Source organism: Haemaphysalis longicornis, unplaced genomic scaffold (genome assembly GCF_048455015.1).
Source record: "Haemaphysalis longicornis isolate Haplotype H1 unplaced genomic scaffold, Haemaphysalis longicornis Haplotype H1 scaffold_2, whole genome shotgun sequence".
NCBI lineage: Eukaryota > Metazoa > Arthropoda > Arachnida > Ixodida > Ixodidae > Haemaphysalis > Haemaphysalis longicornis.
In genome coordinates, this window is record NW_027526295.1 from 111,463,025 (window position 1) to 111,535,113 (window position 72,089).

General features: G+C 47.1%; 1 long non-coding RNA gene across 1 annotated transcript; it reads right to left on the reverse strand.

The window, feature by feature from the left end:
* Positions 1-4,334: 4,334 nt before the first annotated feature.
* LOC144167299 (uncharacterized) lies at positions 4,335-50,484 on the reverse strand. Its single transcript, XR_013321933.1, has 4 exons — positions 50,312-50,484; positions 43,354-43,415; positions 29,895-29,987; positions 4,335-4,551 (listed from the first exon to the last, which is right to left on the reverse strand). It is a non-coding gene; the product is annotated as an uncharacterized LOC144167299 (long non-coding RNA).
* Between the last annotated feature and the right edge of the window lie 21,605 nt (positions 50,485-72,089).

A 72,089-nucleotide genomic window follows, 5' to 3' on the forward strand; every position in this document is an offset into this window, starting at 1 on the left:
TGCAATAAAGGTAACATCCCCCGCTTAAGAGAGAAGGTGGAAAATGCACAAGTAAGCACCGTGTCCAGCGACTTCTTCTCTGTGGTAAATAGCTTTGCTCTGTTTCTAGTACAAAAACACGGTGGTTGATTCCTGTGTCGTAAGAATCGGTGAAACACGAAAATAAAACGTGCAGAGAAATCTGCTGCTGAGTATGATTTGTGGGTCGGCGGCAGTCTCCTAGGTGTGCTTGGCGGGCGACGTCTGGGCTGGTCGCTTCGGCAAAGGTGTACTGGCGTCCCTTCCGTGATGGATATGACGTCAGTGAAGTCTTGGTTAACCCGGCCTAAAACACTTTCTTGCTAAAATATAACCCCGAAAAGGAACAACGCGAAGTGTAACGTATTCTTTAGTACATCCACTATAGTATCCTACACAACTTTTACAGGCTGGTTGCTTCGTTGTACTGGTGTCACTTCGGTGACGGATAATACGTACGTGAAATATTCGTGAGTGCGGAATAAAACACTTTCGCGGTAAAACAGAGTACATATTTGAGGCAAAACCTAAGTCCATACAGTACTTGGCAGTTTTCCTTTAACTAAAAGCAGATACACACTTGAGATTTGCGATAGCAAATGAATTTGCGCTGAAACTAATATTTGTTTTCACAACAAATGACAACAACAATAAACAATGCAAGGTCTGGCGGGGGCATTCTGCGTCCAACTGTCATGAGATGTTCCCATAGACAGCGTGCGAACAGTACACACGGCCAGTATTGATTGAATTGAAAGATCTGGCCCAGAGCTTATTGTGGGAGGAGCGAGGCGGGAGGGAAAGAAAGACAAGAGTGGTTGGGTGCAGAACAGAGGCATTTACGACTCAGGGGCGGCAGAGGGCTATAGTCTTCCGAAGACATTCGGAGCAAAGTGGTTAAATCCGTTGTTACTTTTTTAACATAAAAGTGTTTCATTCCCGGATACACGAAGATGTCGCTTGCATAATATCCGCCGCGGAAGTGTCGCCAGTACTACGAAGCAAACGTCCTGTAAAGGTAGCACCCCTGCAGGCATGGGGTTTTTGTGGGAAGCAACCTTTATAACAAAAGAGTACGTTAAACTCAGGGTTGTTCGTTTTCTGGTTTTATATTTTAACACGAAAGTGTTTTATGCCGCGATACCCCAAGATTTCACTTACGCCATATCGGTCGCGGAAATCACTCCACTGTACCTTTGTTAAAGTGACCCATCGCAGAACGTCGCTCGCCTAACCAACCCACAAGACAGCCACCGAACGGTAAATCAAGCCCAGCTGCAGTTTCGCTGCACATTTCACTTTCGTGTTTTACTGAAGCGTATGACAGATGAATCAACCACACTTTTTATTACTTGCGGGTTTGATATAAATGCCTTCTCACCGATTAGAGCATTCTCTAACTGCGTTTTGTTTCTGCGGTTGGAGCCATCCAGCATACTGGAGTTAGGGCGGACGATCTTTTTCGTTGTGGTTTTTCTAAGAACGTTGTTGTGGATAGGGTCGCAGACCTGATACATCTAAAGGTCTTCACCCAAGCTGGACGTCAGAACATCTGTTCTCATGACATCGTGTTCTCATGACTAGCTTTTTGGACATCCCATAAGGCCGTGTTTTAAAACTTCTGGCTTAACAAGACTCTGGTGCGATTTAGTTGGTTCATGATCTAGAAACTTCCACCGCGCGAACTGACAAGGACGAAAGACGAGAGACAAACGACGTAGACGGCGTTGACAAACGACGATGTAGACAAACGACGTAGACAGACTCGTACAAGTTGTTCCCAAGAAACAGAAGAAGGTGGTTGTTGGTATGCTGAAGAAATGCCGGCTGGAGTCCTTAAAAAAATATCTGGAGTAAGCAGAAAATGGGCCTTTGCGGGTATTTTTTACTCGGAAGACCCACAAGCCGGAGTATCCCCTTCGGGTCATTGTTTCGGAGAGAGACAGCTGGCAGCACCTCATCAGCCGCTATCTTCAATGTCACCTGAGGACTTTGACTGGGGGTGACCTCTTCTGTGTCCAGAGTTCAGCAGAAGTGGTGCAAGATTTTGAAGGCGGGGAACTGATGTGCGCAACCACCGCATTTTCCCTGGACATTGAAGACCTATACTACACCCTACCTCACGGTCCCTTGTTCATAGCTGTGCGTGAAAGGATTGAAGAATGTGGAGAAGTGAAGTTTCAGAACTCGGCTTGTGTCACTAGTGAGCAGTTTTTAGAGTTGCTATAGTTATATTTGAATTCCACTGCCATTCGGTTTGACAATGCCTTTTATGTGCAAAAGAAAGGATTTGCATAGGTTCCCCTGTTTCGCCCGCTTTTTGTGACATTTTTTAGCTTCCAAAGACAGGCGTGTAGCCGGTGAGATAAGTGACCTCTCGGTAGTTAGAACCTACAGATACGTAGATGACTATTTGGTGTTGTTAAACACTTCCGGTGTGACTGACCTTAACAGCGTAGTTGAAGAAGTAAAGGGAACATTTGTCTCTCAATCCAAAGGATTAAATTTCACTCTAGAAAAGCCGCGAGGAACGTCAATTCAATTCCAAGGATTTGGAACTAGAATTTGCTCCTGATCACATCTGTTACATGTACAACCCAAGAACAAAAACATGCCTTCTCCTCTTTGACAGTGTCCATTCAAAGTTAGTCAAGAGGGGGGTTTCGGCAACCTGTCTTCAAGCTGCACTCGTTAAGTCATGTCAGCATAAAATCGACGTCAGCTTTAAAAATCAGACTACGCGCTTAACAAACGCTGGCTATCCTGCAGCTTTTACCAAAAATGTTTCTGAAAGCCTCCTTCAACATGTAAAAGGAAAGAAAAAAGAGCGTGCTCAGTTGGAACGTAACAAAACGCACGCTGTTCCCTATTTTCACCGCTTTTCGCAAAACGTCAAGAAGGTTGCTGTGAGATATAAAGTGAACGTGTAGTTCTCCGCCCCGCGAAAATTGGAAAGACTGTGTCCAATAATGGAAAGAAAGAAACCAAGGGCGGTTGCACAAAGAAACATGAAAAACGTTACACTGATTGCGTGCGCAACTTTGTGTACAAGATACCACTGCGCTTCGGTTTTTCATATATCGGACAGACAGGCCGATGCTTTAATGATAGGGCACGTGAGCACCAACTTGCTGTAGGTAGCAATCTAGGTGGTCACATGAACGACCATTGTAAAAGATGCGGGTGTGAACCACTACTAGATAAACCCAAGTTCCTCAAACGAGCTTCTGACAAAACAGAGAGAGAGATTATCGAAGCCTTTTACATAAACAAAGCGGGTAAAAAATGAATGAGCACACCATCATTGTCACTGTACGATAAAGAGATAAAATTTTTACAAGGTGTCTTTTAACCAGTTCCCTCCGCAATCAAATGTACTTTTCTTTTTACTTCTTCATGGTTTTCAGTTTCGTATGTGTCTTTTTGAGATATACCCATGATTGGACGCTCTGAAATAAACAGTTGGAAGTCAGCGCCCGTCTACGTCGGTTGTCTCTCGTCTTTCGTACTTGTCAGTTCGCGCTGTTGAAGTTTCTAAAACTCCTGTTTCTTACGACAACTGACGAAGCAATTTGACCGTAAAGCAGTTACGTACTTCATGTAATATGTTTGCTGTTTCTCTGAGGGGGTGCAACTTTTTGGTAACTCACAGCCGCTGTCTTTTCGGCTCGCATTTTAAATTCACTAGCCAGCTCTTTTATACAAGGGTGGTTGTGATTCGCTGAAATATTTTCATGCTTTGGCAGCATTTGGCAAACAGTCGCACTCAGGTAAATTTTTCAGCGTAAGTTGCAAATAATGGAATGTGCGGGTAGGGCCATAAAACATGCTGCTGGGAGCATAAGCCCACTGATATTACCGGCGACAGAAACCTCGCATGCGGGCAATAAAGTTTGAAGCAGATATCCGAACTTATTAGTTATAAAGAGCTGGACACATATTACGTTTACTACTGCGCCTGCGTACTGGCTTATATTGATGCAAAATACTGTACGATAACAAAACCTTTATAATAGCTTTCCTGCATACGTAGTTTGATTCGGTTCTTCTCTCCCAAAACACTCGGATTGTCTTGCGCAATCAATGACTTTAACTAGAGCGTCTTTGATTACGCTGCATAATTTTGAGTTTTATTATAAATGTTGTGCTGGTCCCCCATGTCGAAACAGAAGTCGCGGGAAAGCAGGATAAAAGTGCATTATTCGCAGAAAAAGAGTTTTGCTGAATATCTGTGCTTTTGAACCTTTTTCCCCACACATGTGCTCAAACACTACAACAAGAGGAACAGCTTGCACAACAACTATTTTTAAGCCTCCACAAGAATAAAGGTTTTATTGATTTTAGCTGTTAGTGACGGAAACGCTGTAGTCATCGTTTTTTACACTTTGAAGGCTTTGGTGGCACAATTCTGGGGCCATATGTCGTCGTTGTTGTAGGGCTGTCGTCATATTTGTACACTTTTTCGTCGGTTCTATGGTAGCACGAAGATACTCCTTTAACCTCGAAACATATTCCAAACGGTTCATTCTTGCGCTATAATAAAAAAAACAAACTGCGCATTGCACACTCCGTTGGAAAAATTTAGGAACACTGCCTTTCCAAAAATTACGAACACAACAATAGTCGTGCTCCGAAACTTTATTGTGGGGTTGCAACTGGGACCCTGAGGGGGCGGCGGTGTAAAGGGATCAAGCAATAAAGATACACAATTGCCAATATAAAATTGCATGAGATGGATTAGAAATAGCAAGGTATTCCCACGTTTAAAAAAGAGATGGTAGATTTTCTATTGATCAAGAAATTTGCCTACGTTATTCAAAATGCAATAAAAATACACTTTTTGGTTTCACGTGCGTATAGAGTTCACGTACGCAAACGGGAAAAAGTATACATACCCCACACGCCTTTAGTTTGAAACCCTTTTAGTTACAAGTACGCGACGCACCCCGCTTTTAGGGCGTGTGAACGCACGCCATCGCCGCACATAAGCGCGCGCTACTCTTAGTGCCATCCACTAAAGGATACCACTATTGCTGTAGGTACTTGTGATGTGGCAAGGCCGTTGCTATGACGACGAGAAATGCTACTTCGTCAGGACTAACAGCTGAAAAATTGCAATTCTGTCTGAGAAATAAAAGCTTTTTGGCGCTTTATACTTTTGGTGAGGTTAAGAATTTGCAAACTGAAGGCGAAATCAGCAGATCAGAACACGATATCACCCCTAGGGATTAGCTACGAAGCTGTTTTCGCCGCAAACCGTGAGGGTACTGCACCACCATATTGGGCAACTCTACGTGCGGAAGAACGTGAACACCGCCAAGTAAAAATTCGAATATCGCATACGTCCTTGAGACTCACGTAGGGTCGCTTCTTTTTGAGCATCCGCACTGGTCACCCGTGCAAGTTCGGCGTACATGGAGCTTCTGCTTACGGTAAACTAAACCTCTCTAATGTGATGCATACGTTGCGCACAAGATTTGCAAGTCTTGGCGAAACCAATTTCACTTTATACGGTAACTATTCATTATCACTCAAAGCAATATTCGCCTACATGCAACTGTAATAAGTGTCCCTTAAATAGCAGCATTAGGCGAATTGGGTTCTTGCGGACAAAATCCGTGATTACAGGGTTCGTGAAGTACTCCTTCGGCTCCATTACAGACTTGGGGTGTACACTCATCAAGTAAAGGCCCTCCAGGTTATTGTTACGTATTGTCGAGCGTAGCCACGTTTTTACTTTACTTTGAGTGGTGAACGAGCGTTCGATACTGTAGGTGGTAACCGGCAAGGCCAGAGCAACCTCAATTACTTTTACTACAGCAGAGAAGAATGCCTTTACCTGAGGAAAAAGTTCAAGGCCAAAAATGTCTAACGAGTACCCCATTCGGTTGGTCCTTATTTTGTATCAAGAGAGGCCCTCTTCTTTCAACATTTCGATGCTGTACAAACTTTAAAGATCAGCAGCCGGAACAGAAAGCTCAGGGGTGGCGTAAATACTTCATTCTTGCCGGATTCAGCTAGGGGATTCTGTAGCTTTTTGTGATATTTCTGAAAATCGGAGAGCCAGAGAAGCCAAGTACGAAACATAGTGCTACGCCTCCGTGTTCCTCCAGCAACTGAATGTAGTTGCAGCCTCGGTGTGCCTGACGTGCAGCTTGTTTCAGCAGGTATATCAAGACGCCTAGAGGACGAGCCGCACCACTTGCATCTTTTACCATATCCCAGAAATTCTCTTCAGTGTTAATCCGGTAGCCCCTGAAAATTTTCAAGCTCAGCGCTGTGAGCATGTACAGGACGCACTCTGCAGGATGTTTGTTGCGAAGTACAGCACGCGGCTGGACCCCGCTACAATATTCAAGCAGATAAATTAAGATGAGGCCGTTGTTCCGCACTAGAAAACATGATGACTTTGCCCCTTCGCAGCTTTCCAGCTTGATGCCTTTGTTGCCAGTTCGTCGAGAGCTTGCGCTATGGCCCCGTGATATTGAGATAATTTCCCAATGAACAGGTATTTGGACGACCACCTCGTTCGTAAAACATCGGAATCTTACGCAACAATTTCTTCCGGAGCACGCTTTCTCAGAAAAAGTTTACTGTGTGCTGGATGGCTCCTATGGTACTTCAGATTTCTATGACCTGGTTGAAATCGGGCATAAAGAATGGGTGACTTGCAAAGGGGAAAAATTGTGTCTTTGGAAGCTCTTCCTGATTTATGCTGTTCACGCCAGATTCTTTTCTCGCAATTTTGGAGAATCCATCATGCACCTGTCTACCGAGCTCACACAAAGTCCGCTGGGCGCACCATGAAACTTTTAAGATGGTTGTAATGATGCAGGCGGAGTTGGTTTTCTCCATATCCATAGATCCCAAATGCTGCGTCAAAACGCATGCTTTCTTTCCTGGCTTGCCAATAAAGCCTACACCTATGGGCAGCTGTTATCTTGCTCTATGTTCCCTGTTTTGTCCGCTGTGATGTAGCAACCAAATCTGTGAGATGTTCGTATTCTTTTTCCCTTCTTAAAATGTCGACATACGACCTGTTGAGGGTTTCGACTGAAGTATATTTGGCGTTGCCGGCAGCCGAAACTAAGTGCTTGTGAAGTCGAGCATCTCCACCTATTACCCGAAAATCAAGGAGGTGGTTAAAAACTCTACTATTGTACTGCTTACCTTGAATGGGCAAGTCGTAGGTTGCGCAAATATTATAGTGGAAACTTGAGGAAGTATATTCTCCCTGTTATTTACAAAAACGCGATGCAGTCACCCGTTCAGCTGCTGTGCAAAGGGAAGCCGCCTCACATCACATCCTTGAAGTATTGTGGAACCGCCACCATAGCTTCCTTGTGCCGCTGGTACGTGAAGTGACATATGCAAGCTTCATGCATCGTTTAGCCGTTTCCAAAGGCTGGCAAAATAAAAGTACCTTCAGTTTCGCGGTGAACATTCGGAGGAATGGTGTCGCCGTAAGAGCAAAGGCGGCTTTGACTGCCGCTAAGTACACAAGCGAAGGAGAGCAATGTGTCACGCAGGGGGGAGGATAGGGCGGAAAGTTTGCTTGAGAGATGCTGCATGTTTCCTAGTAAGGTGTAACTTCAAGCTGTTCAAAATGCTTTTGTTTTTTCCTCTGCACATAGGCTCTCCTTGGCGATAATAGTGTTAGAAATGAGTGGCTTGCTTGGTGGTGTCACCGTATTTTCAACCCAAACAAGCGGTAGGGTAAGCATCGTACCTTAATACTTCGTAGGAGCACGCGGTTGATGTTACCGCTCAGATAGATTCAATTATGTGAGCTGTCGAGTGAAGAAAACTTGTTTTAGTTTTTTCAGCTCTTGTAACCGCCGGATATTCGGCAAATACAGTTCGTCACACATCTGTGACCCTTGAAGTGTCAAAGGTTCACTGTTTTGAAGCACGCTAGTATAGCTAGTTGTAGCGACTGGAGTCTGCCCGTAGGAGTACGTGTGGCCGTCGCTCCTTCCTAGCCAGGGGTAGGGAAAATCGCACAAAAACGTCACAAGACTTTTTTTTCCATTTTTACGATTGTGAATACAGCAATGTTTCGGCCACCCGTAGTAGGCCCGGTTTTGTTGAACCGGTATTCCAGGTCTCTTAGGTGGAGATTTCCGCCAAAAGCAACCCGGAGCGATGGTGATTTGGAAGCTCCCAATTGGGTGGTAGCGTCCCTCTTCCAGTTGTACCCTCTTTCAGTTACACCCTCTTCCAGTTGCACCCTCTTCCATCGTTTGCGGCGTAAACACAGAGGGAGTAAAGGCGCGTTGGACAACCCAAAGTGTGATCCTCCAAGAAAGAGGCTGTGAGCAGGCTGAGAGACTCAGTTCTCCCACTTCCCAATTCGCCTGTCCGTTGCAAAAGCATTCTGCACACAACCGATATCGCCGCTAAAGGCATCACGATCTAAAAACATGGACCCCATTGCATTGTGCGAGTTTCTAACAGGTAATATCAGCGCCAATGTACAGTGCTAGAGGCTTGAAATTTGGGAAGTGTATTGTTATGTGCGGTAGTAGCTATATGTTGCAGGATCTTTACAGGGTACACCGCTGAGAAAGTGAAACGGCAAAAAATATATTTTAATATATTATTGAGAAAGCGGGTTCACCGAGATATCTAACAGGTTTTTGCTGGTATAAGAAACCCATTAAATTTATCAGCGTAGTTCTACAGGGTTTGCCCCTGCCGAACTCCGTAGAACTGTCTGAGGATTTGGGGTATTGTCAGGGCTCTTTCTTGTTCAAAAATTGTTTAAAAGGCATTTCGCGATTGATGTTAACACCATTATTATATCTGTGCAATTTTGTTCCGCCATTGTAAGGTTAAGCAACAAACTTAAGATATTTTCGCTTCACACCTATAAACGGTGAGTGGGAATTACACCGTTAATGAAGTTAATTACACCGTTAAATTACACAGTTAATGAAGTGATCGGGGTAAGTTGGGATGTCCATGCGTCAAAGGGGTCGAGCTGTAGTTTAGACGTTTTGGGAATTCCCTAGAGTCATGGAGTAAAAGCCAAATAAATGTTCCTTTATATTAAATTTTTAAATAAAAGAATGCAAATTTTAAGAACAGATACCGATAATTTTTCCAAACCTTTCCTTTGGCGCAAAGCGTTTTCCATTAATCTTCACTTTTGAGTCATTTTAGGGCTTTGGGGGAGGGTGGGCGGTTTCACTCAAAGATGCCAAAATGTTTGTTAAATGGTTGGTTATGTAGCGGGCCGGTTTATATTTCACCGATATCTGCAACGCTTACAAATATATACAAGAAATGTTTGGGTATTTTTCAAATTAACTTGTCATGGGTTACTGTTGGTGAACGCCGCAGACCGCCATGACACAACAGCGACAATGGCGACGGAGTGGCTGGAGCAGCCTCTGAAGATTCTTTTGCTGCACAAGACCCCGCGACAGTTCGGCAGAACCGCATAAACAGACTTTTATGTAAAGATTTTTCCAGTCAAGTATGGGTATTGGGGCCTTTTTAACATTGTAAACACGTCGTTCATTGTTTTAGAATCAGTATCACGCCTTCACCTATCCCGCCATTTACATGCTAGGCACTGGTTTCTTTCGGTCCTGGCCTCAGTTTCGCAGCGGGTCAGGCAGTGCAAGCTCCGCCACGAACAAGACCACATTATGTCCACAGCTTCATGTCTCCAGCTCAGGAAACCAAACGTAAATGAGATGAGATCAGGCTACGCGAAGCCACCCGACGGTGCGTCCTCTCTTTCTCTTTACACGTGGTACGGACCACCTTCATTAATCCGTAGCTGCCCTGAGGACGTCGCTGGCGTGGGGTTAGACATAATCGATGCCCGTCGAGCACCCTCCAAGCTTTTAGTATAAATCAGATCCGAGAACCCCTCAATTGACAGGCTCAACAGCCGAAGAACTGAGGAAACTCACGGCCGTCGTTAGTAATCTTTGGGTTAAGAGAACACGGGCCCCGATGGCATATCACATAAGACGATGAAAACCCGCGAGGAGACATCCGTCACTGCGCTAGACGAATAAATGAACTAGGAATTTTTGAGAGCCACGGACTCAAAAATATTGACGAATAAAAACTTAGCGATACCTGGACTTCAAAGGATGGCTTAAATTGCCAACCTAAAACCCATCTTTCAAACAAATTGTGCTAGCAAAACTCTCGAACACGTCGTAGTCAGCCGTATCAGCAACAACACGGAGCACTTTGAACAATACCGGCACCTTATATTAGCATTCAGAGAAAAGTTGTTCTAGACCACGATATTATGTTGCAAATCAAGCAAGAAATTATCAGCGCAGGCCAACCGTCCATATAGCACATGAAAGCTATCTTAGGGCTTTACTTCAGGAAAGTCTTTGAAAGCGTAAGACACAAAACGATTCTGGATGGGCTTGCTGAGGTTGTTAAGGGAACCGAGTACAAAACTTCATAAGAAACCTCCCTAGAAAAAAGGCGGCTTCTCACCCCGTCGACCACCGGACACGGATGACTTTACACTGAGTGTTAGGGTTACACACCAGACATCTGTGCTCTCCCCTTTTCTTTTAAACACCTCAGTCCTATACCTGCCTGAAAGACTTAACAAGATTAGAGACCTCCACCATAGTCTGTGCGCCGAGGGAATTGGCCACTGCACTGGTGGATGAGAGGTGCGGTTGTAGTAGTCAGCAGCGTCTCTGTAAATGGTTTCCGTGGATCATAACTATTTTGGAAAGGTTTTACAAGTGCTTGTGCTTTAGCTTCGCTTTTCTTCCCGATTACTGTGAGTGAGTATTTTTCGGTATTTGCAAGATGTGAATGTATTCGCGCTATTCATGTGAAAGGTCTATTTGGTGTTAGAGGGAACATTCGCTTTAAATATGGCTGATGGTAGAATGATTCCACCGCTTTTATTTTAGTCATGCATTTCAGAAGGCTTTTTGGGTGTGCTTAGATTATTTTATTCCCTCCATTAGTACACAAGATGCGTTTTGGCTCTGGTATGTGCCAATCCCATTGCGTGTTTGGGAAGCGTTTTATACATTAGGCTATTATGGTTTTTTCCGTCATTTTGAAGTTTCAGAAAAGGAAAGCGGAATTTGATTGCACTAATTAGAAATTTGTACTAATTTTGTCAGGGTATCTTGCTTCATACCCGTGCTCTTGTTGGCCACTGATAAAATGTGTATCATGGTGTTCTCGCTGCTCTTTTCCAAATAAAAATTGTACCTTTGTTCTGAAAGCCAGATTGTAGTCGTAGGCCGAGCATACTAATGTTGTTGACGATTGGCATCTTCTGGTAAATGGCATACACAGAGATGTCGGGATTCTACAGGTCTCCTCTTAGTCCCCTACTTTCTAGATCTGGTAAACAGGAAACCCAGATTTACTCAGATTTCCACGGATCATACTATTGCACCATGTCTACTGCCACTTTGAGCATTCTACTGCACCACATTCACTGCCTCTTCAATGATCCTTTGAATATTTCCATGTCGGCTTCCGCCGACGCAGTTGCTCATTTCGACTGCGTACAGACTGTGGTGTAGGTCTCTTATCTCCCTTAGTCTTTCGGGCAGGTGTAGCAGTGAGGCGTTGAAAAGAGAAGGGGCGAGCACAGATGCCTAGTGCGTAACCCTAACACTAAGTGCAGAGGTGGCTGACAGGATGAGAAGCGGCCCCTTTTCTGGGGAGGTTTCTTAAGTAGTTGTGTACTCGGTTCCCTTAACAACCTCAGTGAGCCCCTCCAGTGTCGTTTCGTGTCTTACGTTATTGAAGACTTACATTTTCAAAGTAAACACCTAAGTTTTATTTGAACTAATGCACTTGGTGACAAGGAAGTTTCAACAATAGGCCATAAAAAAGAGCAACGCAATCGGCGATGATCGTGGATAAATTAAGGGAGCCAGACAGACCGCAGGCTCGTCTGCGGCGGTACGCCGCGCTATTGTCCATGTGCGAACTTATGCACGCACTTTAATTAAACAATGGTGATTTGTGTCACCGTAACGAATACATGGTGCGGCCCCAGTTTGCCTTTTTATTAGCGTGGCTTAGCCACAAAATGCTGCCAGTGTAACAACCGTGAAATCCTTTCTGTGCTTCTACAAGTAGTGGGCCCTAAACATAGCGGTCGGGAGACCTGAGTGGCCGTTCTGTTTCCTTGTTTGCTCTCGCTTTATTTATTTACGCTTTCGCATTATATATTCCCAGTTCGCACATAGTAGACTAGAACAGGGGTCGGGAACTTTTCTTGGACCGAGTTGCATGAAGTCTGACACGATGGAGCGCTCGACGATAAATGGAGTTGGAGCGTTAGGGGTGCTTTGAAGGTAAAGAGAAACAATTTAAGCGATTTGACAATGATATTTCCCAATATTAAAAATATTCTGGTGGAGACGGGGGACAATGCAACTGTAAATGATCAATTCTCTATTCTTGTGTCGCCGTCTTACACCATTTGAGGTCAAAACTGGTTGTCAGTGAGTGGGGGAGGGATAGGAGTTTTGTTTGACGACGTGCGGGATGACGCAAAATACAGCTCCGCGGGTTGTGGCTTGCCCACCTCTGCACTAGAAGACAACGAACACAGTCACTGACCATTATATGTAAATATTCGAGGCGCGCATTGTGTATGCGGTTGTGTTATCTTAATTATATATAATATATTTCTCTGTAGGAAGTGGACGTGCGATTTGGCTCTTGGTTCAGCCCTTTAATTGCGCCTAATTTGTTAATTTAATGAACTTGTGTGGCCTACTCGCAGGTGTACATGTCCACCACTGTTTGTAAAAGTTGGGACGCAAATCTTAAAGCAATAACCATTTTGTTTGCAAAAATATAAAATAATATTCCCACTCGCTTTCAAGGCGGTTCCAGGCCAGCAATGCGAGTTGAGTCGGCTAGGCTTCTCGTGTTCGCTGGCATGCACGCGCTGAAGCAAACTTTTGCTATTATCACAGGGTATAGGAGCAACGTTCTCTGTAGGATACTTGGGAAATTCATTTGGCAGCGAGCTTTAAGAAAGTTCATTTTTATACCCATCCACAGCCGCAGAAATTCGAGAAGCAATGCTTTGTTTAGAAAATTGCCATAGTTGCGACATATTGCCCTTCCTAATTAAACCAGTTGAAAATGATCTTCATAATTAGGTTAATGTTCTTTATTCCATAGTAAATGAAATGTTCGCACTAGGAGAATTCAGCGAAATGCTCCAGTTAGCAAAAGTATTCGTAACTTTTAATGGCGGAGACCTCAACCCTATGTCAATCTATAGGCCTGTATCTATATTTCCGCAATTTTCGAAACCTATTGAAAATTGATACGCAAACGAATTACAGCTTTCATCACCATACATACGGTGATGACACGTTGCCAGTTTTCGTTCACAAAAAATTGTTCCACTGAAAGTGCAATATTGCTTCAAAATGAAATCATTTTGGTCTTCTTCAAGCAGGAATCTTACATTCTTTGAATCTTTGTTGATTATGCGAAAGCTTTCGACAGAACAAATTATAAAACCGTCGCCAATATTAAACACTTTGGTTTTCGTGGATCGTTTTGGGGCTCTTACACTGATATCAGAGTTACAGTAAGCAGCTAGTAATAAAAGATAACTTCAAATCGCAGCTTTTCTGAATATGTCGTGGTCTACAACAGGAAAGCATCCGTGGACCACTGATTAATAATTATGTAAAGAACGTTGCATATACTGATTATAGTTGTCGATATTTTATCGCTGATATCAGTCTATATTTTTCTGAGAAACCAATACCAGGACTTAAAACAAAGGCAAATTGTGGACTAAAATCCCTTAATTCATAGAGCTTAGCAAATTCTTCAGGCATAGATGTATCTAAAACCAACGCAGTCCTGTTTGCTCACAGAAACAAAAATGTCACTAAGGCATCTTGTCACGTTAGCAAGAAGAAAAAAAGTGGCGCAAAATAGACGTTGATGAAGAAAACAAGGTACTGCGTATACAGGCGCCAATACGTCTTGCCTATGACCACTGCAACATGACCACCGCAAGCGCTGTGGGTGTGAGCCAGTCCTGGATAAGACGAGCTTTTTGAGGACAGCAACAAACAAAAGGGAAAGGGAGGTGGTCGAGGTGGTTTATCTTTGGGCGCGAGTGTTCCTTGAACCGTCAAATTGCGTCCAGGACACTGTAGATCAATGATTATTCTAAACCGTTGATGTTAGTTCGAAACGCTCTCTTTATCAAAGATAAAATGTGGGGCATAAAAATGACGAATGTAACAAGCTCTTCACTTGGCAGACAGATAACTTTGACAGGCGCAGTAGGGCAGTGAAATAGAACATAAACAAACAAACCCAAGGCAAGAACTGCGGCATTACCACCCTCTAAGAGAGCATCAACCCGATGCTAAAATAAAAGACAGTCCTGTCAAACAAACAAAAAAATTCAGTCATCGTGCGTAGTAAGGTTTAAGGCGAACCACGTGGACGACTTAGGGCCGCGTGCGTCGTCGTGATATTCTGGAATAACCATCGGGGATCACATCGTGGTAAGTTGCCCAACACGTTGTAGAATCCGGTAGGGTCTAAACAACAGTCACAGAAGCTTCTCACTGAGTCCGCGTCATCGGATGGAAGTCCAAACCCACACACGATCCCATGGGCAGTATTCGGCAACTCGGCGTCGAGGTTGTAGCGTCCGGCATCCACCATCTGCTGGTCTGTTGAACAAACCTGAGCGATCTCGCGGTCCTCCTCCGCACGATGAAGGTATCTTTGAAGGCCAGCAATGATTTCATCGCCTTCTACGTGCGGAAGCATTGCATCGAGCATCGTAGTGGACCATCTTCTATAGCCACGCTTGAATGGTGTCATCTGCGTACTTTCCTGGATAGACCCGCCGCGGTGGCTCAGTGGCTAAGGCGTTGCGCTGCTGAGCACGAGGTCGCGGGTTCGATTCCCGGCCGCGGCGGCCGCTTTTCTGATGGAGGCGAAAAGCAAAAACGCCCGTGTGTACGAGATTTCGGCACACGTTAAAGATCCCCAGGTGGTCAAAATTAATCCGGAGCCCTACACTACGGCGCGCCTCATCGCCTGCGTTGCGTCGGCGCGTTAAACCCCCACAATCAATCAACTTTCCTGGATAGCCGTGTTGTACGCAAACGTGAAATACGGAAGTACTCTGTCAAAATTCTTATGGTCAACGTCGACGTACATAGATAACCTATCCGCGATCGTCTTGTTGAGACGTTCCGTCAGTCTGTTCGTAGGGGGGTGGTACACTGTCATTCTCCGGTGGTCTGTGTTGCCGTAGCGTATGATTCCTTGCACAAGATCCGCACTAAAGGCTGTTCCGCGGTTTGTGATTAGGATTTCAGGGGCTCTATGTCGCAGCACAACTCGGCTTAAGAAGAACTTCGCGACTTCTTGTTCCGTCCCCTCGGAAGAGCGGTGGTGTCGCCGTAGAGCGCAATGTAGCCTGTCCCTGCGTCAATCTATTTGTTGTCGGATCGTGACGGAGGGAACCCGCCCAGGAGACCATTTCAGTCTGTTTGAAAGGCCTCCATGGAACAACGATCGTCTGCAGAAGTCTGGTGGGTATGATCAGCGGCTTTTTAAGTAGCTGGCAGTCACGGCAACCGCAGCCGCAGTGGGTGACGTCGGAAGTAAGGCGGGGCCAGTAGTACTTCGCCTTGATTTTCCCAATTGTGCAGGCTGTGCCAAGATGTTCGGAAGACGGGTCGTCGTGGCACGCTTCCAATATTTCGTCACAAGGACCTGCCGGGATGACAAGAAGATAATTTGTTCTCGTTCCGGGGCTGAAATTCTTCTTCACGATGAGGGAGGTTTTGAGACTGAATGCTGATAAGTTGCGTTTGAAGGTTGTAGGCACGGCTACGTTATGTCTTTTAAGGTAGTTGGTCATGACACGTACGTCGGGGTCGGCAGGCTGCTGCGTGGCTAGGTTGCTCTTCGTCACGACTGCGAAGAACTCGCTGTCTTCATCAGAGCCTTGTGGTGATGGGTCGACCGGGACGCAGGACAGGCATTCAGCATTCAAGTGTTTCCTTCTGGATTTATTGATGATAGCAACGCCGAACTGTTGCAGGTGTAAGCTCCACCGCTCAAGATCGCTAACGGGGTCATTCAACTTGGCGAGCCAACACAGCGCATTGTGGTCTGTCAAAACCTTGAATGTTCTACTACACGCGTATGGGCGAATTTCCGAAGTCGCCCACATAATAGCGAGGGACTATTTCTGAGAGGCGGAGTAGTTTTCCTCCTCCTTCGAGGGACCATAGTTGGCAAAGCCGATTACTTTTTCACTACCGCTTTGCTTTTGGATGAGGAGTGAACCCAAGCCCATACCACTGGTGTCCGTGTGAATTTCTGTTTTGGCGTCTTCATCGAAATGAGCGAGCACGGCTGGGTTTTGCAGGTGATTTCACAGTTCCCAGAATTCTTTTCCTTCGTCGTTTTTCCAGCTCAAAGGGGTGCTATCTTTCGTCAAGCGTGAGAGTGGCTCTCAGTGCGTGCGAAGTTTGCGACGAAGCGTCCGTAGTATGCGCACAGTCTACAAAATCTTCGCACGCCCTTCTTGTCATTAGGGCTTGGGAAGTTCGCAATGGCTGAACTTTTTGCCGGGTCAGGCAGGACGTCTGCGGCGTTTACTATGCTGTCGAGAAACTTGAGTTTGTCTTACGCGAAACGGCCCTTTTCAGGCTTCAGCGTCAACTCCGACGTACGAATGGCCTCGATTACAGACTCCAGCCTCTCAAATTTGTCGAAATTCCTGGCGAACACCATAACGTTGTCAAAGTTTACGAGGCAGGTGTGCCACTTCAGGCCAGCTAGCACAGTGTCCATGGCCTACTGAGACTTTGCTTTTTGCTTTTCTTGATACGGCTAAGGCTTGTGTACTAAAATTCGGCACCGCGCATCCTCCAGCGAGGAATTACGTGCAGCCACTGAGATGCCCAGGTCGATTACCAGATGCCGGTAAACAAACTGCTTTATTCTCCTGGCGAACTGTGGGGCAACTCTGCTGATGCCAGGGGTGCGCGAGCCTTCCCAAAAGTGACCGCACCTAATTAGGCCGCTATCTCATATTTCTGAGATTTTCACTTTGGCTTCCCCTTCAGGCCCTCTTTGAGTAGCTATTCGACACACACGGATGTGTACGCGCGGTGCATGCGTTTCGGTTACGTTTCTGCGTGCCACAGTGGACATCGTCGCAGAATATCATTTGGCAGGTATGTGCTATGCAGACCTGAGCCGCTTGTTCGTTGCGATGTAAGGAGGGCCATTTTTCTCGATGATGCACGTAGACGAGTACCGCTCGACAATATAAAAACAGAAGCGCTGGTAGGCTGCAGCGAGGAGCCAAAGAGTACATACAAGCAAGAATCTTGACTGAAGGAGGACAGGGAGGCCTTAAGCGGCTGTTCGGTTTTAATGAGCTTGGGCTGGTGGTCAAGGCCGAAAAGAATCAAACGTAGGGAATTCACGCATACCACGACTGAAGGGTTGTAGCCGGCGCATCCAAAACTAGGCATGTTGGCGAAGTTGGTACCAGAAAAGTTGATGTGTTTTAGAGAAAAGAACGTTGATTTTTAGGGCAAAACTTATGCCCGCGCGAGTAAGGGACAACTTATGGGCTCACTTTTCAGAGCACTGGTCAGCTATTGGTGCCGCCTTAAATTGCGTGCAAAAGCGAACGATCTGTTACGGAGCTGGTACGCAAGAGCACACAGACGAGTTGCACCGCAAAGTTGGATGAGGTGTGCGAATAAGATCGACTCAAACTGCCGACTGCCAGCAGCTATGATAGACGATTAGCTTACCAAATGTGTTACGCACGTTTGAGGCGGTAGGCGATTCTCCTGTGGGTGCGGAGAACGAGGGCAGCAGGGTGGCTACAGGCCAGCGGATGACCCTGTCCACACATGACGGTGTAGGCCAGAAGGCTTGGCGGGGAGGCCGGGGCTGATGATTAGGATGTGCACTGCCGCAGAGCGCTATTTCGGACGCAAGATTGTCCTCGACGGAAGACCTCATCCACTGGAAATTTTCGTGTTTAAATGGTGCAGAGCCCGGACTGAACCAGTCATCCATGTCGACCGTCACTACAAGCTGTATTAACTTTCACTGGCATAAATAGAGGACGTGATATGTGAATAGTAGGGTGAAAATCACGTACAACTAACATTCTGGGGCATGTGGTCGCGCCTTCTCAAGCGACGAGGCGCAAAAGGGCTCATCTTGTTTATCCGCAACTTCCACCTTCAACGTAGTCTCTACTCTACCCTTAAGGAGAAGTTGCCAATGACACAAAGACGGGAACGCGGCCGACAGCTAACACCGTGTTCCGGGTGTACATTGAGATAAACAATTTCTAGAAAAGCCTCAAAGTTGCTTCTATCTATATGCTTTTAGAGGGCAGGTCGCACCGAATTAGTTGTAGCGTGCTGCACCTCTGCGAATGATCGTCTCCGTTCTGAATAGATGAAAAGGTCGGTGTCAGCAAGCGCCCATTTGTAAGTTTAAAACGCTTTCTCATGTCCCGCGGGTCATTCGAATGCTATGGCCGGGCGCAGCGCGGGTTATAGGTTGTGGAGAGGTTTCTACACGATGTTAGGCCTAATCGCGAAGGCGGAAGAAGACCAAGTAGATGCCGTGCTTGACATTATGGTGGGCAAGACTGGAGATATCTTCAGCGCATTTGTGCTTGCCCCATACGAAGCAAAGAAATTTAGCTTCATGATGGACCACTTCGCAAAATATTTCATTCCTCGCCGCAATGTTTTTTATGAGCGAGCACGCTTCAACAAGCGGGTGAAAGAATAAGGCGCTGTGAAGCACGCGACCACAGCACTGGGCGGTATACATGCGATCAGGGGCCCAATGCCGGCGGCGGGAACGGCAGACACTCAAGCAGGTCTGGGAGTTGCTGTGCTCGTTCATGTACTACCGCAGGGGCCCGAGCAGAGCTTGGCGTATTTTTCGATCCCTCCCCGTGTGTGCAACCACCAGCCGCCGTCCCCTTATCGCTGTCAGTGTGTTCGTGGACGTTACCGAGGGGGTCCTGGCGGAGCTGATCACCGAGCAGTTTACTCGGACCGCTCGAAAGCCGACTCCAGTTTCAGCATATCGCTAGCCTCCTCAGTCGTGGCGCCAACATTCCCACACGACCAGAGAGTGGTGTCCCTCTGCTCCTTGGAAAGCTGGGGAGAGTTGCCTTCTTCCCGATTTAAAATGTAGACAGCAGCAAAAAACATAACCTATGGTGCCCGGTGTGCAGCAGACTTCATTGGCCTCACTGTCTGCATTCCCAACAAATAGGAGTAAGCATTTGTAAAGGCGACTTCCTACCACAGACGGCAAATAACGGTTGCATCCGCAGGTGGGAGGCCTATTGGAAGTGGAGGCAGAAGGTGCTGGTCCAGTGCACTAATACAAAGGCTCGTAAAGTCTTGGGTAGTGAATTTGGCTATCGTGGTCGCCGGGGCAAGTTTGCGAAGAGTCCTGGCGGGATCCGTCACGGACGATGGCAGGGATATGCTCTGCATTTTTTCTGTGCCAAGTAGGCGACAGCGCCCGCACTTTTATTGCAGACGATACTTGTGTGATTTGGAAGCGATTCGAAGGAATTGTAATGATCCGCTCGGGCACTACGGTCCTACAATAGTTTTACCTCGGCCAGCAGTTCTTGATAAGGTCGCGAGCACATGTCTGACTGGAGGGATTAGAGCACAGTCTTTGTGTCGATGACCGCGGATTTTTGGCATGACACTTTGTCAATGGTGTGACGGGCGTAATTAATGGCGGTACGTTCTGTAGCCATGCACGTGGTGGGATGGGCTATCTTGAATTCTGTGGACATTAAAAATCACTGTAGAAGCGCGGCACCGCCAAAAAAAGATGTTGCAGAGCCTTTGGCGTAAATACCGGTGCAGTAATTCTATCAAAAAAGTAGATAAATGAAACCTGTCATTGTTGTTGTTGTAGTTGGTAAACTTTATTGACAGACAAAAAATATAAATACCTTCAAAGTCAAGCGTTCAAAAAAGAAAAAAATATCTATACAGACTGCAGCACCTGACGAAGGTGAGCCACCAAAGCTCAGCACCAGGTCATTCGGTCTGCTCCCTCCGGCATCGCGAGCCAGTGTGGGAGAGAAGAGGGTGGAGGATAAATAAGATGCGTTGCGAGTGATGGTTGTCAAGCAGAACAGTCCCCAAGAACATGCAGCGTATTGGGGAAGCCGGAGCATTTAGAGCACCGAGTAGGGCTACAAGGATCTTCTAATCGGTGTAGTATCTGTGGGGTTGGAAGGCTGTCCGTTTGCACTTGTTGGATAGGACAAGCAGCACCTGCTCGGGGTAACAGGTGAGAGGGAGACGGAAGATTCTTCCTATCCCTGACAAACTCTTGCGCAGTCTGGCGTCGATGTTGACTGGCTTGTCGGGCCTGCGGTGGTGGGTGGAAAGGGATTGACCAGGGCGTCTTCGAGTCTCCCGGTTGTGACGGAGCATGGGAAAACTGATGCGAAGCTCGTTACCTGGGCGCCTACGTGACCAGGAACCCAGTCCTGCACGTAGCTAGTACCAGTGTGTTTGGTCAGATGAGTGTGGAGTGTACGCATGAGATTGATGGGAAGAAACTCGTCCTGGATGAAGTGGAGAGCCTCCTTATCGTCGCTGAGGATAGCGTGGTTACCAGGAGTGAATAAGGTTAAGATTGCTTTAGTGATTGCTAGAGCATCGAGAGACAGGGTGGAAGGAACGCCCGAGAATGTTTTCTACAAGGGCGGGTAGATATAAGGAAAAACTACAGTAACCCCGCATGCGTATTAGGAGGAGAAGTACACATCTGTATACGTCACTGTTGCTAGATCACCATAGCAATAGCGAATAGTGCATATTCGAGCTTGAACACGTCCTGGATGTAAGGTTGCGAATACGTCGATTGGAATGGTAGGAAGTGCTATGCGAGGAAGGGAATACCAAGGAGGGGGTATATCTGTAATGTCGGGCAAGGAAAATACCTTGTGAGGATTGAAGACGACGGCCAGGCCAATTAAGCTGGATAAGAGAATGCAGTGTAGGAATCACTCCCGACGTGCAGGGATAACTCCTTCTATAATATTTTCAACAAAATTAACAAGTTATAAGGTTTGCCTTTCCGAAGGCTCTTGCAAAGATTTTCAGCCTTTCAGGACCGGAACAAAGTGGCTAGACCTACATTTTTTTAGGATATATGCTATCACGCCAGACTTCATTGAAATATTTCAAAAGAGAGTGCCGGACGGCGTTTCTAAGGTGACACAGCCCTATAGATGGTTGTATTGGGTCTTTTTGGTGACGATCACTTGCATCAAGCCAAAGCCGCCTCCCGTTCTTCCAGCAAAAAACGGGACGTCCATCCGAGGAAGCCCCGAGGAGGGAATGTCAGTGGCATAGCATGAGGCAGAAAGGCCTGTTCCGCTGACGATCCAATCGCAGACATCCTCTGCTACATCGAGATTGGCGCACTTCTGGTGTAGCGCTAGAGCCTTGAATAGGTAGCGCGGTTGCACGTGGGTAATACTCCGTCGCAGAGTCCTCATATTCCGGACAAAAGCTTTAGAGGGTGGAGAAATCCACAAAATTACCTTCAACGTTGTGTTTGCACTTGGAGAATGCAGCGTTGGATCTTTTCCTTTGCCCTTCTCGCATGTATCAAATCTTGAGGAGACTTTGTACGTATGTATCATTGTTCGGCGCACCAAAGGACTGCTCTAAGGCGGAAAAGTTTCAAAAACAAAACGACGTTTCTGTAACCGTATTCGGTTGAAAACTGCACCACCACTTTGACTATACCCTCAAAACTCCAAAGAGCATAACTGCGTCACGTTCACCTCCTTCTCATCTATGATCATTTTATCCTGATTAGTGGCTTCCCGGTCCTCCTTTCAGACACGAGCTGGCTGCGGAAACGCCACTTGTGCTGCATGCAGGGCTTGAACCGAGAGAGCACTCACGCCAGGCACGCCAGTTACTGTAAAGATAACGAGCCGGCCAAAACTGCTAAATAAATGCGGGATAAACTCTCAAATTTCACAGTGGATACGATACTGAACAATTCCAATTTTTCGACGCATTTACCTTTTAGGCTACCATCGAGTCTGGTAAGAAGCGAAGGCACATGTGCTCGTCGTGCTGCCTTCTAAACGTGCAGACTTAGTGAAGGGTCTGGTTTAGGGACGTGGCCAATCCGATGAGCAAGTGGCAGAGTGCTTTCGGAAGGGAAAAAGTCCGCAAAAAAGAAGAAGGAGCTGGGAAGCGGCCGGGAAAGACGTCAGTAGGACGGTGCCCTGGCGGTGTAGGCCCGAGGTCCGTCGCTGGCGTTTCCTTCGAAGTTTCCGTCCGTCGTGGTGTAGGCCCGACGACAGCCCTGGACGCCCCGGGGAGACGCCGTGGTCCGGCGCATGAGTGAGCGGTGTGTCGGTGATGCGGAGCGCGGGAAGCGAGGCCTCGTTTCGAGAACGATCAAACTCCTTCCTCCGCTAATCATCGGCACCGCCACGTTCTTCGCAGGGTTGAAAGTTGAACATAACGCCGGGTTGAAGCATCCCGGCGCACACATCTCGTCAGCTCTGTGGACAGACTGCCACCTCGCGTCGACTCACCGATGTCACGGGCCCGTCTCCTCTCCATCCATCATGCCAGCCCCAGCGGACTGTAGTGGAACAGTTCCTCGCCAGTCCTCTGCGACTTTTGTAAATATTGTCTTCCCCCTTTCGATACCTGCCCGTATGGGTTGCCTGTTCAATATAACACGTGTGTTTGTGTAGACACTAGTCCGGCTCATTGCTCTGCACGCGGTCCCGCCCAACATTCACAACACAGACCAGTGGTGGTAAAAGTGTTGCCGACATGTTATAGCGAAGCCTGGACTTCATTTATCAATTCAATAAAACACCGCAGAGTAGACAAATTTATCCCCGAAGAAGTCTAGGAGATAACTTGCCCAATGCAGATGACTTCTTGAGATGCCGAACAGCCTATATCCGTACACATTCCGCCGTGTGCAAAGAATCGTTCGCTAAAAATTAAGGTTAGTGATCAAGATCACGTCACTGGCACATCCAGAGTGAGGGTCTGTAAAAGATGTAACATCTAGTGCACTCACAAATGATCTTTTCTTCACCTTTACCCCGACCTGTCGTACCACATCTAAATTAACCTGGCCACTTACCGCAAAATAGGTTTAAATGTATTCAGAAATAAAAATGTCTAGGTGACGCTATACCAAAACTTCTTTTTGGCTACAGCCGTCCCGCCTGATGTGTCTATTTACAACGTGTGTCTATTTATGTGTGTCTATTTGCAATGTGTCTATTTATGTGTATATTTACTATTTACAACGTGTACATATTGTAAATTTTTATCAACTGTAACAACTGTAGATAGTATTTTATGTAGATGATGAAGGTTTAAGTTAGTTGTACATAATCTTAGAAACACAAAAGAATAAAAATATCCAGACGTTTTTGGTGTCTTTGTATTTGATGCCAAATAACTGCCTTTGTGATTAGCAAAAACGCACCTGTGCGAGATTTCGGCGCACGTAAACGTCTCCATCTGGTCAAAATTAATCCGGAGCCCTCCACTACGGCGCTTCAGGCTGCAAGTAGTTCTTTCGCTCAAAAGTATGGCTTTTAAATACCTTTCTTCGGAATTGGGACCAAGGGAACGTCCCAGCAGCGATGCAATAATCTGTGGACGTTAGACTACACCGCACGGCCAAGCTGGGATCAAGTGTCACGCACTGTTGCCATTTCGTGTAAAATATCGCACGCGGCCCCTGCCGCACAATGTAAACGCAGAGTGACAATGCGCTGAAATGGGACTGTTATGCGTTGCTACACATATGTACGGGCGCGCGTAGTGTGTTATGAAAGTAGCCGCATGTCTCGTTTTTACCAAGCGAAGAATAGCTTAAATGTTTCCTACGTGAAATGTCTTGTAACAGAAAAGACTGGGGTCCTTTTAGGAAAGAGAAGTTTCCGAAGTGTGCAAGCAATGAAGGTTTCGGTGTAACTCGGTTAATATAAAATAAATTATTACTTTGTGCTGCTGGTCTAAATACAATAGGTTTTATTTGAGACACATATTTCACACTGTTTTTCAAGGTAGGACGGCTTGCTATCTATGATAGGATAACCAGCAAAACACCTGTGCAGTTATATTACTCCAATTGCCGGCTATTTCTAAAGTATCCGCTCATATCCTGGCATGCCTGTCCTAGGGACGATGGCGGCCCTGTCTACGGAAAAGCTGTTATTCGTAACACGTGTCTGCAGTTATGGCCAGCGAATTTGAAATTACCCGCTCTTCCTTCAGCAAAGAGCGTGACCTAGCAACGGTTGCATACGCGACAACACTGCAGCGATTAACGTTGCATCGGTCGGCACTCTCCTCTGCCCATTTTGAATTAGCCGCCCTTCCCCTGTTATGCAACGAGAACTTGCAATAGCACAGTACATGACAACCGCACAGTGCAAACATTGCTTCCCTGCGCTCTGCACATTATTTCTCATGGCTGTAACATAAACAGATATACGTCCAAACGCGAGACTCACAGGTTCGACAATGGCCATAGAGGAAAGCGATTCTTCTTTCACGGCCTCTGCTTGTGTTGAGCTGAGCGGTCCGACTAGGTCATCAGTAACGTAAACAGTTCAGTGATCATTTAGTTAAGACTATTCTAATTGAAAACTGCCTCAAGCAGACACTTTGACAGATGGCGCAACGGGATTTCAAGACGTGAGCTCCACGCAAATGAGGGCACCCGCTAAATTGACTTCTCCCACTCGTTCATTGATGGTGCCAATCACTACAGAATATGATGATTGAGATTAGAGCCAGCCCCCGTTTAAAATTTTCGGCGCATCTCCCAGGTTGAACCGCGGCCGGTCGATGATAGTCACTGCTGTGACAGCGTCATGTACTCAACGGGAACCATAAACCTAAACCGCTTAGTATTCTGTGCGACAACTGGAGCCCTGATTCTCGCATCCCGACTACTTGGGGACAACGTGGAGTGGTGAAGCTCTGTCTTGAGGATAGTTGCATAATACGAAGGTGGAAAATGTAAAACGCGCCATTTTCCATTGTCTATGCGTCAGGGAGGAGTTCGTGGGCAAAAGAAGACAAAGGTACTTTGGGTGAGTTTGTGGCGAAGAATATATCGTTTTGCAGGCTTAATAGAGTACGGCGGCAAATTTAACTGCAGAAACACCTGCCAAAATTTCACAAAAGTCCTTTCGGCTAGAGTTCTTGAATATATAAAGTTGAGGAACTCCGCTTCAGAATTCTGGCCGCGCATGCTCCCCTGCACCGTTGAACCTGAGCAGCAAGTGTACTGACGCGCCCCTAGGGGACAAAAACTAACTTCGGTAAAGTACTACACAATAATAATGTTTTGTACAATAAAGTTTGCTTTTACATAAGAAGACATAATTATGTAAAATGTACCTATATGTTACGGTTTTTCTATTTGACTTACAGCAGGAGCCGCAAGCATTCCAGTGCTACTTCAGCTTTCTGCCGACAAACGACAGGGTAATCTTCTTGCCCATTGCTTGCCCCAAGCGTAGAGGTGTACCTCAAGACCTGAGTTTGCTACATGGGGCGTATGGTGAGTTTCGGAACTCGTATATATTTAGTAACTCTGCTTTTGCCATAATTGGCAATGAAACGTTACAGAACTTCAGTCGGCCGTGCAGCAACGTTTCTGATGTAAAGGAACGTTGGGAAACTTGCGTATAAACTACGTTCAAAGGGGAAATCTCAAATTGAATATAAGTGATGTTTTCTATAGAAAGCAATGTCCTACAAGAATAGTACTGCAAACATTCCCTACTTTACGCCAAGAATTTCTAGCCAAAAAGCAACCTACGTGATCAATTCCTGGTCCGTTTGAAGCGAGGTGCACGACAATGCTTTCGATATCATTCAGGCATATTCTTCTGAATTGTGCAAACATGCGTTGAATCCAACTTCTCTGCCCTTTTAATTAGCACCCTATTATAAACAGTTTGCTTAGGTTCATAATGAGTAGAAGGCCTCTCCCACTGACAAGTACGCGCTTCCTTCCTGCACTCCTCGAGACAGTTTTGCCTACAGATTTTCCTATTTGACCTCTCTATCAAATTATTGGCCCTTTTTCACGCGTCTTTTGGTACGCACTTTGTTACCCTGGTGGTCCACCCATTGTCCATTCGTCTCACTACATGGCTAGCAGAAGCACTTGTTCGTTCTAGGTTCCAACTATGATATCACGAATCAACTTTACTTCCTCATCACGGAAGTTAGTCTTCAGTTTCTTAGCGTTGCGCCTATCATTGTTCATCCCATTGCCTGCTAGGGCTACTTATTTTGCTTTACGGTCGTTACGGTAAGATGCCCCGTTTTCGCTAAATATGTCGTCACAGGCAGGACACATTGGTTGCATACTTTTCTTTATAGTGATTGCGCTGGCGCACTGTTCAATATGTGGGAGAGCTTTCGGACTGCTCCCCTGCCCATACCACATCTGCGGGTTTTTTTTCTCGTGGTTGGGATCGGTCATATTTTCACAAAACGTAGTCTGGCTCAAACTGCGAAATCCCAAATGGTTGTTGTATTCATTAAAGAGGCCCTGAAAGGCATTTTGAGCACACTAAATGAAGTAGCGCAATCGTTAGATCGGGTCGTCAAGGTCATCTGGGCCAAGTATTACTCTTTTACGCGCAGCGGAAAGCTCACACTTTTGTTGCAAAGTTTGTCGCTTTTTTCTCACCCTTTCTTTCGTGTTTTTGGACGCCGCCATCTTCACATGTCTACATCATCGATTCCCCGATGTTCGTCATGAGCTAGATATCCTGCTATTGGGCGGCTTTTTCATGCACTTCCGGCAAAGAGATGAGTCGTCTGCTCAGCGTCGACTCGCCGGCTGATCTGCTAGCGTAGTGCCGGAGTGCTTGGACATTTTACGACAAACGAAACAAGTGTAAACAAACGCTTAACCGTTCGTATTGAATGCAACACGGTCATAACACGACATGGATATTCTCTTACCGGAGTACGTTCCATAAAGAAAGCGTTGAAGCCCCGTGGCACTTCTTTCGTGCAATCGCAGAGAACGCCCTGAGCCGAATGCCCGGGTTTGACGGATGCATTTTTTTCCACTTCAAAACAATCCAGAGATGCGTTTCGAACGAACACAACGTCACAACATGTGTTGCAAGTCTGAACCGCGATTGACAGACGATGGGTTGCCTCCTCCTGCCCGTCGTAAATTCGGCACTCACCTCGCACGCGGTTTGCGGGGACGAACAGCAAGTCACTTATATCTGGCGCGCAAGCCGAGATGGCTTTTAGCCACGCACACTGCACATACCCCATGCGAGGTTGAGTCGTACGTCGCTCGAGAAAGATAATCCAGACCATGGGAAGCACTATCCACCCGCAGAAGCACAACGTCGCATTTCATCGCGAAACAAAGGCGTCCACAACACACACACCATCGCCTCCTGGAATGCCAAACGCATCTCACACTTCCTAATGAGAGCGAGTGGTACGTCTGCAATGCCCACATGTCGCGACGTGGGGCCCCGAGCTGAACCGGGATCACGCAAGCGTAACTGACCTCTGGGGCGGTTTGTGCCTTGTTGCCAAGGCAACCGATGTTTGAGATCGTCAAAGAAAGGCGCTTGCTCCAGCGCTAGAAAGCCCAGAGCCGCGCCGGAGCATGTTTTGCCAACGTTGCCGCTCTCCACCACGCGTCGCCCCAAGCTGAACTGGTCACATGATTGAAGCGTTTTGTGCACGGGTTCTGTATCGGTGTAAAATGTCTTTTTCACATGGCGCCGGCAGGAATTACTACCACCGCAAAATAAGACCCGGCACCAGCGGGGCCACATCTGATACGGCGCTTTTTGGAGAAGCAGTGCGCGGTGCATGAAAGGGACCGAGCGCAAGATCCTCCCCAGCGGCTGCGAGTTCGCCGCCGATTAAAAGTCACGTGCTGCACTGCAGCAACGCACACCGCGAAAGGGCAAGGCCAGGCCACCGCACACATGCGGCAGATTTTTCGTTCGCTTATCCATCCTTGAGCGGAGTGCGGAATTCATGGTGTCAACAAAACTTGCCCGTAGCAGACGGCAGTCGGAGGAGCGTAATGCGGAAGTACGTCACCGCTGACTAGCGCAGCATCATGGGAGGGAGTGCTCGCGCGCCGTCAACAGTTGAAAAGAGGAGGAAACGCGGCGCGACGATAATGCGCGGTTTTTGATTTACGATTTCTCAGCTAATACTCATCGGTTTAACAAAATTCTTGCCGGAGGAGATTGCTAATACATTGTCTTATTTGGTTACATGTACATCCATGCATCGGCGGAAGGTATTTCAGGACCCCTTTAAAGACAAAACCTTTATTCCTGTGGAAAGGAGCCGAGTAAACATGACGCCCTCTCATATACATCAAAATGTGCACCAAAGTTAGCCTCGTATTACATGCTTGGAGGCTGTGCTGTCCTTTTTAGCAGAGAAATTGTTATGCTTGTGCCATTAAAGTTCAAGACAACAAAGCAATTCTTCTACGCCAACAACTTTAAACAGCCTCAAAGCAATGCGCACGCCAGTGGTTATTGCCGTATACTCGAGGCCTTTTTGCATAAAAAGTCGACTGCCCCTGCCGTTGATATTCTAACTACGGAGCCATCCTTGAACTCCTACGCGAGGAGCCCGAAGCCCCAACAACAAAATATGCTGTATCCTCCTAATGATGACTTCAGTATCCGCAGCCGGTGGTTAGGGAATGCAGACTGGTGGTGACAAACGAGGTATAGCAAACAACCGGCGGGTGCCCACCACTTCATTCGCCGAGAGGCATAAATCGCCGACTCTAGCGATGACCGATGCATGCCGTCGCTGAAGTTGACTCTTCTCTCAATTGTCCGTTCCAACCTGGATCCCCGGCTAGTTTGTACCAGCTCCGCAGCCTGGTCTGATAGCCTGTGTGCGCCAGTTACGCTAGTGCGACAGCTGTCGGTTAAGTATTGGTCACAGAAGGTGTTGTTGGCACTTAAGTTGGTCCCGTACGGTGCCGCGCCGTGACACCAAATTTGAATATTCTTGCGAGGTACAATTCATGAAAAGCGCAACAGTGACTAGTATCAAGAACAGCGATAAAAAAAATTCTGAGCTCAGAATAATAGATTGAAATTCTTCGTTACCGAGCAACCTCTAGGACTTTGGAGTGAGTTGTTATGTACTATGCTCTAACGTCGCACGTTGCTTCAATTATGAAGTACTCAATCAGTTTAGAGGTCTTGGCGTTAACTTGAATAATTTATTGGCGATGGCATGTGGTCTCATTTCAAGTCATTGGATTTTATAGGTTACAGTAATTTTAATGACACTCAAGTATAATCGAATACACTAAGCGAAAGATATCTGCATTACGAGCGTACCCCGGCGTCTTCACTAACGGCACAAAGCAACAATACACAGCACGAGTAACAAATTCTAAATATCATATATGTGTGGCACAATAGCACCACAGCATTGCGCTTGAAAAGGCGTCTGGATATGCTACCAATCGAGAAGAAATATTTTACTATTGTTTCTGTTTTAATGAGCAGTAGAGTGTACGTAGGCAAATAAACCAGCACCTACTGTAATTACCAGCGTATAGATTGCCTGCTTGTGTCGGATTGTTGGCAGTAGGAGTCATTTTTTTACTTGTGTTCTTTCAGTGCGCAGCCATTATCCAAACACAATAACCCGGAACAGTGCCCACTAATCACCAGTAAAAACAAACACCGCGCGAACTAAGAGTCTGCTTGACTTCATACTGATTGAAATTGCTCTTACCGGACACTTTGTTCCGTTAACAAAATAATGAGCAACCCAATGATAACCATCAGCCGCCTCGCACCAGAAGTCGCATGCGTCAACAATGATTCCCTGCAAAAATAGGGAAACGTGTTGAAACACATTGTACGGGTCAAGCAAAGTATTTATGAAATCATGCGCAGTGCAGTAACCTCTACGCAAAAAAAGCTTGTGCTAGAAGTGGCTACATTACATCCACCTTGTGTTTGCCACGCTTGTTTCAGGTATTCTTACTTAAAACGAGCACCACCTGTTCAGGTGCATCATTACCATCATCAACAGCTTATTCAGGTCCACGGGAGGATGAAGGCTTCCCCCATTGACCTCCAACAACTCCTTCTTGTGCTGTTTGAGTTCATTATTTACCCCAAATGTCTATATTCAACGCTCACTAGTTATTGGCCTTCCCCATGCTCTAGTTCCGCCTGCCGGTATCCATTCGGTTGTCCTCGTGGTGCATCTTTTATTATTTTGTTTAGATACACCGCCGGCCCAAGCCGATTTTTTTTATCTTTATTTCAGCCATGATATCACCGGCCAAAGTTGTTTCCCGACCTAGGAAACTTCCTTCCTGTGTCTAGGAGATACTCGCATTATTTGTTCTATTGTCCTCGGGGCGTTCCCGGGATTGCTCCCAATTGTCGTCCCCGACAGGACGCGCTGGTTGTACATTCTTCTTTTGCTTGTTAGATGTAGCTTGCTTTTAATTACTTCAGAGTGTTTGCCGCGTGCAGACCAGACCTAACCTATTCTGCGCCCTATTTTCTTCCTGTGGCTTCTGTCCCCATGACACCTTGTCATCGGGGATTAACTTCTTCCTCTCGGTGTAGTGGTGCGTTTGCTAAGCTGAAAAGGGCGACTCCGGCAAGTTTATTCATCATTTCTTCAGGTTTATTCGGGTTTATTTGTAACACCATGGAAAATATATTTGAAGGTTGTTCCTGAAATATTTTTGCAGCTGCACTACCGATTCACTGATCATAAGTATATCGCCTGCAAACCTGAAATTTCACAAATATTTTCAGCGTGCTCCCAATAAACCGTTTTAGAGTCAAACTTTTAAAACATTCCCTCTAGACCCACTGAGAACATTTTTGGCGAGATGGTCTCTCCCTTTCTACAGCCTTTCTGACCGCTTTTCTTGGGAAGGATTACTTTATTCTGATGTCCTTATATATATTATCTCAAAGTTTTATGAACATCGCCTATTTTCCACGGTACCTCATGGTCCCAGCACTACTGCAATGCTTACTCAAGCAAACGCTATTTTTAGTCTGTAAATGCCATGCAAACGGGCTAAATAAATTCGGCGGATTTTCGTTACTGGTCGATGATTAATAAGATCCGGTTTATTTTCAAGTGTGTTTTCCTAAACCGGGCGGCTCTTTAGATGTTGAGAATCTAGGCTGCCACTTATGCAGTTAACTATTACTTTGCTAATCAGTTTGCATGAAACTGACAGTAGGCCAATGGGTCTGTAATTCGTAATGTCTTGGGTATCTGACTTCTTGTCAATTAACAATACGTTGCCGGTTTTCTAGTCTGGGAGCACTTCAAGACTCATCAGACGTTATGTATGACACTAGAGATTGCGGAAATTACAAATTGTGTTGAGGTTCGTGAACAGCCTTGGGCACCAATCGATCCTTAGTGAGCGACTGAAAAGTTCTCTATCTGCTTCCATTTATGTTGGGTATAAAACGCCCAACCTATACCATTGGTGCGTATTATGCACTTTAACCCAGACCCCACTTCCTTACCTACGAATCAAAATTCGAACATTTCTTCTGCGCACCAGGTATCCCTTATTCAAATATTCCCTTGTCTCAGCGTTTCACCAATTACAATTCTTTTTCTGTTTATTGTGCATAAAATTGTGGAGTTATTAGTTGTAATAGGCTATAAAATCTCGGGAAGAGCATCCACAGCACTACTTCTAAAAGCAAGCGGAATTGAGAGAAGCATCAGGATTCGCATCGACAAAGACACATTTCCACAAAAGTCTGCATGTACCAGCCACCCCTTCGGGTGACCATTGTTTTGAAGCGGGTAGACGTTCCCTAACAGGAGCCCATTAAATTGCAGATATAAACAGAAGGTAGTGGAGAACCCGGAAAAAACCTTTTCACGCTCGAAGTATCAAAAAGCAGTTTCATCAAGTGACACAGTGCAGTGAAAGTATTTCGCAAGCAGTACATCCTGGTCAGTAGAGAAGCTGTGCATTTAAGTCTTGTAACTAAGGCGAGGAATACGGCAAGGTTTTGTGCCCTTTATCATTCATTTCACTTTCACGCTTGACTTCCCCGTTCGAATTCATTTTCTACGCAGACCCCTCAAACAGGGTGAATAAATACTTGAGCGCTCTAGCCCCATGTCCTAGCAGCAGAAACTTCTCGCTAGTGCAGAAAATGGCGTTGTTTTAAAAATATTCAACCAAAGCGTTTTCGTAAGATAACCACACAAGACAGCAGCCCTACTGAATAATTCGTTCCTTACAAGATATTTCTACTCTAAGTAAAATCTCAGTGCGAATTAGGAATAACTCTAAGCTTTGTAACTTTTTGAGTGGGGCCACGCGTTTCTTTGCAACGCTATTTCAACAGAAAACGTCTTACGATTGCTAATGAAGCGTTTGAATTAATATAACAAAATGTAGTGCCCGGCAAAGTAAATCCTAAACGCAAAGGTTAGCGGGTGGGAAGGACGACTTAGGGTTGAATGGCTGGCAGGAGAAGAAACTCCCCGCATTTCCCCGAGGGGAAGAATGTGAAAGTGCGAATGCACGAGTTGAATTTGCGCGGTTCGGTAATGTTCGCGAAAGAGAGATCACACACACACACACAACTACAAAGAAAGAAAGATGCATTTATTCACAGACACCTATTTGTGTTGTCGTTGTACTTGATTGCTAGAGCGGATCTCAGCTTTGAAAGTTCGTGTCAGTACTCCTTTAAGCGGGTGCATTAGCCCTTCTCACGCCCGATTCCTGGCCAATCCCCCACGTGGGTATGTGCCATGTCAGCGGCCAGGCAGCGCGCGCCCATCTCCCCCCGTTGCCAAGGAAGACGAGGAGATTCCTGGCCAATCCCCCACGTGGGTATGCTATGCGGACATCGCCGGTGGACGCAGGTTCAGGGTCACTTAAGAAGTGCATTCGCACTTAATCATTTAGAATCTGAAGATGAGGACCTCAAACGTATTTCCTCTATGACGAAATAAAGCGCATGCAAATAGGCTCACCCTAAAAACGCATCATACTAGGTGGTCTGCTGCAATACGTCTTTCCGGGTGGTGATGGGCAGAAGTCAGCCAATCAATGGCGCCGCCGGTCACGTGCGGACTGAGGTCAGCGCTCGCTCCAGCTGTCTGGCCGCTCTCCCGAGCATCAAGCCAAACACGCTGAGTTGTCTGAGTTCGACTGCAGCCATCGCTTCCGGTTGGCAACATAAGCCTCTAAACGAGCACGTTCACATAACTGTTCAGGTGCCGTCAGAAGTAATTGGAACACGCGACCTGTGGCTGAAGTGCATAGGAGCACTATGTACCCGGACAAAAAATCCAACAAGACTTTCCTGTTGGGCTGACAGCACGCCTGTGGGGCCAATAAGAAATTCTGTCGGCACTCTATCGTCCCAATAGCCTAGTCGTCCAACAGGGAGCTTAACCTTGATGGCGTTTTTGGGGCCAATAAGAAGCTCTGTCGGCACTCTATCGTCCCAACAGCATAGTCTTCCTACAGAGAGTTTACCCGTGATGGCGTTTACCGGCTCGCCAACACGATCAGTGAACGCCAAGAGACACCTTGTTTGTAATGAGCGGCGCGAGCGCGCCATCAGACAGAACCGACAGACGCCCTCAAGGTGTTTTTAGGGCCTAAACAGCAGCGTCTATATCTGGCATAGACGCTAGATGTCAACGTTTGTGTTCTGACGGACGATAACATAACGATGTCAAGATATGCTTTGGCTCATACCACGGAGAGCACAATAATAGTTTGTTGCTGCAGCCTCGGTTGCTCTTCGTCAAGAACAAACTGAATCGGCTGTACAGCTTTCTTCGACGGCGTGTATGCAGTGGTTCTATCTTCCTTTTTTGCGCAGGCTGCCGGGGGCGGCCCCTGTAAAATCTTTTTCGCTCGTCGCTGCCGTCCACAGTACCTGTTTGCTGTACCTATTACATCGCAACCACCGCATGCTTCGGTCGCTATCTAATATTGCCTTGCATTATCCCCACTTGTTACAAACTCAGAGGTTTTCGCACTGTTAGCAGTCGTTTTACACGACGGGTTTGATGCGCCTGACATGCCCGGAGTGACGCAACGTGAGCGCAACGTTGCTTGTCTGCAAGATGGTGCCGGACAAACAAGCGTTATCAACGCGAGAATTCTAACGGCACATTCCATTTCATTCGTGGCTACCGTGGCTTGCGCAGAAAAGGTCGGGTTGACCTGCGATAGCTTTTCTTGAGTCAAATAAGGGAGCTTTGGCTCAATCGCTTGCAGCGCTAGCAATGTGGCCTCGTCTGCAAGATCGGTGCGTGAGAAACAAGCGTTAGGACAGCCAGAATTTCAAAAATGCAGCATAAACTAGACACAAACGACAAGTTTCGTTGACAACATATGTAAGTATTTATAGTTGTTTTAGGCGCTCCCCGATCTCCCGCCGAGATAGCTGAGTGGTAACGCGTCCGCTTACAGTTTTGGAGGTCCATGGTTCGCTTCCTCGTCGAAAATTGCTTTTTTTTCCAGCGACGGTTTTATTACATCTTTTTTTAAGACCAGGGTAAGCGCCTGTTCCTTGCTTTCCATCACGCCGACATTTACCACCCTCTTCCTAAACCCAAAGTAGCTTGTTTTCTCGCACCTTCTCTCTTGAGAAGCCCGCCGTGAAAACAAATCCAAAACAAACGTCAAAACTTCTTTACAATATCAGTATATATGTCAGTTACTTTATGTGTATTCACTTTTGTGTTTAAAAACCTCAAATTCAAGTTATAAACACCTTGCAGACTTCGAAATCAGAAAGATAATTACCAATATTACAGCACTAACACAATTTCAGTCAAACATAGAGGAGCTGCTATTGAAGTCTGGGAACGATCTCTCACTTTTTTGTGTGTTTGTTTATAGCGTTTTGTGCCGAGTGGTTGCTGGCGGATTTGGTTCAGTTTTATCTATTTCAAGCTTAAATCATAGTTATAAAAGCTTTATGGGTGATGTCTACCCTTCCAACCTACGCGTGTGTTGAACATGGGGACCCGGGAAGAACGATCATCGCCTCATAAAATACTGCGCGTCAAAAGTGGATGACATTGCGTTCGAACAAAGTGTGTTGGTGTGCGCGAGATGAAGACGACAGTGAAGGAGAATTGTACGTTGGAAACAACGTTTTTGCTAGGGTAAGTACGCATTTTTTATTATTCTGTATTTGGTTGGAACGAGTTCTGGTGTTTATGGGTACGTTTATGGGTATGGGTCAGCACACTCACAGATTATGCACCTGCAGGTGTGCTGCTGGCTCTCCTGCCTTTCACTCCAGTTTCAAAGGCTTTGCCAGGGCCTCCCTTGGCCAACCGACACTGCACCTGCTGTACCCAAGTACTCCCTGGCCTTTCGTTGGTGCTCCGTACACTTTACCGCCAGGAATAGTCATTCCTTCATCCATCATCTGGCCGCTTGGACCACCCGTTCAGAAGCCAGCGCATTTCTCGACACATCGGTCCAGGCACTGCTGCCATGTCGGAGCACCCGCCGATTATGTACTTTCGGGTTAGTAATTGCACGTTGTGGAACCTGCCATGATGTATAGCTGTTAGCAGTGCTGTGGCCTCTGGTCATTTGAAACATTCGCATGAAGCAGTGCTGTGCGTTTGGAGTGTGTCATTGCTTAGCAGAAGAGAATCTGGGGCGGATGCCTAAAAGGCAAGAAGAGAAACTGAACTGACTTTGAAGGAAATATTCGTATGTTCTCAAGCCAAGCAACCAATTAGGATCTTTTGATATGGCTTTGAACTTGAAATACAAACTGGTGTGGAACTACTTTCTATTTTAAGTAAGCTTACAATTTTATCTACTACAGATCATACTGGTAATTATCACACTATACCGAAAAGTACATCCCGCAGTGTGTAGAATTCCGACAGCACTTTTTTCGTAGTCTCTAATGACAGGCACTATTCTCAATGATTGGAGGATAGTCGAGGTAGCACCAATCTTTAAATCAGGAGACGGTACTTTACCATTGAATTTCCCTAACAAGCACCATATGCAAGGTCGGGGAACATTTTATACACTCTCAAGTCACTAATTATTTATAAAAGCACAATATCACATTCGAATATCAACACGGGTTTCACAAGGGTTACTTGAGAAACACAACTTTCAGGATTTGTTCACGATCTACATTGATCCATTGACACAGGCTCACAAACTGCGTTATTTTTTCTCGATTATTCTAAGGCGTTCAATCGCATTGCAAACCAGGCTACTTCTCAAACTTCACCCTAATGTCCTCACTTGAGCGAAAGATTTTTCATTCTTCTCGAATGCAGTTTACTTCTCCTAATAAGTATATACTTCTTTTGCTCGTGCCACTTTTGTTGTCCCCCCAGGCAGTTTGCTTGATCCTGTCTATCTTACATGCTGCATATCCTCCCATGTAGCTGTATTTGCAGACGATGTTGTAATTTATCACGCAATTTCTTTCAACTACTACCGTCAAGGCTTTCAATCGGATCTTAACGCAATTAACTCCTGGTGCTGGAAATGGCTAATGTCGCTTATCATTAAACAAAGTGCATCGCTTTAACGGTGGCAAGTCTCGAATTGTAAATACTTACTTCATTAACAACAGCCTGATTACCTCTTGAGACAAGGGTGTTTTGGTAGGCCGGTAGGGGGGGATTTCATGGTAGATTTGAAAAGGTAGATCGATTGGGAAAATCAGACGTGTGATTAATATTTCCATTTGTACTCCAAAACTCCCTTTATTTGATATATTTAACCCACTGCAGTGGCTAGAGTGGTGTGGTGTGGAGTCAAATGTCGGTTAGATACCGCTTGGTGTGGCCACTTTTCAGATGGAGGCAACATGTGAAGACGCACGTGTGTCGAGATTTCGGTGCGCGCAAAAAATACCCAGGTGTTCAAAATTAAGGCGAAGCTTTCCCCTACAGTGCTCCCCATATCCCAAGTGTAACTTTGGCGTGGTAAACCGCCATTGTTTTTCCATGTCTTTCGAATATTACCTGCTTCTGTAGCAGGTGCAACATAAAGGTGAAATTATACATAACAGCCATACAATATGTTTCCAAGAGCTAAATATAAAGGCCATATTGAAGTGCGTTTATGGGTCTATCTCATAGCAGTAGTGAAAGGTTATAAACTCTAGTGCAGGTTAAGAACGGCAATGGCTCATGTAGTGTAGTCCAGTGTTTGACAGAATGCCATGTAGGCAGGTAAAAGCATTATTGTAATGATGAAACGCAGGTCACTGACCAAATCAAGAAAGCCATTTAATATTTTGGTGCTTGTTCACGGTGATCATGTGCCGTGGAAAACGTAGCTATATATTGGGCATTACGCGACGCAATGAGTTCGCATAGATGCGGTGCAGATTGCCATCCATTATGTTGATACGGTTGGGCGTCGTCTGAACGATGGGGGACTCGAGAAGTAATCGAGAAGATAGGTTGCACTCAGTTGTCAGTAATTTCGCCTTGTTCCAGTCGACCACGTGTCCTGTCCTCTCACAGTGCTCTTCCAGTGCACTTGTTTTTGCATGGCCTTTGTTCACTTCGTTCTAGTGCTGCGTTAATCTTCTCTGCAGATTGCCAGTTTCGCCAATGTACACTGATTTGCATTCGGTGCACGGAATCTAATAAACAACACCCGGAAGCTTGGAGTGTGAGAGGGTCTTTCACGCTGCCAATGTCAGAACGAGCTTGCTAGTGGGCACATGCACGGTGTATGCACTGCGTTTCTTGAAAATGCGTGCGAGAGCTACACTAATTTGTGCGACGTAGGTAATTGCAGCACGTTTTGATGCAGTCCTTGTGGCTGCCTAAAACATTGTATTCAAAAAGAAGCGAAGAGGGCGACTACCAGGAATCCGCATTGACATTAGCAGGCAGAAGTGTCCACAAGGCCTGCGTCAAAACGTGCTGCAATTCTCGTCTTACACATCAATCAAGCTTTTGCACGTATTTTCAAGAAACACAGTGTGCACATCGTGCACGTGCCTACTAGCAAGGTACGTTCTGACATTGTCAGCGTGAAATACCCCCTGTGACGCTCCAAGCTTCCAGGTGTTGTTTATTAGATACCGTGCGCCGAATGCAAATCAGTGTGCATTAGCGAAACAGGCAATCTGCACAGATTATTTTAGCACCGGAACGAAGCGAACAATGGCCATGCAAAAACGAGCGCACTGGCAGAGAATTGTGAGAAGATGGGACACTTGGTCGCATGGGACGAGGCGAAAGTACTGAAAACCAACGGCAATCTTTCTTCTCGATGGCTGCTTAAGTCCCTCATCATTGAGACTACGCGGACGTAGCTGAGCAGCTAACGTCCCTGACAAAGCGGGGTGTACCGAACGAGATTCCTTGGAGTAGCGAGGCCGAGCGGGCGTTTGAGCAGCTAAAGGAGCCTCTTTTCTTGGCCGCGGCGCTAAACACCCCTGACCCGCACCAGCCTTATTGGCTGTTTACTGACGCGTCTGAGGTGGGACCCGGGGCATGTCTGGCGCAGATGCGGAAAGAGGGCCGCGAGAAGCCCAACGCTTTTGCCAGCCATCGTTTTACTCCAACCCAAACCCGCTGGTGAACCATCGAGCGCGAGGCGTTTGCCATCATTTGGGCATTGAAAAAGTTTGGCTATTGGGTTTTTGGGGCAGAAGTCAATGTCGTGTCTCACCATAACCCTCAGTCTTACGTTACGACCTGTACGCCTCGTGGGGCTAAATTGTCAAGGTAGGCATTAGACTTGCAACGCTACAAAGTTGTGGTTACTCACAGGAAGGAAGCAAACAACACGAACGCATACGCACAGTCGCGCCCTCACCATGTTGCTTGGGGGGGGGGGTCACCATTGAATTGCCTCCCAGCCTTAACACCCCCACGACGGACGTGAACGTTCCCGTTCAGCAGTCCTTTTTCGTTGGTGGTGTGTGTGTGTGTGTGTGTGTGTGTGTGTGTGTGTGTGTGTGTGTGTGTGTGTGTGTGTGTGTGTGTGTGTGTTGTGTGTGTGTGTGTGTGTGTGTGTGTGTGTGTGTGTGGGTGGGTGTGTACCGTGGTTGTGCGCGATGAGATACCTTGAGTGCTCGATCCGTGCACCGAATTGACCGATCCCCGCACCAACCGAACTTTCTGTGCACCGCAGGTGGGCGAAAGCACAGCCGAACATTCATGAAGTAACGTTACCAGGCTACGCCGTCAAGGAGGACATTTGCGTGCGTGCACATAGTGACAATGTAAACTTTCTTAACGTTTCATTTTTGTTGACTGCAAAATTGCCCGTGTTCTTTGCCAGTCCTTATTCCTTTTGTTCTTGTTGTCGAGTGCCGGAATATGTGTGCGTGGTTGCTGTTATAGCGCGCATCAGTGTTATAGGTTGAGTTGTCTCGTTGTTCGTGGCGTTTAGGCGCCCCGGAGACACGACCCAATTTCTTCTTACTTGCACTTAGTGTTTTCAGCGTTTTTTGTGTCTTCGGCTTGCTAGAATATTCCGTCCCATTTTGTCGGATAGTGAATAGGTTGTGTTTGTAGCTTACGTGAGAGAGAGGTCGGATCAGCTGAACAACAGAAGTGATAGGGGGCTCATTTGGGGTTATACCAAGCTCCTTCCACGTGTTTTTTTTTTGTTTATTTCTTCCGCTGGTATGGCTGAAGGAGAGATGAAACGAGTGGCCCTTTTAAAGTCTTTTCGGATTGACTGAACCAAGAGGTCCAATTACCGTTCCTAAAGGGGGAAGTTGTAAGGTCCACCTTTGAGATCAGCGGCCAGGCGCCCGGGCTGCGCGTGAGAACCCGCCACTCTGTCTGGGGGCCCAGCACTGGGGACTCTACGCCGCAGCTGTCGCTAATTCATTACGGCGTGCACGGGAGACGAATTGTCTGGCCCACCGAATGCCACGGGGATGATTCCCCATTGAGAACGCAGACGGCGCCCCCGGGTTCCGGGACCCGTCGACGTGACGCGCGGAGGTGGCGCGATTACCGGCGTCGAAGCGTGCGCCGCGCGAGACACCATTGTTAATGCACCCCGGCCGGCACAGTGCACTCTCGCCGCCTTTCGCTCTCACCCAGCGGGGCCGCGCACCTGCTTGTCCGCGAGCGTGACGTTGCCCCAAAGATGGCGGCACCTCATTGAATATTTCGTAGCGTGCTGAGTGACAGCTATCTACGTGAGTTTGGGCACTCCCTTACGCGTGTACGAACGCTACAGGGGCGTTCACAAGAGAGTGTGATCTCGAGGTGTTATAAGGCCGAACTTGGCCGTTGGAAATTGTTCTTGTCTGAGCGCCGAGCTGGGCAGTTCCCGGCGGGACAAGGAGTCTCGACCGTTGAAGCTAGGTTGGGCTTTGGAGCCCCCTAGGTTACAGGTTAAGATCGCGTCGGAGGTTTAGGTTACTGCGCCGTATCGGGCAACTAGACGGATCTTGCGGCGAGACAGAGTCTCGGCCGTCGTTTCTCGGGCGGTTTGTGTACGCTCCGAGGGAAGGAAAGTTAGACGAATTTGAGAAGCTCAAGTGATTTGTGCGCGCTTGGAGCTAGCGTCTAGCTGAAGTTTGAAGTTTTTCTTTTTGTTACTCATGTACTCAGTTTCCCTACTGTAAATAGCTGTATATAAACACTTCGTTTCACTTAATCAGCCCCAACGCCTCGAGTTCGTCAATTCGACCGCCGTCTCCAAGTGCTTCAACGCCATCGCCCTGCCAGCCTCTTGCCAAATCAACCGGAGCCCGGGCGATTGGGTTCCTAATCGAACCCCGGACTTCTGGAAACGAACCGCAACCATCTTTACTCAGCCTGCACGAAAGTTGAGGAGGAAAGTATGGCGGAATTGTGAGAGCAGGGCGGTAAGCCCGGGGCCCTCCCAAGCCGCTCGAGATATGTTCGGCAGGGGCGAGGCGCTGCCAGATAACACCGCATCAGCGCGCGCCTTCCTGTGTTCGCTGATGATGCGGTCAATTCCTGAGACGGAACAGCTATGTGCCGTTCTCGAGAGACTGCAGTTTTCGCTGCGCTCAAATTTCGCGTTAGAAAAGACGTAATCGTCACAGCCAATGGTTTTTGGAGTGGCCATTCTCTAACAGGAATTGTTGATGTGGGCAGCGTAAAGAAACCCGTTTGCATTTGGCAGGACACACAAGCGCAAACGGTGTTTATAGCCGTTGTTTTCTGTTATGCGGGGAAATAGGCAAACTTCAATTTCTCGCCGAAGCCTTCCCTCGACAAGTAAGCAAACGTAAGCAGTAAGCCCGAAAGCAGTAAGCGCAGTACGCATAGTAAGCAGTAACCACAAAAACGCGCAGAAAAGTGACAAAGCGCTAAAATTTTAAAAAATGCTATGCTGCTATTGTTTATGATCCAACTTTAGAAACTAGCAGGAAACGTGGTTTCAAACGTTTTCTCTTCTGGGGTACACTTAAAGCAGTGTATAACGGCAAAACAAGGATGCATATTGAGCTGCAAGTTGCTACGCAAACGAAAACATCAGGCTAACCCCACCAAACACTAAAGAAACAAAAAAATATGCCATTGACACTTCCATATGAAGGGCCTAACTTGAGCTCACGGGCCGTGAAGTACCTAAAGCAAGTAAATTCTTATGTGATAAGGAGTGAATATTTTCCAAATCTGCACACCACGACAGCTTGATAATTCTAGCAGCCGAAAGGGGAAACGAGCTTTGTATTCATCACCGAAACACATTTTAGACATGTACGAATTCCTAACGTGTCATTATGGCGTGCTGATTACATTATTAGTCATGCGGTTGATCAAAAAGGTAACGGCCAACTGTATGCTTACTAAGAGTTATGATTATCGGCATTCCCTTCTCAGACTCATAGAGAAAACGATAAAACGATGTAAAACAAAGAGGACTGTTTTTAGCTACACCGGAGCTACTGTTACGGCGAGTAACTTCGCCATTGCAGAAAATGGCAGCATCTCCACTCCGTGGATGATGGCGAGGGGGTGGGGTACGAGGGCTCGAAATGACATCAAAGTTGCACCCCCCGCGACGTTCGATTTGCGCCCCGACCGCCAATAAATTTGAGCCTTGATTATTATTCCATAAATTAAACTGCAACTCACGGCTCCAATCGAATTTCGTTTGATTTTCGCTTGATGGTGGTGTGCGCATGGCTGAACGAGGAGGGACATTGGGAGGTCCCAAGGTACTCCGCACCGTCACAGGTGACGGAGTAGGAAGTCCAACTCTCGGGCACTAACTCACTGTCAAAGTCCAGTGGTTAAGACGACTGACACTAACTCTGTCTGGTCTACCAGACACCGGCTCGAATCCTGGCGGTGTCCATGTAATTTTTGCGATTGTAAATGCTATGCTCACGAACGCTGATGGACATTGGGCAATCATGAGGTACTCCGCACCTAAAAAATACGAGGAAAATTCCGAACGCTCATGTGCGTGTGCATCGCGGCATGCACCGATCTTTCCTGGCACGCGCAGTGGCTTTAGTAAAACAACTGGCACACCAAGAGGAGCATGAAAAGGCCAAGCGCTTGTGAGCGCGTGCCTCGCGATGAACAGCGAGTCCCCGGCTCGCACGGTTGCTCTCGAAAAAAAAAACTCCAGCTCTGTCGTCAAGTGCTACCGTGCTTGACGACATTCAGAATTAGCAGCGCTAATGCTAAAGTTCAAAACAAACCATGCCTGGGAGAGGTCACCGCTGCCCCGCATTCTGTAGAAGACATTAAGGATCCTTGGGTGCATTGCTATGAGTGTGCCAATCCTTCCTGAGACGACATGCAGATCCTGCCACCGCTGCCTTGAATCGATGCGAAGAGATGGTGGGAGCCTACAATGCTTAGGATGACTTTGCATTCACCATCGCCATGAAAACAACGAACCCTTCGATACATGTGACGACGATTACCAACATGCGAATTTGCTGAACTCATCGATGTGTATGGCACTGCTCATCCACAACAGCCCCGCCATTCCCACCTCGCGGGAAGACAAGCATCTCTGAATTTTCGAGAGCTCCAAGCGCTAATCACGAGCATTGGTTTCGCGTAAGTGCTGAACAACGAGTGCTACAATATGTTCATACAATTTTAATCAGAGCAACTAGCAATATTACCGCGTAGAAATACTCTTCGGCCACAAATTTAGCAAGCAAAACCGGCCAAAACGTAATAAAAGTCGATTCGGAAAACTAAAAGTGTTTATAAATAATAAGAAACTTACCGGATTAGCATGGGGATTCGCTTCTTTACACTCCTTTCTTTGGCCCACAGATTTTTCAAAAGCTGTAATAATGCATATTTATTATCTCCAAGTACCTTTTACTGAACCTGGCACAAAGCTACTGAACCAGCTAACTCAAACGAGGCGACTGGCTTTAGCGCAATAATATGGCGAAAGTTTGATCTTTGGTTAGTTCATTGACCTTACTTTTCCAGCAGTTAAAGGCTCAGAAAACGTACAAAAATGATTCACTTGTAGATATTTTTATTTAGAGTTGTAGATATTTTTATTTACTCATTGGTGCTGATATGTTGATAAATTCTCTCTACGTCAAGATAATGGTTCCACCCATTACAGCTTTGAAAATGTTTAAAAGCTACTTAACGGCGTAAACACTGATTTTAAATTGCAATGCACGCTGTCATGCGCCAGAACCTTTATGTATGGAATTTCTTTCTTTCATGGGAATGATTCGCTTGCTCAATTAACTCTAACCTAGTTTTACAGCTGCTGTACACTTGGCGGTAGCTCGTTACCGGTTACCTAAATAAACACCAGATCTTTTAAAGAAATAACCTTTGTAGCTGGTTGCGTCGCTAAAAATGTCCAAACACGTCTTCCTTCTGTATCGGCCAGAAATCACAAACTCGGTGTTTAAATTAGAACGTACGTGCCACCTCTCGAATTAGATTTATTTTAAGCTGGTTACGCACCAGCCGCAGCAACAGTGCTGTAACATACATTAAAAAGTGATGCTCAACAAAGGCCCGGATGATTCTCCAAAACGCGGTACAACTATTCGTTGTGCTAGGTTCAATCTATCTTGCTCTTTTACTCTGCGCTTAGTCTATAGTTTTGTTTGCGCTCCTTAGCACCTGAAAAAGTTTTGTCCCTGATTTTAGAGCGCCCTTTATCCTGGTGACACAAGTCACACAAACAGATCCTGGCGATACAAGTTAAACAGACAGCTGCAGTAAGCCAGGCAACACCTTAACCTGGAAATACCACCACTGTTGGAAACAGACTCTGCCTGCTCCACAAAGTTCTAGTATTGGCTGCCACATGCACCATTAGGCAATATATAAGCGAAAACTAAAGAACTAGTTCCATGTTCTCAAATACCTCCATGAATTCACATCTAGATGTGTAATGCCTCCCATAACGTTTATATTGATAGTAGGTTTTGTTCTACATCCCAACAGCTTGTGATGGCTTCAATTACGTCTCCAGATGACAGTAATATGGCCATCACTTCACCTCGTGATCCAGTGAGAAAACTTGTTTACCGCATTGTTGAAACCATCAAACAAAAAGCGATCTTAGTTCATACATTCGGTCCGACAGAATTATGGTACTTATTATTTCCAGCTACATATTGCGTGCTAAGTTGGACGATTTTGTTGTTTGAAAGAGGCCACAAATTTGTTTCGTGTAGTGTTCTGCTAAACTTACTTTCCGAACAAAAATCGCGAACGTGTACTTTTCGGAAACAATTCATTTACTAGGGTCATAATATTATCCACCTGTGACAAGTATACATATCATGTTTTCGTTGATCAGTAAGACAAAATAAAATAAAATTGGTGATTCAGAGCGCTTTTTGAGCCATATTTTGGACGGATTTACAAAGATGTTGTAGGTCAGGGAATTACTCTCTAACATAATAACAAAAAGGGCCATCAGAGTACAAACCAACAGAAACAAAGACAAAAACTTTGCCAGGACATAGTGTTTTTTGGAGAAAGGCATTAATCAGCACAGGGCGGTAAAGGCCGTTGAACAAAGCATTTTAGGAAATGGATATATTGTCGCTTTACTTGGAATACCTCCATCACGCATATTCACTCCAAAAAATTTATGAGCTGCCTCAACTGTTGTATTCTCTCTCCTTTTATTTAATCTCGAGATATCTGAAACTTCTACATTATATTCTTTTATTCCCCAGAAATATTTCTGCTAGCGTCAATCAAACGACCCAAGCCTACATACAGCCACAGGAAGGCATGTGCCTAGCGTTTCTGTCTAGGGCGATACATATGCAGGTTTTCAGAGCCACCCTAGCAACGTTAAATTAAAGCATGCTGCATTCACTATGGCAAGACTATGTGCTGGCAATCGGGGCACCTGACGCTGCAAATGATTAACACGGCATGCCAAGGGAGCAACCATAATTATGAGCTTGTAGAGAAAGGAGAGCTGGTTACAGATCTTTCTTAGCACAACAATAGCCTTGGGTTCTGTTCCTCAACATTTTTGTGTCGCCCAGTTCCCTTCAGATGATGGCGCAACACGACATCTCGGCACGCGAGCCTTTTAAACCGCTTGATCTGCTGATCCCGGGGGTCCTGGCCTCGAACGGCGCTCGCCATGGCTGGCTGCTCGACTCTTCCCACCGACTACCTACAACCCGGAGAGAAATAACTATTAACAGAATGTACATCTTGTATAGGTTCCCGGGCATGAAGGAGAAGGCAAATCCCGTTTGTTCAGTCCGCTATCGCTGGCCTTGAGAGCGTGAGTCGGCCAGTCACTCACTTTGCGAAGGTGGTATGAGGTACAGCGCCGCAGGACGGGGTTCTAAGTGTAGGTGCAGTGCGGGTATTCTCGGCACTGCCGTAATTGCGGGATAGCCTCCATTTTTTGTCTCCTCGTATTGCCGCGAACCATGCATTGCGTTTGTTCTTTATTACATGGCAAAAAAATAGGAGAGGTTGAGGCCTTATAGGAGCGCTGGCTACTCCTTCTCGCGTATGGTACTGTTTTTATAAGACATTGCAATCGACTCAAACTTACTGCCCAGTTCGGTGAAGATGAGCTCTTCCTAATTGTTCGTGCAAAGTTCATCGAGTCAAGCAGACCACACAAAAGACTACAATATGTTTGGGTTTGTGTATTTACGGTTTGTTTTACTGCCCGGCTGCGCCCGGTTGTGTAATCTGTGTCTCAAGTGAAGCGCATGTTGCCTTGTTTATTTTTATGCCGCACATGTTGTCTCATTCGGATAAGGACAGCGTTTCGCCCTAACGCCACCACAGTGGAATAATCCTGTTTGATCTACAATGTTCTGGATGTAAATCGACGGTTCGAGACACGCTTGCGGCGAAAGACGCAGCGTGTCGCAGCGGTATTCGATTTGCCGAAACTCGGCCAGGCAAGTGACTTGTAGTGTGTATTCTTGTGTATTCTTTGAGTTGTTAGGGGAGCGCAAGTTCGCTCCAATAAACTTGTTTCCCTTGGAGACAACTGTACCGTCTTTGGCTACGTGACATCTCGTTGAGGTACGGGATACATGCACCCTAAACCCTGTGCAAGTCGCCAAGCAATCGCTACTCGTTCCAGCCGCCGATAGCAAGGCCTCCCACCCGAGCTCCTTCTACTCCCGGGGAAAGTGAAGAAGGAAGGCGTCGCGACCAGCACCATGGTCAACCAATCCAATCCGCCCGTCGTTCTGCTGCAACCTCGGCAGCCCCCATCATTCCTAGGATCCTCTTATAAAAACCCGAAAAGTGGCTAGCGAAGCTGGAGTGCGTTCGAATTTTCAACCGGTGGCATGACGAAGAAACCCTGAGGCAAGTTTTTTTGTACCTCAAAGAATCCGCTCGAGTTTGGTTCGAAAATCACGAGACCTCACAAACATCATGGAGCAAGTTCAAAACGGAATTTTTTAAAACGCTCACAACTGTCGTGTGTAAAGAACGCGCTGAGCTATGGCTGCTGACTCGATACCAACACCCCAAAGAAGGCGTTGTAGTGTTCATGAAGGAGGTGAAAATGCTGTTCCGACGAGCTGACCCCGCAATGGCAGAGGAGAAGAAGGTGCGCTTTCTGATGCGGGAAGGGTAAAGAGAGCTCTTCGCTGGACTCATTCGCAACTCCCCAACAACCGTCACTGAATTGGTGACTGAGGCTTCGATGATCGAGAGAACCCTGGGCATGCGTTCGAGGCAGTACAATCGGTCCCTCAACGCATTTTCGGCGAACCCGCAGATGTCAAGATGTCAAGACGTCGACTGCCCTGGATCCACGTTGGAAGACTTACGGGAAACAATCCGCGCCGTCGTTCGCAATGAACTCAGGCAATTTTCCCTAACACGCCACAACCGCAAGACGCCTCCCTGATTGACGTATTCCGAGATAAAGTCCACAAAGCACTGGGGAATATTACACCGTCGGAAGCACCCCGCGAACCACAAGCCATGACCTACTCCGCGGCAGTTAGTCGACCCCGCCCTGCTCCAATCCGTCGTCAAGAAACCCCTCTGTACCGCCGTCCACTGTGGCCCGCACGACGCCCTGCAGCCAAAACCAGACGCTGAGGAAGACGGCGGTATGACGAACGCCCGATAATCGCCTGTTGTGCTACCACTGCGGAGAGGCCTACCACATCTATCGTCGCTGCCTCTACAAGAGGGTCGGTTTGCGAGGGTTCTCCGTCTATGCACCCCGCCCCCAACAGGCCACCGCCCATCATAGATAAAAATACCTAACAACAGCCGTGGACCAGCCCGTTTCAACCGTTAGCCGTCGCCCTACCCATATCAGTCGCCGCACCGCTGTAGTAATGCTGAGTTCGCACGTGGAAGGTCCCCCAGCCCACGAGGGAAACTAAAAGCAGCAACTTGTGGAGGTGAAGTTGCACAACGGCGAAAAAACGAAAACCCTCCAACGACGCAAGGACGCCCCGAACCTGAGGACGGAAAATGTTTCCGTTTTGGGAAGGTTTTGGAGTTTTTCTCAGGCCGATGTTTTCACTACTGCCCAAGTGGCGGCCACTGGCATTGGTGATGCATGATTTTTTACCATGGCGGTGCATTCCGTTCTGCATTGCGGAGCATACTGGCTCCCTATAAACTTTCCAATCAAATCAAATAAAGTAAAACAATTTTTTTTGAGCGTTCGTACATTGCGAACAATGTTAACAGTCACTGTTGCAAAAAGCTTTTGAGTGAGCTTCTCGTTGCCGGAGCGCAGATGCTTGTGCGTAAATATCGGTAAGCAACAATAGATCAAGCAGACCGTCGCTTGTCGCAAGTAAAGAATTAAAGAGAAACAATATACGATACACTGAACAATATTTCGCCATCAATAAATATAAAATTGGAAAATCTTTTTATTGTAATATCAAACGCACACCACAGAAAACATCATTCCTTGAAAGAACACAAAAAACCTGTTCATAGTTACATAATTGTAAATGGTCGCTAAAATTATGCAATCCAATTATTGGCGACTAGCCTGGTCACATTCAGAAGTATGTGGGAGCAATCGATTAGACATCGCAGTTTTGTTGAAATTAGGCGACTGCAAAAAAGAGTCGGTGTGATGCATGGGAACAATATAATTGTCCAGTTCGACCTGGAATATCCAATATAATTATACAGATCGACCTGTTCCGGTATGAAATATTAAACCTCATATGTGTACTAAGAAACACGGTAACAAGAGCTGTAAAAATGGAGGTGGTAGAAGAGGCGGTTTTTATACAAATTCTGAATGTTGATAATCTTGTGTTTTACAGATAACTGTTTAAGCTTATGCGGATACGGAACATTACCAATGCATCGAATAGCTATTTTCAAGGTGTAGGGATGTTTATAAGATTCTTTTTAGTGGTGGCGCCCCAAACTGACGTGCACTAATTCAAGTGAGCTGTGAAAAAGGATGTGTAAGTTTGGAGCGTACACATTTGCTGGAAAAATTGTTTTGACAACGCTACTGCGCCTGAACACCAGAGGATAATGTTTTGGCCAACAATTCAATCTGGGAGCTCCATGTCACGCGTTGCGAGAATACGACTCAAACGATTTGGCACTCTTTTACTGTATCGACGCGTAACGAACCCAGGTATAGTTCTCTACCTATTTGTATGATTTTCTTCTTTTCTGTGAATTTTATATTTTTTTATTTCTTAGCATTACTTTCAAACTATATTTGTTAAACCAGTCGAGCGATTTGTACAGAACAAAATTTAATCGCCAAAGAAGGTTCACGTACTGTTACTCGCAATAAACAGCCTGGTATCATCTGCGTACAAAACGAATTCAGTGTTTTTAAATAATGTGTCAGATATTTTTCACTTACGCGTTCAACAAAAAGGGGCTCGAACACAACGCTCTGTAACTTCAAACTGTAGATTCGTAGGAATATTCCATGCATTTCTGTAACATAATTTGTTGCGTGCACTTTGGAAACATTTTGACGCTAAAGCGCTTGCCGGCACGTCGCCTAATAAAACGTGCTTTTTCCTCCTAGTGCGTATAAACGTCTGTCACAAGGAGTGAACTTCATACTATGTACTTGCTTAAGAACTCATCATATCCAGTGACAAATTGAGCCTGATCCCACTTAGGGGTGACTATTCAAGAATATGAACTGTCTTCACTGGCGAGTATTTCAACGTTGCACCTTGTGACGTGACAACATACGTCCAAAGTTTCGTGCACAAGACTCGCGTGCCTGTTTTTGACGTTCGTTAAGACACACGCCGGGAAGCAATGACTTGGTCATAACTCAGCCAGCTAAAGCCACAAAAATGCGGCGTTAGCATTCCCTGTTGCGCATGTATTGCGACATCCCGGTTGCAGTTTCCTGTAGTGCCAAATTTTTCCCGTTGTCTTTGTCAGATGTTTACACTAGTTCTGTTTTCCCCGTCATCAATTTTAGCAGCCCCTCCGGTGGAAGTGCCGAGTCTGGAGGTCGGCATGGATATTCATTGCGCAGTATATTGCTTTCTCAAAAGAATTACCATAGGCGTATATTCTGGCCACCTTCAGGGTGGTGAGTGCTCTCAGAATGATGCTTTATAACCCACAGGTAATGGCTTGTCTGAATAGCATGTGAACACAACACAAACACTGCAATAAGTGATGGATGTACGACATTCCTGCAGGCACTAACTTTCGGAACAATTGTTTGGGAAATCAAAATTACAATTACAACAAAAGCGGGCTTCACTTACCGTGTAGAAACAGAATGCAAAGTATCCATAAACTTGCCATGGCGTTTTGTCGTCGCCTAGAATGCCCCTGGATTTATGAAATTTCAGTTGGTTTGGTGCATTCGCCCAGCCCATAGGGGAGATTTTATAAATAACTTTGATTGCATGCTAAACCTTTGAAAATGTTACACGAGCGCGCACGAGCGCACGAGCCCATATGAAGTTCAGGAGGACGATAGGCCTCTAAAAGTCGGAAAAAGCCAATTCTTGTCCCTATTGTTCACAGCCACCTATAATCTCCTAGCGGTGTTGCAGAGCTTCCGAGCTTACCAAAATTATCTTGACATCTGCGGGGTTACTGGCACTTTTTCACGATTTTCACCACCTTTACAGAGGGCTAGCAGTACTTCGAATATTTTTCAGTATAGACGGTGTAAGAAAACCTCAGCAGAAAGTCAACATAAACCGACAAAAGTATGTGTATATACTGTGAATGTAATCCTGGTAAATATATTGTTAAAAAAAGGTTGCGTAATTGCGTCTATAAGTGCACGCTTACAGCCTATGTTTCCTTCTATTTGAGTTCAGCAGTTCTTGCGTGCAAGACATTCGCCTTCATATAGAGACAGGACATATATCATGATTAATAATCGCTCCAACACTTGAGATTATGAATGAGGCGGTAGAAGACGTCCTGCCTTTATTTATTGGAGAGTGACGAGCGATGAGCAGAAAGCAAACTGCGGCGGGGACGGGCGAGCCATGGCGCCGGTGGCGGTACTGCGGGGCAGAGTGCGGTCGCAGTTCTTTCGGCTCCTTCTCTAGATTCCAACTGCCGGCCGCGTGACTCAAGCCTCGTGGCTCACGGCGCAGGATAGGGTCTGCAGTCACGCGGATCGTTGCTCCGGTTGCGCGAGATCCCTCGGCTGCCGTGGCTGGGCTTCTACAAGTTTATTCTGGTGAAGGTCGACTCGACTGAACAAAATATTTTGAACAGGATTACGTAGCAGTGCTTCTGTTTTGACGAGTGTTTTATGTTGAACAATACAAGGAAAGTAGTCCAGAACAAAGGAGTTTTGAACGTGTGTAATATGAATAGTGGATATTTAGGGTGAAGACTGAGACACCAAAACAGGAGGTGGTTAGATTATAAGACCGCTGGCCGACGTTTGAACATGACCATGTGTGCTTTATGATTCAACGAGGAGAGTCAACTAATTGTTCATGTTTGGATGCACCAATTTTAAGTCGGTTAACCTTCCGACAGTGATTTCGTGCTTCAAGGCAGTGCTGAACAAGCCGTGTGTGGCTTTATGGAGGCTAATTTTGAAGCTCAGTTAGGTAGACTGCCACATGTTTGGTTTTTCATCACTGCACTGCTAGGAAATTCGGAACGATTGCTTCACCATTTGATGTGCATGGGCAAACCCTCATTGGGTCAGGAGAACAGAGGAACGTAGGGGCCATGTGTTTCGCCATAGTGCATCCCATCGCCTAACAATATATCTGCAGCGTGTGGGGGAATTATGTCTTGAAGCACTGAAAAAGGACGTGAGCATCTGCATGACATAAGCAAGGAAGCTTAGTAGCACATAAAGGGACATAGATAGGCGTCTCTTGGAAGAAGCACCGGGCTGTTCTACGTAAAAAAAGTGAAGTAGGCAATTTCATGCTTCGTTTTGCGTTTTGTCTTTTTGTGAGGTTTAGAGGCGTTGCAGCAAGGAAGCATTTGCTTTACCGTTCATCGATAAGACCCGCGTTTGACCAAGAGGCCCTCGAAGTGAGCAAGCGCCGCGTACAGACACGGTTGGTGCAGGATTTCGCCGATTGAAGCGAAGATCCGTTGGCAAGCATGGGTTGCGGCTCTTGAGTAGACCTGAAAATGACCCAGTTTTACATTGTGAAACAGGCTAGACGGCGCAAAGCATGTGAATGGCGCCCTGAACCCGAGGCCACGGGTGCGATAAAAGAAGACGGCGGCGGATGCAGAGACTGCGGGCGGGCTACGGCCATGCATTTTTCGTCCGTTAGAAGCTAATGTAGCAGCTTTTAAAATCGAGCTCCAAGCCATAGTTGGAAGGCACGCAACAACAGCTACGAAATGGTCATCACATGGCAGCGTTGAATGCAAAGGTGGAGCGGATGCACGAGATACGCTCAGTAACAAGAGACGCCGGGGTACAGGTGATGGAGTTGACCACAGTTGCTGGTATTAAAGGCAATGAAATGTACAAACCGATTAAGATCGTCCGCTCCCCAACCCTCACGAAGAGGTCGGAACAGAGAAGTTCAAGAATGAGCTAGAAGCAGTAGAGGCATACAAAGAGCTGCTGTGCCGAGTGAGCAATACCTGCACCGCGAAATTGCTGGTGTTGCTCTTCAGCAGAGCGGTGCTGTACACAGTCGACCGCCAGCCAGATATTGGGATAAGAGCAGAGGTGCTAAGTGCAATCAAGAAAAAGAAAGGCCGAGGCCTCAGCGAAAGGAGCGGCAAGAGGGCTGACCCGGCCGGGACACAGATACAAGGGTGGTCGTGATCCAGCGAACAGTTTAGTTCACATTAAGCGCCTGAACCCAATTGGGACAACAACCAGTGAAGTGATTGGTTGGGACGGAAGGTCTTGATTTTGGCCGCCGCGAATATCTACACACTGAACCCAGCCATACTCAGTACAGAGGGATAGGAGGAAAAGTCACGTTTAGGACGGAAGCAAAGGCAACATTCACGGACGTGTCTGCTATGGTGCAGGGAAGGCTGGTAGCAGACAGACCGGCAAAACCGGTCATTTTGGTGAAAAATTGCAACACGACTCAACGTGCCTGAGAGCATAGACTGCTCTGTCATTTCATAGCCCCTTCATCATATCTGCAGGTCTTGAGGTGACATGAAACGGTGCGAGTTTCCTCAGGAAGTGACAGTGCTAAAACTCCATTGCCCAAAACATGTCGGCTCGCCAAGGGTTTCAGACAAACGAAGGCAGCTCTCGGCAGCAGGAACACTGTCAGGGTTAGGCAGTGCAAAGCGGTGCTCAAAACGAGGTGCTACTCGTCTGTCGTCTTTGTCAGACCTTGAGGAAACTGGCAACACCAGTTTTAATGGTCCATGGTCAATGGTTTATCCATGGGGCAGGGCCCGTAAACACGGGATATGGTGGGGGAAGGGACACGTCCCAAGTGGATTTGTAACGAGCATCACCGCCGAGGTAGAGGCCGCTGTCGAAAGCGACCTCAGGCGATGGGAGTGGCATTCCTCAATCTGCATGAAGCGAAGCCAGGAAACAACAGAAGTGGGGAGCTAATCAATGCGTGAAAAACACATCGCTGTATTTGCAGTTGTAGACTCACCTATGGAGGCGGAAGCACCTCCGAGGGAGCCAGGCTGAGGGTGGGTGGTGTGCAACATGGCCTGCTCAGAACGACGTGGGGCGTGCTGGGGTGCCTGTGACACCTTCACCCCATCCACAGAACATATGTGGATGAGGGGAACCATTTCATCTGAACGCCCTATTCTTCAGATCGTTTATTGGTAGACAGGCATCTGGAAAGAGCGCAATGTGAGATGGCTACCTGTCCACAGAGGAACATCCGGAGCCAGCGCAAGAGGCATGAAATTTTTATTTTGGGTGATTTCAATTCCCACATGGAGGATTTAGGTGACCGCCCTGATCCCCGTGGGAAATAGCGGTTGGGTTTTGTACAAGACCAGTAATACTACACATGAAGGGAAAATTTGTTGGCGGGGACACGTGGGCACTACGTTAGATGTAGTCATAAATCGAATACAGTGAGATGGGAGAGCCACTGTCTGCAGCCGTAGAATCAATCTCCATTTAAGAAGAAGAAATTGTAATGTGGCCGCTGACCACAACCGTATCCCGCTGACATTCTGGAGCACAACATTTACTCCAGAAGATAGGGGAGAAGGCAGATACCCCTGAATGAACGGCAGCTGCAGCTCGTGGCAGATAGGCTGGAAACCATGAAAGAAAAGACGAGTACATACATAGCATTGCTATGGGGAATGAAGGAGGACCTCGGCAGACCAGTTCCATTGGGAGCGAGGGTACACTGCGAGAAGGCGTTGGTGAATGCAAAGGTGGTGAATGAATAAAACAGTACAATCTGATTCCACGCATGAACAAGGCCAGGAGTCCTCAGGCTACTCAGAGAGCATGGCAAGCCCTCATGAACTGCAAACACAGGCTTCAAGACTGGCATCAAGCACCACATCAGTTCTGGAGGAGGGTCATCAGGAGGGACGCACAGTCGATAACGTCACATATCTTTGGGCACAAGATAGAAACAGAGTGGAGAAGTGTGACTCTCTTTCAGTGTGGAAGCGCTGGCTACAGTTCCTGCAGACACCAAGTGCCCCCCCCCCTGGAGCAGCAGGCTGGATACACAGAGGCGTGAATACACTGGAGCAGCGAATATCTCAGTATAAGGCGGAGATACGTTACCCCCTAACGGAGGGGGAGATATAGCGCGCACAAACGAAGGCGAGGTCGGGAATGACACCTGGCTACGATGGTAGCGGAGTGAGCTTGGTAAGGTCAGAGTCCTTCAATGCTTTTCTGGTTACGAAACTTCTCCGTAACGCTATGGGAGAGCTTCATATGGGGATCAAAGCTTCCGCGCGGTGGCGCTAGGAGTCCGGTGAAGGCGGCTTGGACGGCGGCCGCATTTGCAGTGCGTTGGAGCGCGAGCTTGCTGGTGTTTGTTGTGTGATATAGGTTTCTACACTCATCACGAAGGGCAAACTATGTGAACTACCATGCCTCTGACGTGCTGTGTACCTGGTTGCCGCTCTGGCTATCGGAGTACAACGAAAAAGGCTTCGCTGTTCTGCCTCTCAAGCGACCGCGAACAACACGACAGGTGGAAGCGAGCCATTCCACGACTGGAGACGGACGCTTTCAGCTTCGAGTCGAAGGCCGTTCGTGTGTGCGAAAAACATTTCGATCCTACGGGCATTATTGGAGCCGATGAGTTCAAAATAAGTGGGCGATCTGTGCTTCTGCAGCGCGAGAAGCTCAAGCTCCGCGTCGATCCCATACCCAGGATATTTGAAAACCTGCCGGCGTATTTTACGAAGCCCAAGCCACGGTCGCGCTCACGAGAAAATTCGTCTGCAAAATGTCGTCGCGTTTAGGCGCTGAACAACGATGGGACTGCAGCAGCTGTGATTTTTGTTATCCAATCAGACATTTTGAATTTGGAAAGCGGAGCATGGCTATCTTTGCCTGCATATATTTTATTTTGAACTTGACCGCAGCGCTTGCCCAGTGGCTAAGGCGTTGTTGATAAGCTCAAGGACTCGGGTTCCCAGCCGCTTTTCTGGTGGAGGCGAAAACAGTAAACGCTTGTGTGTTCGAGATTTCGGCGAAAGTTTAAGATACCTGAGTGGTTAAAATTAATCCGGAGCGCTACACTACGGCACGCGCCCCATTGCCGGTGTACCGTCGGCACGTTAAACCTCATAATCAATCAATCAATGTTTTTTTAACTTGCCGTTTGGGTGGGAGGGGTGTGACAGGCACTGCGCGGGCGACTTCTTATCTGTCGACAACCTATGCCTATGAGGACAGCCGAGAAAATCGATCAAGGCCGTAGCATTTACTCCTACCCTGGCCCCTCCGCGCGCCCATTACGCTGCTTCTATTTTGTGAGCGTTTTTTTTCCTGCTGTCCACGCTCACTTTCCGAATCTCGAATATTTTTCTACATTATTAGTGCGCTATAAAATAGCGCAAACACAGCGCTCACCCAACGTGCTGTATGTTTGCACACCTATTTGCTCAGCGCAGCATGTCGCCCAGGGCTGAATACACATTTAATACTGGCGCTAGTTAACTGAAATCATGCAGGCGGCTGCAAAGGCTAGTCAAAAATTGAAAACGTCAGATGTCCGTCTTCTCAAAGCGAGAACGTAGCGGTTCCTGCCGCAACGAACGAACACTGCAACATATACGCCTCAGTAACACCCGTGGTCTTGCCTCAATTTAACAGCTGAGCTATGCGACAACTGAGTCAAAAACATGCACACTTCGCTCGTGTTTTTAAAGGTGGAAATGCAGAGCAGATGAAAGTAGGCGCGTTGCCGACGGAGAAACAGCCGGCCCGCAAGCGTCGCCGCCCGCCGGCGAAGCCTTCACGATAACAGGGGCGATCTTAGCGGCAGGTTTTGTCCCTGAATGAAACTTCGGCCGGAGTTTCGTGACCAGAAAAGCATTGAAGGACTCTGGTAAGGTGTTGGGCCACCATGTGCGCCGGCGAGTGGGTGCCCTCCTTACTGCGAACCTGGAGGAAGCTGTCATCCCGAAGGAATAGGCGAGGAGCCTGTTGAGAGCGATATACAGAGACGCAGGGGTTTAAGCAGACCCGACAAACTACAGGTCTATTGCTGGGACCCGATGGCTCTACGTGGTGATGGTTCAGATGGTGCGGGGGTGGCTGCAGGAGGAGCAGAGAAGGAAGGGCTACTGGGAGAGGTGAAGATTGGTTTGCGGACTGGACGAAGCATTAGGGACAGCCTATGTCTGCTAACCCGGTGCTTTAGGTAGGCGCAATGTAGCCAGTTTCCCTAGTGTCTAGTCCCTCGACATCAGTAAGGCATACGATGGTGTCTACAGAGAGATCCTGTGCAGCTTCTTCAGTACGTACGTCCTGGAGGAGAGGAATATAGACCAGCAGCAAGCCATCAACACCATCGTAACGGCGCTGGTAGCATAGCTGGGCCACGTAGCGTCGCCGGTGGAAGTCACGCAGGGGATGCAGCAGGGCTTCTTTTTGGCGCCGCTTTTCTTTATGAGGTATGTCATAGGAGCGAAACAGTGCCTCACCAATTCCAGCCATGGCTTTAGGTTGGTGTTGGTGCATAAAAAATGCGGCCAGTTGGTGGTGGGCCGCTTTCCGCTACTAGCCTACGCGGACGATTTTGAGGTCCGAGTGGGCTCCCCGCCCATATCCCAATGGCTGTACGCGTGTGCAAGGGCGTGTAACCCGGTGAAGTATTTCGGGATAGCGTGGATGCGGGGGGCACAGCATTCAACCCTCACCTGGCGCTGGCAGGATTCCACAATTGATTTGCTCACAATAGCAAAATGCCTGAGCGTAAGGTTGTCCACAGCGACGAGCGTCTACCTTGCCGAGGGTGAAACTGATCTCAAGACGAAAGTGGCTCGAAATAAGCGCTTGTTCGCCCGGCAGGCCGTTAGGTCATTCAACAAGTACAAGGTGACCAGGGTGCTTTGTAAGTTGGTGGTCGTTCCTGGCATTGCCTGTGGGAATTCCACGCGCTCTGTCCTCGGGGACTGATGAAAAGTTTACGATGCGAGAGGGAGGCAAGGACTCGTTTACCTTATCTCTGAGGGAGGCAGTGGGAAAAGCTAGTTTCGAGAACAGCTTGCTTCGATTGCCTACAACAAACGCGGCTCGCAGAGACTTCAGCACACCATGTATGTGACCCAGCCACCAAGGTGTGCGAGGAGTGCCAGAGTGGCTCGGGAGAGCTCTTGAAGGGCATCAGTGACGCTCGTGACAGTGAATCTTGCGGGGGAGTCGGTTCAACTCTACATTCAGCAATACGACGCGGCAAAGTGGGTGGGGTGGGCGACAGTTTCTTCCACCATTGCAGTCGAGTTGCTTCTTCGCAGCCGCAACGACCTTCACGCCATTTTTGTTGCTATAATGGTGAAGAACAAGCAAAACTGCTGCAATCGTGGACGGCGAGAGGAGAGGATCTTCCACATAGTAATGAACACAACACTCCCTCTGAAACTTGGAGCGAAAAGTGCAACGTGTACACTATCACGTATTCCGGTTTCAGAATGTGGCAGGATTCCTCTCGGCACGGTTGTGGCTGAGTAAGTAAGCCGTTTGAATATCGGGTATTAACTGAAGGTCGTGGCCAAGTGAGTAAGAAGACTAACTCTGTGCATTCTTGACTCTGTTTGACTCTTTTCCTTCTTGGCCTGTGAAGTTTCAGTCTTTGCTACAATACGACGTACGCTGGAGTTTTTTTGTTTCCAATATTGGCGAATCAACCTAAGGAGGTATGCACTGCTTGACAAACGTGCACTCGAGGCACTCCAGGTGGATCAGAAATGGGAAATGAAGGAAAATGAGCCCCTGATCTCCCCTTTCTGATCCGCTATATGCAAAGCGAGGGTCTCTGTTCTGGCAGTCTTGGTGTCACAGGTAGCTTAAGAGCGTTCAACACTGGTCGCCCACTCTCGACATGTCGTAGACACTCGTGTCACGGCCCGGGGGTTAAAAAGAAGGTCCCTTTCTCCCCGAGTAGTCTGAGTGGCGCTGGCTACCACCCCAAAGTGCAAAGAAAAATACCCTAACATAAATACCCGAGAATGTGGTGGAGGAACAGCCCCGCCGCTAGCGTAGTGGTTATCGCACCAGACCGGTATTCTGGAGGTCGTTTGTTCGGATCCCACCTAGCGGGCATTTTTTTCTTCTTCACTTTCTTTCTTTCCAAATTCGTTCTCTGTTTGTATGACCTACTATATCCTCCCCTTTTCTTTTCGTGGTTCTCTTGACGGCCAACCCTTATTTCGCTCTCTCTCTATATATATATATAAATATATATATATATATATATATATATATATATATATATATATATATATTTATACACATGTATATGTGTGTGTCAGCATTTAATTTTCGTTCAGTGCAACCACTGCTATTTTCTTTTTGTGAGGTGTGCGCATTGGGCGTCACCCACTATTTTTCTTATTGTTTTTTCTCGTGCGCCAGAAAAAAGGTCCTCCTGGTGCTTCTGGGCGCACTAATAAGCACTGATTGATTGATTGAGTAATCGATCGATCGATCGACCTATCGATTGGTCGATATATTTATTGATTCATTGACTGATTTATTCGTTGATTGAGTGATTCATTTATTGATTGATTGATTATTGCGTAGAGTCGAAAAAATATAGTGCTACTTCAAAAATGATCAGTGTAAGTTATCGTGTTTTATTGGTTGCTTAGGACGTTTAACCCGCCGATGAAGCACAGTAAATGAGGCCTTCCGTTGTGGAGCTCTTCGGATTAATTTTCACCACCTGTGGATTTTTAACATGCTCCGAAATCTCGGACACACAGGAGTTTTTTCTTATCGTCTCCGTCAAAAGAGCGGCCGCCGCGGCAGGGAATTTAACCAGCATATCTCGGCACAGCACACTGACATTGTTTTGTAAATCTTGATGCTTAAAAGAAAATAAAACCTATTTTGAGTTTTCGGACGAATTTATAGCGAATACAGGTACTCTAGGTTCTTTCGACGCGAGCGAGAGCTTCTCGTGCTGGCAAGATACGTTAAACCTTGCACTGCAAAAAGAATTCGCGAACCGTTCTTATCGCTCTGGTAAAGTCCATTTTAAAAACTTATTCAGATTTTCTTCCAGCCAATTTTTCGACTTCAATTTTGAATTTTTTGTTATTACAAGGGAGCGTTTTTTTTCAGCGTATGAATAGTTTTCCAGATGTCGGCCGTGGCTTTTGCCGCTGAATATTTCTTTTAACACGACTTGTTTTATGTAACCGATTTTGGTTCATTTCAAATGTCCTACATAATGTAATATTTAAAGCAAGTTGGTGTCTGTGTGAGACTCTAAATGTACTTGAAAGCGCAAGTTTGGATTGATTCAATTAACACCAGTATAACACCATCAGAAAAAACTGTTCACTCGCAGAGGATATCAAACATTTCATGTTATACGTTGCCGGGCGATTCGAAGAAAACGATGGATATGAGCACAATAACCCTTAATAATAACACAATGCTACTCGAAGAATATAGGAAGCAAACCATTTTATGCTGCAATGAGAAGAGCAACTCATAGAGAAAATTTTGTGCCCTCTATACTTTATGTACAGACGTAAAATTCTAAACATTCACCCATTAATCATTGTATAAAATCTGGCTCTTCTTTTTCTGGGCCCTTTTGTCGCTCTGCTCTTCTTTTGCGTGCGCTTTTCTCGCTGTGCTGTTCGGTCGCGTGCTGTTTTGTCGCGTGTGGTTTTGACGCAGAGCTGTTTTGTTGGTAATCTTCTGTCGTGTGCTGTTTTGACGCCGCCCCGGTATTTTATGGTCGCACATGACGACGGTTTCTAGCACCTCCAGCTTGAAACAGCGCCCCTGTTTTGAGCTCAGTGTTGCCACTAGTTTTCTAACATTCTTTCTTCCTTTCCACCGCCGATACTATGTGCTGGCAATTTCCGTTTTTACGTAATTAACATTCAACCTTTCTCCGCGGAGCCGGCGCTATAAACGAGCGCGGGCTGCCACAATTAAAAAGCATGCGGATTTAAGTGTTGCCAGTTTCTCCGCTGCACATAAACATTCCCGTTTCAAGCAAGACTCTCTTATTACCCCACACCTGTATATGCGCAATGGTTGCCAAGCCCACATGTGTGTTGCTGACAGACTCTGTTCATTTGTGCTCCTTTCGTGCTGCATACGTTGCATTGACCATGGTGCTGGCATGCATCTTGTTACACTTGTTTTATTTCACATCTACACAGCATTCGCTTTCCTGTTCTTTCCCAGTCGCGGCACAAAAGCATCGTCCCGCTGGCGGCAGCATCTTTTTTTCTTCGATCAACATTCGAGAGCTCCTGCTTTTTTTTTTAATGCATGAAAATGAAAAAAAAAACTTTACAAAACCCAGTGTGGTCTGGCACTGTGTTTATGCAACGTACGGGTTTTTCGGCGCATTTATGTGCGAGTCTGGCTCTCTCCCTCTTCTCCTTCTCATGCCGACGCTCCGGCACCAGACGCCGTCCCTGCGACTGCGGTGTGCTCGCACCTCGTATGCTTGGAACGAGAAATAAGCAGTTCTTGTCTGACTGTGGAAGCGTTGAGTCGTGTGTGCAGCCCTGGCCGATCTCTTTTTCCCCGACGGCTGCTCTGCGCCGTCACATTTGGCGGCGCAGAGAATACATTCGGCTGAACTACTTTGCCGTCTCCTTAGGATATGGAGGAACAGGCGCCCGCCCCTTGCAGTGAACCTAAGCATCATACCTTAAAATTAAAATGGCATTTCATGCAATGTTGATTCAACGCTCACACATAGCCAGTTCGAACAAACGAAGGAGCTCCTCGCAGCAAATATCGCATGCTTTTCCCCATGCAGTACAGATGTTGGAACCTGTTCCGTTGAGGAATACACGATACCGACTGGAGACGCAAAACCAATTGCACCGGGTGCTCACCGACTGTTTCCTGTTCAACGCGACATCGTGAAAGCGATGATCAAGGACCTGAATGATGCCAAAATAATTGCACCATCCAGAAGTCGATGGGCATCACCGTTGGTATTAGTAACAAAAAGAGATTGCTCGATACGCATTTGTGTAGACTACCGGCGCGTCAATGCAGTCACAGAAGACACAGTCTATCCTTTGCCAAGAATCGAAGACGCATTGCCACCTCTCAATGGTTGCAAATTCTTCTCAGCCATGGACTTGGTTTCAGGCTTTTACCAGATTCCAATTAACCATGCCGACACGTAAAAAACTGCATTTGTGACTCAATGGGGACTGTACGAACTTCTTCGTATGCCCGTTGGATTGAAAGGAGCACCCTTCACGTGTCAGCGGGCAGTGGATTCAGTGATTGGAGACCTCAAGTACGACAATGCTCTAGTTTACATGAACGACTGCGTCATCTATAGCAAAACATTTGAAGCACACCTCCGCCACTTGCCAGAAGTCTTCGACCGATTACGCAATGCTGGACTTAAGTTCAAACCACAGAAGTGTTTTCTCTTTTGGACATAAATTATTTACCTTGGACACGTTGTTACAGAATAGGGAGTTTCTCCGGATCCGACGAAACTGGCAGCTGTGAAGAATTTCCCTCCACAGAGGAACATCCAAGAGCTTCAGTCATTATTAGGACTGGCGTCGTACATCAGGAAGTTTATCCCAAATTACAGCGTTCATGCCGCACCTTTGCGCGCGCTGTTGAAAAAGGACACTCCATTCCAATGGGAAGAGCCACAGCAAGATGCTTTCGAAGTACGAAAGGCTTGCCTTTGTGAGCCACCGCAGCTGAAACTATTTTCAGACGACTGGCTGTTGAACGTTCAAGTGCACACGGACGCATCGCGGCTGGGTGTAGGAGCTTCACTTCTACAAGACGACGAATATAGCAAGTTGCGGCCTGTAGTCTACTTGAGCCGTTCTCTCAAAGGCGCTGAAAACAACTATACCTTAACAGAACTCGAAGCGTTAGCTGTGAAATGGTCTTTGGAACAACTTCGCCCCTATCTAATCGGACGGAAGTTTCAAGTTGTGACTGGCCATCATGCGCTCTGTTGGGTGATGCCCTACAGAGAGACAAATGAATTACTCCGTTGGCATCTTGTCCTGCAAGAGTTTGATTTTGAAGTAATCTACAAATCCGGTAAACTACACGGGCCTCCTGATTGCTTTTCTAGAATCCCTCACTGTGAAGAAAACCCCAGCCAAGTTCTTCAAATTTCTTCTGAAGAAATACGCCAAGCGCTGGCAAACTTTCATAAACCACAATATGCAGACGCTTTCTGCAAAAATATCTTTAGCTTGTTAGCGGGAGAATCCGGTACCAGAAAACTGCAGAAGCGAGCACGATCTAACTTCGTCATACACGAAGGCGTTCTTTCAAGAGAGATCAGGGTCCGATTCACCAACGCTTACTAATGTGCCTTCCTGCAAGCAAAACTGGTGAAGTTGTTAACAAATTTCATGGATGCAAGTGCGGAGCTCACTTGGGTATACGACGCACGTTCGAAGATATCCGCTTGAAAAACTTCTGACCAAAAATGTACCAGCAAATCAAAACTTTTGTCAACAATTGCCGCCTTTGTCAACGAATGAAGACTTCAACAATTGACCGCTAGGTCTTTTACAGCCGATTGAAGTGCATTCACCATTCCACACGATTGTTCTCAACATGGTTGGAGCATCCAAGTCATCACGGGGATAAAAGTACTTCATCATTGCTATCGACTACTTAACAAAGTTCGTAGAGGCCAAACCAGTCCGCAAAATAGAAGCCGTGACTGTTCGAAAATTTATTGAACGCCGCAATGTTCTCAAGCATGGCTGTCCAGCGATAATTATTACTGACCGTGGCACTCAAATGATGGCAAAATCTACGGCAGCATACCTTCAGCACCGTGGAATTCACCTTCTTCTACTACAGCCTATCGCCCAGCTCCGAATGGACTGTGCGGGAGGGGCAAGAAGGCACTGAAGCAAATGATCAGCATGTTGACTGCCAAAGGTGAAAAATGGGCTGATATTTATGTATTTATTTATTTATTTATTTATTTACATTACCCTCAGGGCCCGGGTAGGGCGTTACAGAGGGAAGTGGGAACATGACACTCACTAACAAAACAAAGCAATAAGGAGCAGGCACAGCAAGGAAGAGTGAAAAATAGGATCAGGCCAAGTTCGCAACAAAATGCAGCAGTAAAGTTCCAGTCTTGTGTGACGTAACATCAGGCAAACGATGCGAAACTAACGTAAATAAAATAACTAAGAGATGAAAAAAAAACAGTACATATTCAGGATATTTTTGGCACCTAATCAGCAAGCACAAGTGGCACAATCAGTAGCACATGTAAAGCATGATAGTAGATAATGATACAAGAAAATGACAACAAATAGGCACAAATGTTCGAGCAAAAAAAGGATATATTGCCATACGTTGTGTTTTATTACAACACCGGGTACCAAGACACCATTCGGGAGACACCATTTCTTCTGGTGTACTGCAGAGATCCAGTGTTGTGTTGCCTCTCGACGTCAGCTTCAATTGAAAAGAACTTGCCGAGCTCCGAGAATCATCAGATTACGCCGCGCTAGTACGTGAGCGGCTGAACAAAGCTCGGACATTGGCATTGAAAAACATCAAACTGGCCCAAGAACGACAGAAGACCTACTTCAACATGGGCCGCAAGAATATCACGTTTGAAAAAGACCAGCTGGTGCTCGTAAATGTGCCTCCCGTCGGCATCAAAGCTCAGCGGAAGTTCACAGGTCCTCATCGGATTGTGTGTCGTCTTTCTCCAGTGATCTATGAGATTGAACTCACGGACGGTTACTGCCGCAAAATAGTTGACGTGGAAAAATTGAAGCCATACTTGTCGCCCATTTCAGAGTTTTCACTGCCATGTTGTGGCTCTCAAATCTAAGTGTTTTCAGTCTGCAGCCCGCAGGGGAGTGTTAAACATAAATGTCAGGACGGCATTTTTCAGAAACCCGGAATGTGGCCTGGCGCACTGTGTTTATGTAACGTACGTGCTTTTCGGCGCATTTACGCGCGACTGTTGCTCTCGCCCTCGTCTTGTTCTCCCGCCGACTCTACGACACCAGACGCCATGCCTGCGACAGCGATGTGCTCGCCCCTCGTGTGCTGGGAACTAGAAATAAACAGTTCTTCTCCGACTGTGGAAGCGTTGAGTCGTGTCTGCGGCCCTGGCCGATCTCCTTTTCCCCAACGGCTGTTCTGCGCCGCCACACTAAGTCAAGAAAATTAACACACGATATCTCCTTTTCCCGGGCGGCTTTTCTGCGCCATCACACTCGGTCAAGAAAATTAACACATGATATAAACACTAACACACAGCAAAGGGTAAAAACAAAGATCGGCACCATTTCAAAACAGGCAGCACGCATCCAAAGCACGCATCCAAAACAGGCAGCCATTCCGGTGGACCACTCTGCGCAGCATAAACGCTCCGCACCAGAGCCGCCTGATCGCGAAAAAATGCTCTTGGTCGTCCGAGGAGGCTCCGCATGCCAATCAGGCATGAAACACTTCCACAAGGTTAAAAATCGTAGAACAAAACCGGCATTAGGCACCGGGTTAACATCTTCAAATGGCAAGAAGCGGATGGTGTACGGGTAGTTAAAATAATGGTGCACGAGGTGATGTCGATGTCCTTTTTTAGTGTCCGCTGCAAAACGCCCAGAAGAATACAGCGTCCCGCTACAACACACAACAATCATCAATTGTCTCTGGCTGATTGCATAGGCGACGATTTCCCGATTAAGGAATAGACATTCCTTTTCGCGCAGCCATGTCTTAACTTGGAGTATGAAAGACTGAAGCGTTAAAAAGGCGTTCTTGCGTTTAGCGAATACACATACTCATTACACGTTTTAAAACATTGCTTATCTGGTGGCCTAAAAAAGACTCGCGATAAATGGGCACCGGCAATAGACTTTCAATTAGAGTGCTCGTCATAATTTACCTTGACATGCTGAACAGATATTCTAAGGAAAACCGTTTAGCAAAGAAGTAACAAGATTCCATGACCTTCTTGAGAAACCACCATGGAGGCTTCGTATTATCTTCGCCCGTACGTATAAGCAATGAAGGCAAATGGACATTTATGAGTTGCTGAAGTGCAGGTAGTAAAAGCAGGTAATAAACCAATTTCTAGAAAGAAAACGAGACACAAGTTGGTGCACAAACAAACGCATCGCGGTAATACGTCCACCCTCTAAAGCAAGAAACAAGTTGTCCCAGTGCACAGGTTCCCATTCTGAACCCCACACAAATATGGCAAAAACTCTATGCAGGACCTTATCTTTTGATCACGCATAGTGAAGAACTTAAAGCACATCAAGGAGCTTTGTAGCAAGGAAGACATTACACACTCTTACACCTCCAAACACAGGTAGGTCTCGCTCATTGAATCCTTGCGATGCGCGCTTAACTTGCGTGAATGCTAACGACCAATAAACCCTTGCGTTCCGTATTTGACGCGAAGTAATGCCGAGGTACTGAAGAGGAGCGCTATGCCAAATACTACCTGCAAATCTGGATGGTGTCACTCCCCATTGTTGGATCCAAACTTCCTTAGTCTTTGCTATTTTAACATCCGCTTCAGACACATAACAAAACTGTTTAGTCACGCTAAGGGCTTCCTGAACACTCCTTTTGCTCGTGCAAAAATACACTATTTCAACAGCATAAGCACACTTGACGTCTCCCTCAAGTGGTGGAGGTGCACCTCGGTCCTGTCTTCTGTCTTTCTCAGTCGCACACCTGGAGCTTCGTTCCGGTAGGCGCTTGCCTCTGAGGATGCAGCACGAGAGCGGGAACAGCGCCCCGGAGCGTCAGCTGCCGTGCCTGTTGCGTTTACCATCACCAGCCACCAACGCGATCCACCAGGTTTTTCTGGCCGTCGAGATGAGAATGTCGACGACTGGCTGGATAGCTATAATCGGGTCAGCAGCTTTAATCGGTGGGATGACGCATTCAAGCTCCGAATCGTCTCTTTCTTCCTGCAGGAGGCGGCCAAGACGTGGTTCCGTAAGAACGAACACACTATCACAGACTGGACCGTTTTTACTCAGGAGCTACGAAAAATTTTCGGCCCGCCGTCCATTCGAGCAGAAGTAGCCAGACAAAAGCTTGCCTCACGCATTCAATGCCTTGATGAGACCTACGCTTCATACATTGAGGACGTGGTCGCTCTTTGTCGCCAAGTGGATGAAAATATGCCAGAGGCTGACCAAGTGCGTCATATATTGAAAGGTATGGCTCCGTTTGCCTTTAACGCTCTGGCTGGGGAAAATCATACAAGCGTTAGCGATGTCCGCAAGGCGTGTCAACGGCTGGACCAACTACAGTCTATTCGCCTTCGGCAGGAGGCTTGGGCCTCTCATCATTATGGGGACTCGAACCTGCGCAGTCTCATTCGCGCGATCATTCGCGAAGAACTGCAGCACCACGACTCGCCTTGCTCGTCGCGTGACCATTGTCACACCAATGCGCCTGAGCTCCTAGATATTGTCACAGAGGAGCTAACATCCATGACGGGATATACACCCGCACGCCCTCCTCTGGCCACCGTCTACGCGCCGTCCTACTCCGCGATTGCGGCCAAACAGCCCATGCAGGTTGAGCCACCATCGCCGCAGGCCCATGTGACAGCGATTGCCGCAGCACCTGCTTCTCCGCATTATTATACCTCCATGCGACCGGGCCGTCAACGGTTTCCTGGAGATGGCCCAGTGTGCTACTATTGTGGAATCAGGGGCCACATTTCGCGTTTCTGTCGTCGACGTCAGCAAGGCGAGCGAAGAGGCTACGCCCCGTTCGAACGTGACAATTCCCGGCTTCCCTACGGCTATCGGCGTATCAAACACGTTTCCCCTCCGCGTCGCCCTTCTTCGCCTCCAGGGCCACTCGAGCGTCCGAGTAATCGTGCTGCACGCCGCCGCTCGCCTTCGCCGTACCGTCGTTCCTTGTCGCCCCTCCGTCTTGCCACCCACGCTACTAGCACCCACCAGGAAAACTAGCTTGTGCAGTTTTTGGAGGAAAAACTGCACTAGTGGGAACAACGACAACTTCTCCAGAAAGACCCTCGAACACTGTCACAGTCAAAGTAGAAAGTTTAAATCTTGATGCACTTGTTGACACAGGAGCCAGTATTTCAGTCATTGATGGTAATTTTTGTTCGGAGCTACGCAAAGTGAAAACCCCGTACACTGGCCCCTCCCTATGTAATGCGAATCAAGGAGCCATCGAACCTACCTGATATTGTACTCTGCGTGTTTTTATAGATGGAATTCGGCATCACATACAGTGTGCGGTTTTGCCGCATTCCGCCCATCATCTCATTTTAGGGTGGGACTTCCTCTCGTCTGCATCCGCCGTAATCTCCTGTCACCACCCCGACATCGAACTGATGGAAACAGACGATTCAAGTGTTCCGGACGCACCGCAGCAGCGCTTAGTGGCCAGCGGGAATTACGCCCTCGACCCCTGGCGTGAGAAAGTCATCTCCATTAGTTCTGATCAATTTTGGGATGGTGACGTCCTTATCGTCCCCACTCCTCGCTTTCTTGCCAAATGTCTGGTGATCGCAACGAGTCTCCTGCGCTTTTCACACGGAGCTGCCGATATAATCGCCGTTAACACCAATCGTGAGCCCATGCTCCTACGTAAGCGCACTACAATTGCTAGTGTTGCTGACCCGGAGGCCACCTGTATTTCACCGCTCTGTGCAGTGTCATCCCCTGCTCATCTGAATTCCGGCTCTCCTGGCTGTGCTCTAACCGCAACGATGGGTTCTGACCTCTCCCCGGCTGAGACCGAATTGTTAATGGCGGTTCTGACCAAAGAAAAATCATTATTTGACGCTAACTGCACCAAACTCGGTCAGACGTCGGTGGTAACGCATCGCACCGATAGCGATGGGTCTCGCATTATTCACCGCCGTCCTTACCGTGTGTCCTCCTCAGAAAGGAAAATTATCAGCGGCAACGTCACCGATATCCTTCAGCGGAACATCATTCGGCCGTCAACCAGTCCATGGTCGTCTCCGGTTGTTCTCGTGCAGAAAAAGGACGGATCAGTGCGATTTTGCGTTCATTATCGCGCACTGAACAAGATTACACGAAAAGATGTCTACCCGATGCCACGAATTGATGACGCCCTAGATTGTTTACAAGGAGCGGAATATTTTTCAAGTCTTGATCTGCGCTCGGGGTATTGCCATATCCCCATGCACGAGGCCGATAAAGAGAAGACCGCGTTCGCCACCCCCGACGGGCTGTATGAGTTTAATGTTTTGCCATTCGGGCGTTGCAACGCCCCTGCAACATTCCAGCGGATGATCGATACAGTTCTTCGCGGTCTCAAATGGAAATCGTGCTTTTGTTATCTCGACGATATCGTCGTCTTTTCTTCGAGTTTCCGTGAGCACCTGAAGCGACTGGACGAAGTCCTCACCTGCCTTGCGAATGCGGGCCTGCAACTTAATACTAAGAAGTGCCACTTTGCTAGTCGAAGCATTAAAGTTTTAGGACACGTCGTGAGCAAGGACGGAATTCGCCCAGACCCAGACAAGATTGCCGCTGTCGTCAACATTCCACAGCCATTGCAACAAAATAATCTGCGTAGCTTCCAGGGTCTGGCCTCGTACTTCCGTCGCTTTGTCCGAAATTTCGCTACCCTGGCTTCCCCCCTCAACAAGCTCATGCACTCAGGAATACCCTTTGTGTGGTCTGAAGAATGTGAAGACGCCTTTCAAGCGTTGAAAAAAAGCCCTTACTTCCGGTCCAGTACTGTGCCACTTTGACGAGTCCCGACCGGTCCTTCTCCATACGGACGCCAGTGGACATGGCTTAGGTGCTGTTCTCTTGCAGACGGATGGCCAACACAGAGAAAGGGTTGTTTCCTACGCCAGCCGCTCTCTCAGTCACGCCGAGAAAAATTACCCGATTACCGAGCAGGAGTGTCTCGCAGTAGTTTGGGCCGTTCAGAAATTCCGCCCATACCTCTACGGCCGTCACCTCACAGTGGTAACAGACCATCATGCTCCCTGCTGGTTGCAGTCACAGAAAAATCTGACCGGCCGCCTCGGCCGCTGGATAATTAGACTTCAAGAATACGGCTTTGCAGTAATTTACAAACGCGGCAAGAAGTTCCTTGATGCAGATGCCCTATCCCGATGTCCGCTAGATCCTCCTGACGTTCCTCCGACTACCTCACGTAGCAAACTACGTACCATCGCTTCTGTCGTTCACATCCCAACTGACGACATCTCAAATTTGGCGACCCTTCAACAATCAGATTGTTACTGCCGACGAAATATAGAGCAGCTCATCGGCTCCAAAACACCCGTGAACAGCCGCTATCGCCGTCAACTTCAACAATTTCGGCTTTACGGCGGAGTGCTTCACCGATCCATTCACCACCCCTCAGGGTACCGGTGGGTTCCTGTTGCGCCACGCTCTCTCCGCCCAAAGATACTTCAAGCCTTGCACGGTGATGCAACAGCTGGCCATTTAGGTTTCCATAAGACATACGATCGTGTCCGCCGCAGGTTTTTTTGGCCTGGTCTTGTCACTTGTGTCTCCCGCAACATTGCATCGTGCGTCTCGTGCCAGCAGCGCAAGTGCCCGACGTCCGCTCCTGCCGGACTCCTACAGCCACTGCCTTGCCCGTCGGCACCGTTCGAAACTGTGGGAATCGACCTTTACGGCCCTTTACCTACCACGACTACCGGATATCGCTGGGTGGTGACGGCCGTTGACCACCTCACAAGGTACGCGGAGACAGCTCCCCTTCGTTCCGGTTGGGCTGCTTAGAAAGCTGACTTCTTGCGCACAATTATCTTGCGCCATGGTGCCCCTAGAGTCCTCTTGAGTGATCGCGGCCGGACTTTCCTGTCTAATATTGTTAAAGAAGTTCTTCGTTCCTACAACACAGTGCACAAAACCACGTCAGCCTACCATCCGCAAACAAATGGACAAACCGAACGCTTCCACCATACCCTATCCAATATGATTTCCATGTATATCCGGCCCGACCACACAAACTGGGACGCAATTCTTCCGTTTGTTACATTCGCTTACAACAGCGCTGTTCAGAAGACCACTAGTTATTCGCCATTTTTCCTCGTTTTTGGCCGCGAACTACCTTTTCTTCTCGACACCACCTTTTTTTCTGCTCCCGTACCTACGTCAAGACCGTTATCCGAGCAGTTTATCGCTCGTCTCGATCACTGCCGTCGCCTTGCTCGCTTGAACACGGAAGCCTGCCAGCACGACCGCAAACTTCGCTATGACGCCACGCATTGTGCCATACAGTTCCACCCTGGTGACAAGGTCCTCCTTTGGACGCCGATTCGCAAGCCCGGACTCTGTGAAAAATTCCTAAATCGATTTCTTGGCCCTTACACCATCCTGGAAGAAACCTCCCCCGTTACTTATCGCGTCGCGCCTTGTTCTCCCCCTACGGACCGCTGCTACAGGGGCAGGGAGATCGTTCACGTATCTAGACTGAAACCGTTCAGGCTCCGCACTTCGTGAAAGACTGCTCCCAGGTGGTCGCTTCCACGGAGGGGGGGGGGAACTGTGAGCATTTGTGTGTAAGCTACGATAGTTCTAGCTTCAAGGACACATGGAAGGTGCCTGCTACTTTCGTGTTCAATCCACCTTGCACCCCACCTGCTTCTGACGACCATTATCATTACCATGTCGCACCTCATCTGTTTCTCATACCCATCCACATCATCATTCCTCGGGCTGGTATTCTCGGTTGCCTCTCGGAATAAACGCGCCGTTCCGACTGACTCTGCGACGTCTCTTCTGGGTGACGGCTGCCTTTGATGTCTCCCTCAATATATATATATATATATATCTATATATATATATATATATATATATATATATATATATATATATATCGTGAAGCATAATCCTTAGTTGCTGCAGGAATACGCGCAAAGTAAAAGTACGCTCTTCGAAGACTTTATTTCCAACGTTTAGACCTGAGACAGGTCTTCCTCAGGAAAGAAAACTTTGTGAAAATATCGGAGGACTCAGGGTGAGGGCGGCACCCCGAAACACAAGCCACAAGAAAAAAAAACACACAAACGACCACACACACCATAGAAAGCTTATTCTGCAAAGGCAAGTGAAAAAGACCCCCAAAACAAACAAACAAACAAACGAAAGAAAGAGGGTGGTCGAGGAGGAACATACTGCATCAACGCGAGTGGTGGGGATGACAGGAAATGCACAAAGTTAATGGGTTGCGAAAGGCCGAAACACATCCCGTGGCTCCAACAGGGGAAAACAACAAAGCACATGCCGCCACGAGCAGTGAGTTTACATGCGCGTCACCGGTAACAAGGATTAACTACCGACCGTCTTCAGCGGCAAGGTCACGAATGCAAGCGGGGCCCTTTACTGTATTTTGAGCCCAGACAGCTTCCGCGACTTGGGGGGTCCCAAAAAAGCCAATGGGGGAGCCCATTTGAG